The sequence below is a fragment of the Pyrus communis genome, chromosome 15 (assembly GCF_041283825.1).
Source record: "Pyrus communis isolate YQ-2024b chromosome 15, ASM4128382v1, whole genome shotgun sequence".
NCBI lineage: Eukaryota > Viridiplantae > Streptophyta > Magnoliopsida > Rosales > Rosaceae > Pyrus > Pyrus communis.
The window spans coordinates 30,790,630-30,844,918 of NC_142579.1; the positions used below are offsets into that span (position 1 = coordinate 30,790,630).

Genomic DNA, 54,289 nt, shown 5'->3' on the forward strand with positions numbered 1-54,289 from the left:
TAAACTCAGAAGAAGGACCAACTGCTGTTGTAGTTTCAGACTCTCTCTTGGCACTAGAATCTGCTTCGATGATCTGATTCTCTTTCTTATGATTCCTGGAAACTGGTGAAAGGGAGCTACTGTGAATTATCTCAACACTCTTGGTGAAACACTTTGCCTCAGAGTGACCCAAGTCACCAGCCTCCGTATAAGATATTATCCTAAACGTATACTCTGTGCAAGGCTGCAGATTGGATATCAAAATCCTTCTCTGAGATCTTGGAAAGATACAACTAGGCTCTTTTGTGTGTGATTCTTCTCGACTCTTGTAATACCAGAGCTTGTAGCCCTTAATGTCGTCAGACGATGCATTAGACAATTCAATCAATATAATCACAACAGAGGATGATGCCACTTCTTGAAAAATAAACTTGCATGCTGCAGGAAGTGAACCCTCTGCAAATGAGGGACAGAAAAAAATAAGTAATCGTTGCAGTTTTCCATGCATAAACAATGGCCTGTAAAAGGCGAAAAGAGGAGGACCAAGTGGTACAGTTTCCTACCTCGGGAATTTTGATCCGCATTAGAAACATTGGCCAGCCATTCATCTGCTTTCTGAATTGCAAGGGAGCAGAGTTTCAGCACGTCACCAGCAATTGATAGTCTGCTGACTATTCCTCGTGCCATCTTTGCAGAAACGCCATTCACTGGGCCAACTTCTGTCTCTAGCTTAGACTTTGCTTCTTTCACAATTTCATGTAGTTCATTAAATTTTGAAGTCCCATGCAAGAGTCTGTAACTCAAGTATATCCTATAACAAAGTACATCAACACGGCGAGCATCCTTTGCCACAATGAGCTGCTTCTTCCAATTTCTGCTAGCATTAATCAAACGACAGCAGTAACATCAGCTCGAAGCTAGAAACCTATTAGGCAAATTACACATGCAATAACTCCTCCCTAAATTTTTTATTGATTTAGATTGTTGGTGGTGGTGGTTTGGTGCGGGGTGGTGTCAGGATTTTTCTTTTATTTCTTTCGCCCAAAGTGCTTGGCAAAGATCATTTGTACAGAATAGCAAACGTAAGGAACAAACCTGAAAAAAGATTATTAAATGGGATACCAAAATGTTTCTTGTTTAGGGACTCTCAAACTCAAAAACATAAATTTGGAGTTTTCAAATAAGCAAGACAATTACTTACCCCAGTATCCCCGAAACTTTACCACAGGAAGCGCAACAATAACTACCATCTAGCTGCATCAATTGCCCGAGATCAACAACTCCCACCTTTGCACGTTGAAGGGCGCACTCGATGTGACAAGACAACCCACAGGAATCTCCGCCACCAGATTCAGATGTGCACACTAACCAAAGGCTAGGGTCCTTGTTGTCATCAAACAAATGACAGATACAGCAAGAGCACCTCCTGCAAAATGCGTCATCTATGGATAGAACAGCTCTACAAGCAGAGTTTTTACAGATCCATGAGCTTGAAGATCCAAATTCTGGAGACTGATCAGAAGCTGGTGAGAGTCGCATAGGATTTTCCCCCTTTCTGCCTTGCTTTTTAGGAAGAATATTTGGACTAGAAGAAGCTTTCTTTGCATCCTGCTTCTTACTCGTCTTGTTAGTAGTCTTCAAAGGTTCAGTCATTTTATTTTTTGATGAATTCAAGTTTTTCTTGTCCTTTTCAAAGCAAGTTCGAAGGAGTTCCTTCTTGGGACCTGATTTCAGAAACTCTTGAAGAAGCTCTGGACTTCGTGAAGCATCATCTGAATGCCCATTCTTCTCGGGAGTGCTTTGCACGCTGGAAGAGAGGCTTTGAACACCAGAAACTGGATTGTGGAAAATAAAATGACGAAAATAAAATGAAATTTAGGCACATATATCAAAGCAACAACAAACTTCATGTCTACAACTAAATAATAAGAGAGGGATAAGAGAAAAAGGAAAAACTGTGATAGAATGCACAAGCGATAGAAAAAGCTCTCAAGATCAAGTGGTGAAATTCTGTTTTATCCTTCTGATTTCCCTTCAGCGCATAAAAAAATTCATTTACAAAATAATCCTTTTTGTAGTAATTAGATTCTGTACATTCCAACATCTCAGTCGGTTTGTGCTTATTTCTGTTTATATAGCCAACAATATCCAAAACACAACATCTCCTCTCTGACCTCATTCCTTAGCGCACCATCCTAATCTCTCAACTCAACAACCTATTAACAATCCCTCCATCGACGACAATGTAAGTCAAAATATCATCTCACATATTGTAGGAAATGAACATCTAGTCCCACTTCACAACAATAGCTCTAGCATTTGTCCAAGAAATCTGTCCTTCCCTGGGGACCCACAAGCAAGAAATAAAAAATTCAGCTGGTAGGTTTTATAGGGTATCAGATGTACATCACTACATCTACATCTGCAAAAACTTTATTTTTGAATAGAAAAAGTTCAATACTTCAAGATGCAATTCAACAGGTGCTTACACAAGAAAGAAAGACGAAACAAAATAACTTCAAAACAACCCAAGTGTCTGGCAATAGAAAGTCACACATCAAGTACCGAAGACAGTGTTCAATACCGTTTGCTATATCCAACATATCACTAGGCTACAACGGACAGGATCCCAGTAACTCTTCCATGAAACTTCTCCCTCTTCTATTTTCTACTAAAGTTATGTAACCAATACTACCAAACATTCGTCGCGAAATCACCATGGATAAAAACTTCAGACTTTACGAAAGGAATGCACGCGAAAGACAAAGATCGTACCTTTACTAACAAATTTATCTTCTAATTCCATATTACGCAATAGTTATACCCGACCTCCCTGCAACGACTAATTGGTATAAAAACATGGACAGAACAATTGAAGGGGGCTACTAGTTCTTCAGTTTCCATAATGTAGCTAGTCGATTGAAACAACCCGAAAACCGCACCACACAACGCTTGCAGCTAAAACTAGAAGGAACAAAAATTAAAAAAAATTAAAAAAAATAATAATTAACTGCTGAAAGAGAACTAAATGTGCTTTGCAAACAAGCTAGCTACCACCCATGCAAATACAAAATATACTTATTCATACAAATTGTAATATTTATACAAAATTATAAAATATAAAATGCATATATTGAATTTATATAACAAGATAACCAAATAAATCTTTGGCATGCACATTGTGTGAATTTACCGCAATTAAATCAAAGCTTTTTATTTAAAAAAAGAAAAGGGAATACTTCGATTTAAATGGACAATAAAATAATAAAGATTCGAAATTTTTAAGCAAACGAAAAGTGGCTAACAAGAAAACGCAGAAAACGAAAGCAGACAAATGGATCTGCGCTCGGAAAGAGGTAAGAAATCAGAAAAATTCAAAGGAAAATACAAAAACGAAACCACGGCGGATTGAGAGACGGACCTGGCGGAGAATGGGAGCGGAACCCTAGGGTTTTTGGCGATTCCCGGCCGAAGAATTTGCCTTCGCGGAGCAGAGAATCAGAGAGAGAGAGAGAGAGAGAGAAAGCGAGGAGAGAGAGAGAGACTCGGTTGTTAGTTGGTTTTGTGAGGGAAAGCAGCTTGTACGAGTTGTTCACGTTTTGGAGAAGGGGCGTTGAGGGGGAAAATCACGCGCAGAGGATTCGCGTCCGGAACGCTGCAGAGGGGTTGGCTCTGCCCCGCAGAAAAGGTACAAGGAGCACTTCCAGGCGATGTGATTGGTCGGTGCGGCATTATATGGTTTAAAGGCGCGTGAGAGTGCATTATCCATATTTACTTTTCTATTATTTTGGTCATCAGAGATTGCTGGAAAAAATATATATATATATATTGTATTTACGTCCATGTCATTCAGCGAATAAAAAAAAAATCCATATCATTCAGTAGTTTACACTCTGGTAATTTGTTCCATGATGATTAGGGCTAGTAATTTTGGACAGGACGACTCGAAATTTGTACGAAGATAGACCACGAGTATATAACCACGAGATATTTATGTTGACGAAATACAGATATGTAGATAAAAGCGTACATATATTTTTATTTGATTAGTACATAATGTCATCGTAAATTTGTGACAGTATACTAGTGTCATACAAATCTTTCTCGTGAGTAGATAGATTTGGTGGGTGATTTGAGTAGTTGGACATTACAGTCTTTATATTTTTTTTGTCAGGGTGAGATGGGGAGGGTACAAAAATGGGGAAGAAAATGGACTCAGAATTCCATCAGATGCTTCCATCTTTCTTTGTCTATCCTTTTTTGTTATTGTTCATGGCATGTTATAGTGTAACATGTACGTACCCATCTTTACAAGTTATGAAATTTAAGACCAAACAGTGAACTTTTTGTTGCTACCCATTGTTTGGTTTTTGAGAAAATTGTGGGAGGAGAAAAGGAAAGGGTCATTGAATTGTCAAATAAAGGTACCCAATGACAAATTGTTGTGTTGTATTCGTCAGTTACATGGAAATTCAAACAATATTTTGATCGAGATAAATTTCGATAAGACTGGTATAGAGTAGTCATCGCACAGATAGAATAAGTGGCGAGTTAAATAAAACAAAAATACAAAAGGCTCTCATGATTTTGTGAGAGTGTTCGATAAAGGACGGGTCACATTCCTAATTTTACCCAACTTGTAACGTTGTAGAAAGTACAATGTAAATTTTTCCGGTCGCATGCCGATTCTACCTACCAATGCCATGACCAAGCGTAATTATTTGCAGTAGGACCAAAATTGAATGGCCGGCCAGAAGTCATGTCTTGCGGCCTTTAGAATGATGATTCCAAAAACAATTAGATGCTTTGCTTGTGCTGCTGGGAACAGCTGCAAAGTGATTTGAGAGCATACATAACGCAAGTAATCACAGGCATTCTCAGAAAACAAGGACGATTGCCTTTAAGTGAAGAGTATGGATGGCATTTACGCATATTAAACCTCACCCAAAGCAGACAGCTATTTAAGGATTTCACCCACCAAAACTTTGATAAAGTTACTTGTAATTTTCCCCAACTCACTTTACATGTAACAAGTAAATCGCAACTCTAGCGTTCTTGGTCAATCATACAAAATGACCATTTAAAAATCATGTTTCTTACTTAAAAACAGGAAAATTTTAACAACTTAAGGTGACTTCTAATTTGATTGATTTTTTCACATAATTAATCTTTAAAGCGTTATCCTTAAAGTAAAAAGTTCAAATTATCAAACAACATTACAGGATGAGTAAGAGAAGCCGAGAAGGTAAAATTAGAAGGTTCAAGAGAAGGTTACAATGCTTTGCAAGTTTCTCCCCATGTGACATTGCAGTAGTCAGATGTCACGATACCAATGTGTATTCAGTACACTTAAGTCTCCATCGTTGGAATGACATGAAAATATTCTTACTTGTGACCCCCCAAGTGCAATCACAGCAGTTAAATCATTTTCAAGGTGGATGATTAGATTATGTGCAAGCACTAAGAATCTTATTAAAATACTAATCATGCTTATTCCTCAAAGCCATAAGGCAATAAACAAATAATTAGACAGTCAAACCAATATTAAAGGTAAATGTATTAATATTTCTAACCATCTTACAATTCTTAATCAAACGGAAAGAAAGTAACAACACTGCAGGCCGTGGCATATAATACTTGTATACATACAAGACAGAAGGATCACTTATTGCCCCTTTCATTGTTCGGATCAAGCAAATGTCTTAATACCTAATTTGATTTGCTTAAGTAGCATCGGTCTTCGAGTCGGCAACCGGGCGTCGTCGCATATGAGAGGCATCGCAACTAGAGACCCTGCAAAGTGGGAATAACGAACAAAAAGAAAGTTTGACATCAATTTACTAACAACAAATGTGAAACTGTTAAAAGTGCGGTATTTGCAAATTTCTGAGGTCAACTACTCTAAAGATTTGATCCAAGATATTGGTGATTAACTGCTCAATAGGTAAAAAGCAAAGAATCAAAAGGATACCTAAAATCTCTGTCATCACAAAGATGGCTTTCAGGAAAAGCAAACTAAACAGATCTGATGCATGTATTCCATATTGCACCAATCAAAAGGTCTTCAAGAATTAGCATCTTAGCCGGACATGGACTTGCATTCACGAGGCCAAACCAAACAAAGCCAAGATTCTAAAGTTCAAATGTTCTCCAATAACAATTAGTCTAGCATGCCTAGATGCAAATTCGCAGTTCGCAATCAGCTCCATACCAACAAGAATCTTGGGCCTACAGCTATGACAATGTGCACACAACCCTTCAAAGGTTTTGTATAAAGGACTTGGTCGGCACTGAAAGTGTAACCAACCAGAGCACCAACAAGTAACAACCTTGGCATTCATGTTTGCATAACGAAAATGATATATCTTGTGAGCCATTGTTGTTGCTAATGTATTTTCATTAAAAGGTAATCTGATTCCCAGTAATCTAGTATGCAGCCACATATTTTTCTACATTCATTGTCGTTGTTGGAAATGAAATCCACAAGCATCCTTGACTGTAAGGTCCATAAGGCTTAAACCAACGTATATTTCCATTTACCATATATGCCATCCCATGGCATTTTCCAAAAATACCAAAAAGTAATGGCCAGATAAACCCAAATGACAAATACTGAGGGCTAACGACTTGATATCAAATTATTTCAACGGCACACTAAGAAACTCATACAATATAGTGCTCGAATTCTAAAAATCCCACAAATGGAATTATCTCCCATGCATAATTGGCATAAATTTCAGTATTCAGATACAAGACTGATAACAAATGATTTGATTCTTTTACAATTCCAAACCACCAAAACTAAATAACGGCCCAGCTCATATTCAGAACTGCTCTCCTAAGGTCCTCATTTTGAGGACGTGTGGGGTCCTTTTTCATATGAGCCCTCAGATTAATCTTATGGTACACTACAACTTAAAACTATTAACAATCGAGCAATGTTGCGAATTAGCTTTAGAATTTGAGAATTTTGGGTCACTTCAATGCAAAATGTTGGGACATTCTTAAAAGATTCAGTGGTTAAAGACGCCAACACGTTGTCATGAAAGAGATGCATTTAACAAGTATTCCCCTTTCAGAATTCTTAGAAACAATCCAGTTTCGGGATTGGTTCGGCAACTATTCAAGCTAAAGAAAATATCACATTCACTATGGGTCCGTAAATATTAGCATAAATTCGATTCCTTTAGTTTAAAGAGATTAAAGCAGAACTCAAAATTCATGGGCAAGTCATCAAAATCTGAACAAATCGCTTTCAATTCAACAACCACAAATTCAAAAAGCATTCCACCTGATAGCTACATACCCTAATCGCAATCCATGCATATACAAATCACAAATTCAAAACCCTAGCTCCCAAATTAACCAGTTATAAATCTGAAAGAAAATTGAATTAATTTAAATTAAAACCTGCTAAGAAGAGGAATGCCGGCCCTCGCAAGCAGGGCTCTCGTCGAAGTTCTTAGAGGGGTACTTGGCGGAGACCATGCCGACCTCGAACACCAAGTTGTCGCCGCTGGACCGGATTCCGGTGATCGACCACCACTGGAAGAAGGCCCGGACGCTGATGCCGTTGATCTCGGCGATTTTTCCCTCGACGATCTTTCCAGTGATTTTCTTCGAGTAGGTAGCCAGGTAATTGTCGGGTGGGAGGGTTACCTTGCACGCGCCGCCGAGGTCAACGATGAAGTCGCCGGTGGTGCGGTTGATGGTGTAGTTCTTGACGGCGGTGGGGAGGAGACCGATTGGGAAGCCATAGTTGGTGAGCTCGGTGTGAGCCGGCGATGGGCTTGAAATTGAGTTCCGGTTCGGGGTGTTCGGGTCAGTGGTTTGGGAGGTGAGGGGGAGGAGGAGGAGGAGAGAGAAGCAGACGAAGAGAGATTTCGCCATTGCGGTTTTTCAATTTTTTCCTTTTTCTTTTTTTTTTCTTTCTGGTTTTTAGGTTAATAATTTTGTAGATATTTTTCAGAAGTGAGAAGAAAGAGCTGCGAATATTCGCTCTCTATTAATCTGTTGGCGATGATACCGAGACTTTGCAATTTTTAACGACTTGACATGAAATGTACAATGATAATAAATTTTGAGTTAAAATATTAACTAATCAGATCACTTGTTAACAGATTCTTAACATGTCTATCTGTAAGTAATCCATTTCAACCCGTTAACCTAAACGATAGTTACATAGTCCTTTATAGCGCGTTTACTAATCCGTAATCAAATTGAGGAGGAATTGAAATGAGGTGGAATCAGAATCAGATTCTACAAAAACTGTCCGGAATCATAATACAATTCTATAAAGCTGTTTACTAATTCAGCAGAATCTGAATATAAACTAGTATGATTACTAAAATGTCCTTGTCTCAAATCAAATATTTTTAATCACATTTTCATTAGTTATTTTTAATCACATTTTCATTACTAAAATGCCCTTTAGTTCTTTATATTTATTTTTATTTCATCTATATTTATTTTTAATCACATTTTCATTAGTTATTTTAAAATGCCCTCATTCACTTCACTTCCTCAGCACCGCCATACCCCAATCCTCCAACACCACTCTCCCAAATCATCTTCCCAGTTCCCATCCCGCAAAAGAAAATACTATTTTAAGAACCTAGCCAAATTCATCTTCCCAGTTCCTACCCTGCAGAAAATATTCCGGAAAGCAATTGGAGCCAAGGATCAGACGAGCATCAACATCGCCAACAACACGAGCAATTTGGCCTCGAACTTCGAGGTCCCGATTGTCAAACCAACGTCACACGAGGATGAGCCGGCTGTGTCAACGGTGTCAAAGCGTTTGTCAAAGCATCTGCGAAGCCTCTTGATAAGAGTGCATAATAGGAAAGAAGAAATGCATTCCCGATTCCTTCACCATCCTAGAATCCAAATACCTCACCCATGGAGGGAGTCCAATTCCTCCAATTTCAAGAATTGAATTCTATTTTTCATGTGGGTTCCATACACTGTTGACTCCTCTAAATTGTAGTAAGCACAAGAGTTATCCGTAATCGGAATCGGATTCCTTATTTTCATTCCGATTACGGGTGCGTAAACACGTCCTTAGATTTGTAGGATTTAGGGTTTACGATTAAGATATGTAGATGCTAATTTAATGACGTAGATATATACTAATTTAATATGATATTGTTTATTCAATTATTTATTGAATTAAAATATATTTTTTAAATGAATTTGATACGGCAAACACAGTACCATATTGAGGGCCACTGCACTGAAATCCCACTCGTTGCGCTGCCTTTTTAATTAAAATTGGGCCGAATTCCGTTTCAAATATAAGCATAAGTTCATCTTCAATCGAAGGGTCTAGAAAGGCAAATGATCGAAAATAATTCGAAAATCGTCTTAAACTGAGGGTTAGGCCAGAGGGCTCATGGAATCTGAGAGGGCCCCAAGGAATCTGAAAGGGCCAAAGGGCTGGCCAGAAAAAAACACCAATTCTGTCGATTATAATTGACATGAATGCTTAAACTAAAATTTGAATCCAACGGCTAGTTGGCGCCAGTTACCGTTGGATTCAAATATATATATATATTAGATTTTTTGGGCCTTTTTTTTTTTAATTCTTAAAAATTCTAATTTTTTTCCCTATAAATATGTAAATCATTCATTCCCCATTCCTTTAAATTTAATTTGTAGTTTTTAAATTTAATTCGTCGTTTTTAAATATAAGTTGTAATTTTTAAATTTAAGTTGTTGTTGGATTTGAATTTAAGTTGTTGTAGTTTTCAAATTTAAATAATAAATTATGTTTAACCCTTTGGCCCTCAGTTGGAAACGGTTTTTTGTGACAAGGCTAAAACGAGCTTTATGGCCCTTTGGACCTTGGTTGGAGACGGAGGCAAATATGACCATGTACTGTTCATTAAAATATTAATATTTTGGAAGGCCAGAGGACTAAAACAAACCCTTTGGCCAACCCTCAGTTGGAGATGGCCTAATAAGCCTAAGCGGGGGCCAAGTCCAATCCTAGAATCATATTATATGACTTTTGTCCACGGCATTTTTTTTATTATTTATGTGTGAACGTTGTGATTTAACCAAAAGTCAATTAGTTAAATTTGGGCAAGTGGCCATTTATTATAGTAGCAGAAATGTGTTGAGTTTTTGCATAACAGTATATGTTTGAATCCTATTATTAGCTAATCTAACATCTATCTAACAAAATCTATTGTTTGACAAAAACAAAAAAATTAGTTAAATTTGGACCGCTCACTGCTGCAAAAGAAATGTGTGAAAAAATAATTTCTGCCAATTAGACTTTCCTTCTTCTTCTCTCTTTCTCGATCCTCAGTCTCTGTTACTCGAAAAGAAATGTGCGGGAAAAGAAATGTGATAATGTTAGAGGAAGAAATAAGGAAGTGTTATTAATGTTAAAAGAAAATCATATTCTCTGATGAAGACAAAAAATCGAATTTATGAAGACAAAAAATCAAATTTACTCCTTATATTCATCTATATCTATATATATAAAGTGAGAAGGCCAGTTTGGTGAAGCATTCAGAAATACCAAGAAAACCCCTTTGTTTTCTTCACAATCCAAATCCACAAAAATTAGAAAATGGGGACAAACTGGTAAAAACAAAACTACTGTGTTGAAGGACAAAAAAAAAAAATAATCAAACAAAAAAAAAAAATAATCAAAAGTGAATACATGCTAAAAATGATGTAGGAGGAATAAGCGCCAACCAGTTGACGGTTTCATCTGGAGGATTCCCATGATCTGAACTGAGTTTAGTGGGAGGTTCAAGAGTAACTACCCACACCCCACTAATATTTAGAGATGAATAACCGAAAGGAAATCCATTTTCGTTTTCACGAGATTAGTGTGTGGTTTCCATTCGTTCGAAATAGAAAAAGGATTGAAAAAATCAGTCGCAAATCTCCTTCTTTGTTGTTGCCATTCTGGGTTTTGTGCTCATGCAACAGGCTTTTCAAAATCAGGTACACCACTTTCTGAATTATGTATTAATTTTGTATTTGTGATTTTGCGGGTTGTTTTGAATTTACGGATGGCTTTTTCTAGGTTTGGTGAATTTACAGGGGAGAGGGAGAGAGAGGCCTATTGATTTAAACTCTTTTGCTAAAAGCTTCTAATTCATCCTTTATTTCTTTTTTCATCTGGGCAAAATTTTTGATGGATTTATGTATTTTTTTTTTTCCCCTTGAATTCGAACTCCAATCTGAATTATGGATTCAGAAAAAACAAATTAATGAATTTTTTATTTGCGTGCATGTTGGTCCTGTAACCGCATGATTTGATAATCCGACCGCAAAGCTAATCTTTTCTGTATGTTTTTGGGTTGCAGACCTGGACTGTCGAATGGAGAGGATGAAAAGCAACTGCAGGAAAGCGGCAATGGAGACCCGGCATCAGCATTTTCAAGTCGATCTGGGTAATCTCATAGCCTTCGACCCTCATCACAGATTCCCCTCCATCCCCTTCTCTAAGTTATTTTTCTTTACTTATTCAATATCTCTATTTTTTGGTAATATTTTGTATACTTCTGGGCTTTTTGAAATTATTGCTCTTGAGAAATTAATTGAAAATTTACTTTTGGAAATTGGGATTTTATTTGGATTAATCCCATCAGTAAAGTGGCAGTCATAAGTGAAATAATGAATTTATCACACTATGCTGATGGGTTTTTGTTCAGTGGGTGAAATTCTGATTTGTTTTTTTCATGGTATTTAGGGAGGAATTAGTGAAGGAATGTATAAAGAGAGGGACCGAGTTGGTTTAAGCTATTGCGAATAGTCTTTTCAACTCACATTCAACTGAAGGCATAGACGGTCCCATTGTGCACATGTTCGCTTCCTGAAACTAAGCTGCCAAGATAGAAAGCATGTGAGTCATTCATCTTATGATTCTCCAACGATTTTATTTTATTTATTTTTTTTATTTTTTAGGTTTGATCATGTATATGAGCATTTGGTAGTGAAACATGTATAGTGCTTCACAATTGAAAAGAAGTGGAATGGTAGTTTCAGGTAATTGTCGAGATTTTTGTCGATCCTCTTTTGTTGTGCTGCCAATTTACGGTTCCTATCATGTAAATTGGTTGACTAAAATGTTAGCGTATGCAAAAAGCCTTTTGCCAAAACAAAGGGTAAATCATTACTGACACTGTAGGAATTTTGAAACGTGTAGGTGGACCGTATTTGATTGAGAATAAGATACCGTGCAATATCGATTTTGGCATGAATGTTGGGGATGAGGTATACATCTTAAACCAGATTACTTAATTATAGTTAAATTAACTTTTTTTTTCTTTTTCTGTTATGTAGCTGAAGCAGCTAAAGTTGAGTGTTTTAATCGGTTGTATATATCACCCAGTTTACCTGTTCCTACTGCTGCTCAACAGGGACGAGTTTCACAGCAGGTGAGTGAAAATTCTGGGTTCTTAATTTTCTATTTTCTGATTGAAATTTGATGGTATATCTGATTCAATTGGAAGACTAAGCTAAAAGTACATGTGGTATTTTTTGGTTAATTTGTTGGTTTTTTGGATGGCTCTTCTGGGTTGTTGTTAATTGTATGTTTTCTGATTGAATTTGGCATCAATTTATCCAATGGATTAATGAGCTAAAACTACAAGTGGGGTTGTTTTGATTTTTGGGTTGTTTAATTTTCTGTTATTTTATTATGAGAAAATAAGGATTTGAACATGTTAATTAGCTAAGAATTAGTTTACATTGGACAATATATATGATTTTGGATTCGTGTTGGTGTAGCTAGGGAATTATATCTGTGGATGGATGTTGGGTTGGAAGGTCTACTCATAAAGAAGAACAAATCTAAGGGTAGAGTGAAACTGAAAAAGCAGCCAAACTTAAATTGCAATTTGCCAAAGAGCACGATTGGCCCTTTGTTTTAAAATTTTCATACTTCTCATTCTTATGTACCCTTATGTATCGGTAACGTGTATTCAACTTTAAAACTTTATCCGAAACCATTTGGTGGGTGTTTGGAATTTTGGAATTAGATTTTCAATTTGGTTTGTGAATTGCTAACTTTATCAACTCCTCTTGCTTAACCTCAATTATTTCAGTTGGCATTGGTTGCAGACCCATTTGTTGAGGCTCGAAGAAAAAGGAAGGGGGGAAAGTGTATTCTTGCCATAGATTTTCTGTTGGGAGTGAGCATTGAAGAAAAGGGAAGGTGATAACAGCGGAAGAGGTGGCTTTTTGCTTTTGGCCTTTTGTTTTCTTCATTTTGCTTAATGTTGAGACTTGAGAAAAGAACTTCTAATGTTGAACCCCAATTCGAAAAGATAATGTGAAGAAAACAAATATTCGTAATTGTTATTATGTCCAAGATCAAACCAATTATGAACAATTGCTGTCCTCTAACAAAAAAAATTTTGACCACTGTTTAGTTATTCATAATCTTCTTCGTAATCTCAAATATCCATGTAGTCCAAAATCATCCCTAAACACCAGCGGGGTTCGAGAAGGATTTTGAATATCATAACAGTTATTCATAATTATGATTTTGTTAAGGAACCTTGCGTACATGCATTGGTTTTTTTTTTTTTTTTAATCCATTTGAACCAAATCATCCCATCCCCATTTGCACCCCAACGACCAACAAAGCACCCCAAAATTTCTTAAGCTGTGTTGATCACAAATTATTGAAGATCATATCCTTAAACTAATGAACCAAAATTACTAATAAACATAATACCTAAGAAACCAAAATTACTAAAATTTTAAGGATATCACAACATTTTAGAGCTTATATGTGCATTGTTGAGTTATTAGAGCAAACTAATAAATATAATGAACCTACATTGAATACAAATTCTTCTTTGTCATGTGGTAGTTTTTTAGCCTCTTATTACGGGTTACACATTTCTATAAACTTTTTATATTATGTCCAGCCCACATCCGTCATTTATGATAGGGTTTAGGGGTATTAAAAAAGTTTAAAATTCTACTCATCCAGTTGACCTAAAAATTAAAACTCTATAAACAATGCTAATTTATAAAAGAAAAAAACATGAAAGCTAAATCATATCCAAGTCCTAACACCAACCGAGAAGTGTATATAAGCCCGTCATTTCCTTGCACTAATACTTATTACACTTCAAAAGTATTTTGTGATCATTTTATTTTGTTCTTTTGTATTATAGTGATATGTAGATAAATGTTTCTTCTTCTTCTTCTGTTCATAGGCATCTACGTAGACTTTTTCGTATTTATGGAATGTCACAGAATTTGTATTCAATTTAGGTTCATTTATTTTTAAATTTTTTAGACAAATTTTTCCATGGAGCGTGGCCAAAGTCGTGCAAGACAATGGCGTCAATCATTGAGTCCTGAAGAACATCAAAGATATCTAGCTCGACGACGTCTAATAGCACAAGAAAAAAGACAACAAATTCCAACTCTATATGATGATCATACTATGACATCCCCCAGTAACATACAACAAGAAATTCCTGGTATTTATTTCATATTCCTTTTTCTTTAACTCATACTAATGCAAAAAAAAAAAAAAAAAATCTAATTTCTAATTTTTCTTTTAACTATGCAACAAGTAGGTCCCAATAATATACAAGAACGGGTTCAGTTGGCTAACTATGATGTTGAGGTCGACCCCAGTAATATAGAACAACAAATTCCTGGTATTTATTTCAATTTCTTTATTTGTATTTGTTTCACACTTAAAAAATTAGGTTATTTTTTAAGAACAAAATTTAGTGAATTGAAATCTCATTGTATTCTTTTCTTCAATACTTTCATATTGATCTCAATGTTGTAGTTATTTTTAGTGGTAGTCTTACGAAATATTAGACTCACAACTAAATATATTAAATATTAAAGACAAAAATTTTAACTAATCGTATTATAATGTGGTCTATTTATTAGAACAAATTGAGCATGAAAGCGCGAATTCAAGGGTTTTGTCAGATATCACAAATCATGATGACCAAACTTCTACTAGAATGCGTACTCATATGGGACAGTTGGCACATTCAAATAGGTCACAAATATCTTATGGGATGCTCTCAATTCCTCCCCACAATGGTGAGCTTAGTATATAATTTTATCTTTATATAGATATGTGATTAGTTACAAAGAAAATTCTTATACTGAATGTTGGATATTCATGTAAAAATATCAGAAGAAGAACATGCAAATAGAACCAATTGTCATGTGCGCCAAACCAGAGGAAGAAGAAACCACAATTGTGCTAGAAATTATAATGAGAATCGGGGTATCCTAGGTTGCCAATTATCTGCTCCAACCACATGTCCGTACTGCTATGCACGATTGTTTGCTCGAGAAACTTTGAATATGTGTTGCTTGAAAGGAAGAATTGTTTTACCCCCAATACAATCCCCACCAGAAATGGTTGCTCTTTTCTCTGACCAAACAAATGAGGGTAGACACTTCAGGCAAAATATTCGAGCTTACAATCATGCATTTGCATTCACTTCAATGGGAGTACACGTGGATGAAAGAATTAATATTGGTGGTCGTGGGATTTACACATTTCGTGCTCAAGGTGCATTATATCATAAGATTGGTGGACTTTTACCAAATGAAGGGAACAGACCGCGATTTTTACAAGCTTATATATATGACACTGAGCATGAAGTTGAAAACCGAATGTGTGAAAGTGAAGTTTTAGATAGACGTGTGGTTGAAAAGATACAACATATGTTGAACAACCATAATCCTTTTGTTCATACATTGCGAAGCCTCGGACAACGCCAAGATTTGCCGAATTGCAAGTTGATCCTAAAAGAGCAACCAATAGATCGGCGTCAGTATAGTCTACCATCAGCATCACAAGTTGCGGCAATTATAATAGATGGAGATAATGCCACAATTGCAAATGGAAGGGATATCGTGGTGGAGACAATTAGTGGAAGACTTTCTCACGTTCGAGACTATGTTGGATTTTATGATCCCTTACAATATCCACTATTGCTGCCTTACGGTACATATGGATGGGATGTTAACAGTCGTGATGATGGTGGAAGAGCAATAACATGTTGCGACTATTATGCTTATATGTTACAGGTTTGTACTGATAACATAATTTACTTCCCGGTATATATAGATGAATGATGATTCCTATATTAAAAGCAATATATGAAATTTGCTTTTGTAGATACGCCATAATGGATCATCACTTTTGCTTCGAGGTGGACGTCTCTTGCAACAATATGTTGTAGATAACTACATTAAAATTGAATCACAAAAACTTAGATGGTTGCGTTCTAATCAAGCCACAGTTAGAGCGGATCTCTACAAAGGACTTGAAGACTCTCTAAATGCAGGTCAACACAATGCAGGTATATATATCGTTTCAGTCATCGTTATTTAGAAAATTAACTTTGTTTAAAGTGTGTACAATATATATAGCTAATTGAAAATAAAATATTATTAGGTAGCATCGGGCGTAGAATTATTTTACCATCATCATTTGTTGGAAGCCCACGTGACATGTACCAACGATATCAAGACGCAATGACTTTGGTTCAAAGATTCGGAAAGCCAGATCTTTTTATTACCATGACATGTAACCCAAGTTGGGAAGAAATCAAAAGCGAATTACTCGCTGGACAAACTCCACAAGATCGCCCTGACTTACTCACTAGAGTATTTCGTGCAAAACTTGAGCAACTAAAAGAAGACATCATTGAAAAGGGGGTATTGGGCAGTGTTGTTGCTTACGCATACGTTATTGAGTTTCAGAAACGTGGTCTTCCACATGTGCATATGCTGGTTGTGTTAGATGAAAATGATAAGATCAATAACCCAGATGAGTATGACCGAATTGTTAGAGCTGAAATACCAAATGAAGATGTAGAGCCTCAACTTTATAATGTGGTGTTAAAGCATATGATTCATGGCCCGTGTGGGATTCATAATCCTCTATCTCCATGTATGAAAAATGGGAGTTGTAAGAGAAAGTTTCCCAAACCATTTGCACCAGTCACCGTTCAAGGGAATGATTCGTATCCAATTTATCAAAGGCGAGGAAATCGATTGCCCGTCTCACTTAATCGACAAGGAAATATAATGGTTGATAATAGTTGGGTCATTCCATATAATCCATGGTTGCTGTTAAGGTATGATTGTCACATCAATGTCGAAATTTGCGCAAGCATAAAAAGTGTCAAGTACTTATATAAGTATGTTTACAAAGGCCCAGACAGAGTGACAGTTGAAGTGCAATCAGACCCTCAATACGATGAAATAAAGCAATTTCAGGATGCAAGATGGGTTTGCGCACCAGAGGCATTATGGAAAATATTCAAGTTCATTATTAATCGAATTTATCCATCTGTTGAGCGAATGCAAATACATCTTCCTAATATGCACCAAGTTCAGTTTCGTGCTGATGAAAGCATAACAAATATTCTACATGATGAGAGTACAAGAAAGACAATGTTGACTGAATTTTTTACACTTAATCATGTGGATGCAGAAGCGCGACATTATTTATACATGGAGATACCATCACATTACAGACGGATTCAAGCTCAAAGAAAGTGGTCTAAAAGAAAGAATCGTAACAAGGTTATTGGGCGAATATATGCAGTTTCACCTGCTGAAGGCGAAAAATATTACCTTCGGATTCTTCTTAATCATGTTAGAGGACCAACATCCTTCACAAACTTGAGAACAGTTAATGGGGTTTTGCATCCAACATTTAAGCAAGCAGCAGAACAATGAGGTTTGTCAGAAAGAGATGACAGTATTCGACAATGTTTGTTAGAGGCCTCCACAATTCAGATGCCGTCGGCTTTAAGAAGATTATTCGTCACCATATTGGTATATTGTGCACCAATTGGTGTTCGAGGGTTATGGGATGAGTTCTGTCCATTCATGATGGAAGATTATGTTTCCATGACTAACATAACTCCCACACTTGCTACCAACATACTCTTGCGTGAGTTGAACATACTTTTGGTTCAATTTAACAAGAGTATAAACGAGTTTGATTTGCCCCAAATGACAAGAGGAAATGAATCAAGTTCAGGAATGACCGGATGTATTGAAGATGAAATATCCATATGTATTCCACAACAAGATCTTGATGCAATTGAACGCTTAAATGATGACCAAAAAAGTGCGTTTAACATAATAATGGGTGCAGTTCAACGATCGGATAATGCAACTTTTTTTGTGGATGGTCCCGGTGGAACTGGAAAAACTTACTTATATCGCGCATTGTTAGCAAGCTTGAGAAGGTTGGGGCACATAGTATTAGCAACAGCATCATCTGGAATAGCAGCTACGATATTGCCTGGTGGGAGGACAGCACATTCTAAATTCAAGATACCACTTAGTCTCGATGCATCATCGATGTGTTCGATCGGTAAACAATCTGATTTAGCAAAGCTAATACAAAAGGCAAAGGCAATTATTTGGGATGAAGCAACAATGACGCATCGTCATGCATTTGAAGCACTCGATCGAACGTTCAGAGACTTAACAGATATTGACTTACCATTTGGGGGGAAGATAATGATATTTGGGGGAGATTTTCGACAAGTTCTTCCTGTTATTCGGAAAGGAACCAAGTCCGAACTAATCCAAGCAAGTGTTGTTAAGGCATCATTTTGGTCACAAGTAAAGATTTTAAAACTCAAACAAAACATGAGATCCATAAATGATTGTGAATTTTCAGAATTTTTACTTCGTGTTGGTGATGGGAATGAAGATGTTATTATGGATGATATGGTAAAACTACCTGAATGCATGGTGATACCATGGGAGAGTGAGCATTCCATTAATCAATTAATTGCCAAAATCTTCCCTGACTTAGAGGATCATATAAATGATGCAACCTACATGGTGGAAAGGGCAGTGGTAACTCCTACAAATGAAGACGTTGATATGTTGAATGAAAAGATAATCAATATGTTTCCGGGTTTAGAAGAGACAATGTATTCATTTGATTCAGTTGAGGATGACGCAAGGAATTTGTATCAGCCAGAGTTCTTGAATTCAATCTCACTTGGTGGTTTGCCTCCGCACAAGTTAACTCTGAAAAGAGGTGCTCCAATCATGCTTTTAAGAAATATTGATCCGAAATTGGGATTGTGTAATGGTACAAGATTATTGTGTCGTGGTTCTTACCGAAATCTTATTGATGCTGAAATTCTAACTGGACAATTTGCCGGATCCAGAGTTTTCTTACCAAGAATCCCTCTCAAAAGTACTGATACTGCTGGGCTTCCATTTGAACTTACAAGAAAGCAATTTCCAGTGAAACTAAGTTTCTCTATCACTATAAACAAATCTCAAGGTCAGACAATACCACATGTAGGCGTTTACCTTCCAGATCATGTCTTCAGCCATGGACAATTATATGTGGCTTTATCGAGGGGGGTCTCAAAGTCAACCACAACCGTGTTAGTAAAAAGTGGCTCCATAGTAGGCCAACAAGGTGTATTTACACGGAATGTAGTATACAAAGAAGTCTTGCTTCATTCCAGCTAATTATGGTGATTCCTAATAGGTAACAGCTTTATTAACGATAACCTTTCAGCATGCATTTCTCACTTATCAATTAAGTCTTTTTATTTGATTTTTAATTTTCTCACTATCGTTTGTAGATTGGCAATGAAAATTTGAAGCATCAATCATGAACAAATGGGTGGAAATTGCAGCATTGATGTCAATATGTAAACTTTCTTTTCAAAAGAAACAGTGACATATACACTCTATGAGTATTGTGAATAATGTACATATTGTTATGTAGGATTTATATTTTGACATTTAAATTGTTTTGTATTTTGGTACGAGTACTTACTGTTTTCATCTACTATTTTTTATTTATTTACATATACTTGCTATCGTTCATAGGCTTTAGGTAGGAACTTGCATCTAAAATCGTATGTTGTTTGATAAGTGCATGAATAACATTTAAATCATTACTTTACACAAAGTAAAAATGAAAAACATGATAACTTTTTAGGACGTGCATGATAAAAAAAAAGTTCCTCTTTGCACACTACATTTAAAGTATATCTTGACAATTACAATGGGAAAAACTAACACAATACACCTTTAGGGGCGCGTAGCGCCCGTGATGCAAAAATGCCTCTCGCACGCACGTTAGTGCGTGCAGAGAGGCTAGTATACATAAAAAATCGAATCTTTTTCGTAATTTTGATACATTTAATTTAGACTAATCCCTTTGTAATTTTGATAAATTTAATTTAGACTAATCCCTTTGTACATTTACTCCTCATATCCATATCATTGAATTTATTTTAATAAGATCTTTAATATGAGTCTAATATTGATCCTTTAAATAATTTAGTTTTGGTACTCAAAGGAAATCATAATCATAAATAATAGCAACACACATTGACAAATTTAGAAAAGTTGACCATCTCTTATTTAATAGCAACACTCTTGATAACTTGACAAGTTCTTATTAGACAACTCTACAAGTTTGACTCCGTGCCGCACTTGCTGAATATACATTCATTCAAGATATAGTGCAACCACTCTAGTTAATATGGTTACCATCATGTATGCGTCTCACTTTGTGGTCAGGTGGCTTCACTCTTGACAATGTGATAACTTTTTATTAGACAACCTTACATGTCCGGTCATGTGGCGCTCTTACTAAATGCTCACTAATTCAAAACACGAAATTTCTAATTTGTTCTAGTTTATATGGTTACAATTGTCAAGAAAAATTTGACATTTACAACTGTAAAGAGATCTTATTTAGGCCTCAAATCTAAATGCCCCAAACCTGCTAAGAAGAGGAGTGGTGTTAGGCACCTGGGAACATATTAGTCAATTGTTAGGCTGCTAATTAATTTAAATTGTAATGTTCCTTAATATGTTTTCGTTTTGTATTTGGTTTTGACTGGGTCCTGTGAGTTCCCACTTAGCATATGGTTTAAACTAGGGCTGGGCACGGGCCGGGCCGGGCCCAATTTTGAAGGGACCGGACCGGACCTAAGTTCAAAGAGAACGGGCCGGGCCGGGCCGGGGATTACATTTTTTAATATAAGAACCGGACATTACCCGGCCCGGTTGGAACGGGCCGGTTCGGGCCGGGTCCACGGGTCCCTTTTTTTTTTTTTTTTTTTTTTTTTTGGTTGTTTGAAAGAAAAAAAAAATTGTACAGAACTAAATACAAAGTTAAGTCTGAATTCCCGCTTGTCTGAGGTGGGCTTGATTTATGAGAATCACGCTGCATCCATGAAGGAAAACCAAGAGATGCAGTGCCTGGACTTGCAGGAACATGAGAATTCCCTAGGTTCTCTACATAGTCCTGTGAATCATCGTATGTATTGTTTAAATCAATGTCATTTAACTGGAACCTTCTACTTGCAGCTTCCGGTGTAACTGATTTGGATTCAGAACTGTCTCTTGACGCAGGTAGTATCGGACAGTGTCCTTTAGACCTTAAAGGGTCCTCAGTATTAACACCAGCATTCTTATCTAGAACCTTTCGTGCAGTCTGGACAGATGTCCCACTGTCAAATAAACCTTGAGATCCCTGCAGCAATGTAGATATGTTTCTTCCATCAGCCGTACCAGCAACATTGGCTAAGCTCCTCAACAAATGAGATACGACATCCTGATCCTTTGTTTGATCAGAACTACTAGCTGCAATTTATATATGGCATAATATGTGGATTCAAATAAGTCTGAGATAGAATGCTTCACTAAGACAGAAGTGTACAATGAATAAGGCAAGTACTTACAGTGCATATTTGAGAGTATTCTCAGCAAGCTAATCAATAGATAACTGCTTCCGCTTTCATTGTTTAAAGAGCCTCCATTAACTGCAGTATCAGGATGTGCTTTTCTTCTCCTCCTATTATGGGCAGCCAAACGCCTACGACAACTTCTCTTCCCTTCATCAAACTCTTGAAGAGCATGAAACCTGTCCATGAGTGTTAACCCCGTTACATTTAATTCAACAAAAGAAAACTTCTGCAGAACTCAACAATACCAAAAGAAGATTGATGAACAGCCACGGACAACAAACGCATGACAAAAAAATTTACACAACCAAACTCTGTATTTCAAGTTAATTCAAGAAAATCGGGGAAATGTTTCAACCAAATAATTCAAGAAAATCCCATTCCAAACCCTTTTTCCCATTCCAAACCCTTTTTCCAAACCCAAGTTAATTCAAGAAAATCCAAGTTAATCCAAGTTAATTCAAGTTAATTCAAGAAAATCCAAGTTAATTCAAGAAAATCCCATTCCAAACCCTTTTTCCCAACCCCCTTCAAATCCGGCACCATCACACCACCAAAATTGCGAGCCTTTCCTCCGATTACAAAGCCCTCAGTGGAGCAACCAACCATGTTCCAAGTGCAAGGATCAACGGAGTTTATATCCCAACCGGCCATCACAAGCAACTCATCCTTCATATCTCTCTTCACCGACATCAATGCCGCCACTAAAACCCCACCAAAAACAAGAGCATCACACACACAATTTCACCTTAATTTAAGAACTCAACAAAACCCCTAAATCTAGAAAACCCTAATTTCATTTTGAACATAAAAATGTAAACCCAGAGAACTCACTCACCGCAAATCCAACTCACCCCCAACACATTTCAACAGAGAAACCAAACTAAATCCCAAAAGAACAAAAACCCAGCTCCAAAAATCAAATAAAAACAGACCCAGATGACCATTTCAATCAAATCACAACCAAAAAACAAGCAAGATCCATGTGAAAATCGCAACAAATGAAAGGAAGCAGAAGAAAATATTTACCTTGCTGGGTACACGAGTTGTTCGACTTCATTGATCGTCCCTTTAAGTTTGTCAGAGGGAGAGAAACTGATTTCCAGAGAGTGAGTCAGGAAAATAGATCGAAGCTTGATGATGATGGCAGCGGACGGAGGGAGGAAGATAGAAGCAAATCAGGATGAGAGAGGTCTGAGTGATGATGGTAGCGGTGGTGTATGGAGCTAGGATGATCGGAGAGAGTTAGGAGGAGAGAGGTCTGAGTGAAATGAGAGGAGTCGGGAGGAGAGTTCGAGAAGACTAGGAAGAGGAAACAATTTCTTCTATTATTCATTCTAGAAACGGGCCGGGCCGGGGGCCCGTCCACTTCTATTTCAAGATCCGCCCCGCCCCGTTAATATGGTATACCCGAACCGCCCCGCCCCGTTTTGTGTTTAGAAATTTTGGACCCGGCCCTTACCCGCCCCAAACAACGGGTACCCGCCCCTACCCGCGGGTCCAGGACCCGTTTGCCCAGCCCTAGTTTAAACACCTCCTCTCATTGTTCATTACGGTTTTCTGCTCTCATTGAATTTGCCTTTTTTCATAAACAGCACGACACGATCCAAAATTCAAATCATGTATATTTTTCTTGTAAATTGAGCTTGTAGTTTGATAAAAAAAATTTCTTTAAAAGGAACCAGTTAGTGGCTTCGCCACGCTAGTCCATCATTTCGAGAGTCGGGAAGATTCACAAAAGCATTTTAGCCTTCCATGTCCACCATTGTGCGATTTACTAACGTCATGAATCAAATTCAAGACGTGCCATGTGATAATTGTGTTGGATTATTAGATCATTATTATAATAAGTTTTCTTGTGAGCGAAGGATTAGAACAAGGCGGAGTCAAGGGTTACATTGGAAGGAGACAAATATAAAATATGGTCATTCTTGAGAAAAAGAACATAAGGAATGCCGTAATGCAAGAAATGCAATCCTTACAAGTGAAAAGGACTACTAAACCGTAGTGGTAATTACCAAGGAGAGTAAAGAGTTACAATTTTAAAATTTTGTCAGGTGAGAAGAGAATGTTGGGTGGCTTGCGATAAAAGTTGGGTGTGATTAGAAGAGCCGTTTCTTTCAGAATTTGTAGGTCTTGAACACAATAGATTTCGTAGCCCAACCAAGGCTCAGTGGTTTTTCAAACCTTCCAGCATTGAGTTTAGATTGGTGCATAAATCTTAAATAAGGGTTAATCTAGTCGGAACAAATTTATTAAGGAAAATATGCATCATTGGGATCCTCTTATGTATCATTTGGATGAACCATTGGCACCACTACTGCATCATCATGATCTTCTCGGCCTTGCCAGTTTATCTAGCTGCTTCGAGACGACGCGCATGCACCAGTTCACTGCTAAAAGAATCGAAATCAAATTCTAACGATCGAATATTGAAAAATGATCCTTTCAACAATTGGGATTTGTAAACTCGTCATGTCGTCCAAATTCCCTAGTTTCTACTCCTTTTCTACTAACCTGAGAGCGATAGTTACCTTGCAAGTCCGCGTAACAAATACACTGTGTTTGATGATGTTATTGCTGAAGCGAAAATTAAATAATACAAGCAAAATCCTCTTCTCTATCAATCCATTTAAACCAGTTTCTCTATGTCATTCACTACTTGCTCCGCTTCATTTCTCGAAAATCCTTTCCTCCAACCCGAATCCCATGTCACGTTCACCACTCTTCTACACATTATGTTTCTCTCCAACACTGCATCCATCATAGACTATCAACAAGAACCCTCTCACCAGCATGTTTGCTGTAATTTCTCAGATTCTCAATCCCACCGGCTCAACTTCGTACAACTCAATGGAAAATACTAACATCTGATTCCTAGGAAGTTAATATGGTTGTGCTGGCATGCATGCCCTTTAAAGTTCCTACCAGATGTCTTTTTTTAAACCAGAAAATACTAGTTGCTATAGATACGCAGTCAAGCAATCTGGTACAAGTTTGCGAGGGTTCCAAGTTAGAACAACCCATGATGTTCTGCTTCTAATATTATTTTTGGCTGTCTTTTTATTTTTGCTTTTTATGAGATCTTCCATTTGGATATTAATTTCCATTTTCTTTCGGTTTGTGTAACAGTACCTTCAGAAGTTGAAAATCATTGATCTCAGTTTTCCTTTTTTCTAAAAAAAATCACCAGACCTTTCACAACTCCCAAATCTTGAAGAATTGACATTGGAAAACTGTGAGAGTTTGTCCGAAATTCAATGGAACTTGGTTACTTCTCTTCCAAGGGATTTCTATAAGTCGAAATATGTTGAGACTCTTATACTTTCTCGTGTATGCAATGTTGAGAGAGATATAATGTGCAGAGGAGTGGTGAACGATAAAGCATAATTTGAAGTCTATTAAGGAGGTAAACTGGATCAGATTAATACTTAATATCATACATATACGTACATATAAACAGTGCTCAGATTAATGCCAGGCATCTTTAAGGCTACCATTGATTTTCTAACCTTAAAATTTAGTTCCTGGAATATATTTCTCAAATATTCTGGTGAATGTCTTGTATCGATTGATGTTGAAATGTTTCTAGAAACTACTTGCTAAAAAAAGTATGAAACATCGACTTGTCATTACTATCGAACTGTGAAAAGCGAAAAACAAAAGAGGCCGATGACGAAGCTGACGGTGATGCGTAATCCGCGGATTCAGATATGTGATGATGAGCTTGATGATGAGGATCCATCCCTTGGTCATACCTCGCAGGAAGTGGATCAAAAACATAACCGGCGTGGTCCAAATCATGCATATTTTCCTTCATAGGTTTGTTCCATATTAAATTGATAGGAAACTTCATTTTAATCTTTGGCAAAGATGACTTTTAGACTAAAATCATAAGTAAGATCAAAAATCTAATTTTAGTCCCTTGATACATTAATCACCTCATTTATTAATTATATTTTTTATGTTTTAATTATTTCTCTTTTTCTTCCTAATTTTAATGTATTAATTTTATTTCATTGTAATTATAATTTTCATTTAATTCATCGTAATATATTTTGTTGTAAACATTTAGATAAACAAATTTTTATTTTACAATATATTTCGATATACTTTGTCTTCTTCATTTAGGTACATTAAATTCATTATAATACATTTCGGTGCATACATTTAGGTATACACATTTCAGTACATAAATTTCAATACAAACATTTCGCTACATTATAATACATTTCAGTACATTAGTTTAATATAATACATTTGGGTACATATATTTCGATACACACATTAGGTACATTAGTTTAATATAATACATTTCGGTGCATACATTTGGGTACATACATTTCGATGCTAAAATTTAAATACATTAATTCAATATAATATATTTCGGTACATACATTTTGGTACTAACATTTAGGTACATTAATTGAGTTTTTCAAGTTTGAAGAATGTTAAATAAAATTAATAAATTAAAAAAAAACTTTGGTTTGGTCAAAATATATATTAAAATGTGTATATTAATAAATTTAAATATTTAAAGGGAGACATTGAAAAAAATACACATTAATTATTTTGAATTAAGGATATATTAAGGGACTATACTCAATATGTAATCTAACACCAGATTTATTTTAAATTTCAATCTTCTTCAATGATTAAAGTTAGAAAATCCCTTCAATTAACCCATATTCTCTTCATTCTCATTGTCACGGGACAATTTATGTCTTGTGACACTTCAACAATTACATCAACTTTATTCTTGCCTTGCAAATTGAGCTTATCGTTCGATAGTTGTCCCTGTCAAATGTAATGGGCATCATATGATTCATATATGTGAAATGATTTATTATCCCAGCGTCTTATGCCTACGCAAGCCCGCAACTCAGTATGCTTGGGATTATTTATAACAATAATGGCAAGGGGACAATGATGGTAAAATATATCCGTTAAGCAGTAAAAGTAGAATAGAGTCAGCCCATCAAAATTACGACAATCACTTGGAGGAATATCAAAACTGACTTTATTGCCCTCGTTGAAAGTCAAACCAATCAGGAATAAATATATAGAATAATTCCCTTGGAGGAAAATGCTACCATACCCGTAAGAAATCCATCCCTATATATACATTGCAAGTGTTATATATATATATATATATATATATATATATATATATATATATATATATATATATACACGTACATGTGCGTTTGTGTATGTGTGCGTGCACGATAGACAAGGCGACATGGGAAGAGAGAGAGACCTGTAAGATGTTCCATATTAATCTTACTATGGAAGCTGGTACATGTCTTATGGCTTATCCATGACTATGTTCAATTTCTAAAACAACTGTTACACAAAACCAGAATTGACTTTTTAGAATAAAAATACGATTTTTCATTAAAATTAACAGTACCGGAAGATTTTCGTTAAAATTCCCTAAACATAAACTATCAAAAACTTCGAAATTTAACACACTAGGCATGGATAAATGTATATATCATAAAATGCCTTGCAGAAGACTCAATCCCGAGTATTGTAGGAATATTCATAAGCATGAAACATACTTAAGGTCCCCTGAATTTAATGCAATTAAATTTTGGCAACAACTTTTGAAAGAATTATGAATTTATATTAATTTATGTGCCATTTTTTTGGTGTTACATTTGTATATTATCTAATGTGGTAATAATATATAAATATCACATCAATATTCATTACTTATCACATAAGATGATACATCTATTTAGTATAAATATGTAGTCGCTCTAGCATTACTTGTTCTTTCAATAGTAAGGGCTTTAGAGGAAAACGACATCCTTTTTGCCTTTTGTTATATCAAGTTAGGATGTGGTTAGAATTAATTGGGCTTTTGTACTGAGACCTCAAAGAGAACTTTTTCCTTTGGGTTACTTTGAGTAAAGGCCCAACATTGAAAACCGAAAACCAATTCACAATAGGTAGAGAGGCCCAAATTTATATAATTAGTCAATTCAAATGACGTGAGAGCATATGCGGTCATTTGATATGTAATATCATGTGAATTCAAAATTAATTGACAATGAATAAAGAGATCAATATCTTCTAAATAAATAATACAAGACTTTCATTTTCGACATCAGATAACAGTCTCAAACCCAAGTTAATCTGACACAGATAATATACAGGATGGTTCGACAAGATATTGCTGCATATATAGGGCACATACACCGAACTTAAAAATGTGTATCATAGTGTACATTATGACAATGGACACACACACATATATATAGTTTATCATCTCAGCATGGGGAGTTCCAAATCTCTGCATTTTTAACCTTGGAAATGCTCTCTAGCACTTCGAAGGGAAGAACGTCTCCAATCACAACCACCATCTTGCTCTCCAAGTCTACTTTGTACGACGTCACGCCTGTTTTATTCGTGACGCAAAAACAATTACAGAATCATTGTGAGGTTTGACAAAAACAAATCATCGTGAGGAAGATGATAATTATTTATTTTTATTTTTTTAAATACAAACATGCAAGATCTTGTAAAAATACAAAAATTCACACACCGGCCCAGAAAAAAATATATACATATGTGTATATCTGTATGTATCAAATTATGGCTTGTCTTGAAATCGTCTATAAAAGTTCGACATACCTTCTATCTTTGAGATATGTTTCTCAACTTTTTTGGCACAGCCATGGCAGTGCATGGAAACCCTTAGCACTACCATCTGCATAAGGTTTTTCGCCAACAGAAAATCAATCATTCATCTTCGAACAAACATTGAATCTACTGAGAGTTATCCAATCCATTCTAATCTTAGCCGCCAAACGAGGCCAACAGAGAGAAATGAAACGAGAGAATAATACCTTGGGCTTCAACTGAAAGGCCAACGTCTGTTTAATTCCGGCGACAACATCCGTCAGTTTTAGAAACTGATCCTTTTCGCCGGTTACCAACGGACTGCTTTCGAACTCGTCAAGATTTTCCGACCAGTTCATACAGAAACAAGAACCAGAGCCAGTTGAAGAAATACAAAACCTGTCCAGCACCCTTCCCATACTTAGCTTCCCCATTGCAACAACCAGAACAAACTTCTTAGCCAAACGGACACAAATCTAAAGCCAAACAGAATTTCCAAGCACAAGAAATCTCTACAGCCGATCTGTCCCTCCCAGTCCAGTTAACTAACCAAACTGCCTCAGTGTTGTAAGCCAGTGCAGACTAGTGTGAACATTATAATAGTGTGGGAGGGAGAGAGGGGGAGAGAGAGAGAGAGGGAGAGAGAGTGAGAAGCGCTAAAGGTCAAATATTCATTGGGGAAGGCAAAAGTTGAGCAGACCTAATGAAGCCATGAAGGAGGAAAGGGAACAAGACCCCAGTAGTTTACAATTTATAAAACTCAGCTGGTCAAAAAAATGTAGAAGGGGATCCGAAAACCCAGAAAGAAAAAAAAAAAGCAGTAACTTTTTAAACTGTAAACCAATTCTTAGACCAAAGAACAACACCCCAACTAGATTTTGTCATGTGATCACAGACTCCTAAATTCTTCAAAATACAACTGATGCATGAGAAAGTTCAAAAGTTAATTTGAGATGAAGCTGCAAGTGATTCCTCTCTCTCTCTCTCGCATGTGACAATCCTTCAAAAGATAGAAACCTAATATGCAATAAAAGCTGGTGAGGATGTGCCTAATATTTCATATGATCGAGAGGTGGAGAGAGGGAAGCTCCAAACGAAAAGCTTTACAGTGACCAATGGAGGAAGTAGCAACATACCACGCTTTATGACATGTGATGACTATAGGCACACATCCAAGTTAGAGGCAGAGAATATGTTTATATATAATACATAGTTGAATTAATTTGGAGAGGCATCACGGGAATTGAGCTCTGCACACTATTTTTCACCTTCTGCAGACCGCTTTAATTTCGATTCTTCACTCTGCTTTGATTTGTTCAATTCAATTGGTTAGATAAGTAAAATGAGTGTGCATAATGTTGAGAATGGGTCTCACATGGGCTTATAAGAGGTTGGACAACTCTCTATATTGCAAATTGATTTCATGGTTGAATCTCAACTTTCTTCACATAAATCATTTCCCAGCACCTTTGCTAGGCATGTTTGAACACGAAAAACGTTTAGGTGGAAAAGCTTAATCGAAGAAAAAACAGTTATATTTGGAGAGCATCATAACGAATTATCGAACAAATTTGCATCTAACTAAAGTATATTGCATCTAAATAAGTGTATGTTGATCATTTAACAAAATATTAAGATAAAGCAGAGTGTGATTGACCACCTAATCCGCATGGATTGATGAACCCTTCAAGTAACCCGAAAGTGTTTGTGACGATGGATAATATAATTTAAAAAAAAAAACACTACAAGAATTGAGATATGTTGACAGTTTTGTCATGGCCTTGAATATCAAATGAAAAATGGGACAGACGGCCATCCATTATTGGAGCCCCATGAGCTCACATTAATAATTATACGAATAGAATAATTTCAAAAAAAAAATAAAAAAAAAAATAAAAAAGAGAATGGTTTCTATTCTATTCTTCACAGGTTGGTCCATGTGAAATGGTTTTTTAAAACGGACCAAATGAAACCAAATTTGAAAAAGATGGAAGTGAAGACATGTTAGGCACGTGAGGGGCACATGATTGTTGCTAAATGCAAACAGTAAAAATGTGGTGATATGTTGCATTATGGATCACTAGAGGGGAGCAGCACCACTCATATGGCCTGGTTTTGTTGGGTGGCCAACTGGAGTGCACCTTTTGGTCATGGAGTGATGGAGCGCACTGCAAATGATGTGACAAGACATATATACACACGAAGCTTCATTTTCTGTTGATGGACTTGGAAATCAATGTGGCCATGACAGCAATGATGTGGGATTTATTAGGTTGTCCCACTAACATGCCAAGTACTAGCATAATGGACGTAGGTCTGCGCTGCAGCACCTCTCACACAAAAATGAGTTCGGATGAAACCCATGCGTAAGTAAGTTCATATTCTTACGTAAGAGGTGTCGCATTGAGACGTTATATACTAGAATTCTTCTCCTAGTACACCCACATCAATGGCAAACCAAACCTACTAGAGCTCGATATGTAGTGGATACACATGTTTGTAAGTATTTCAAATATGTGCATTGTGCAATGCATGGAACCTAGATTTTTGAAGGTGTTGCTTTAAATAGGTTATCAGTACTAAAGAAACCAATAACCAATAACAACCACATGAAGTGAAAGACATTACCTTCAATTGAAATTCAATATGCGGAAAAAAACTCACCTTACATTCTTTTTATTAATTTATCTCATCACATGACATGTCAATCTAAGTCCGAAACGTTCGGAAATCTCAATTCAAATAGCTTATATTGTTGTTTCACTACCTTTTCTATGAAAAGACAAAAAATAGCAATTTGGAGACATCCAAGGTTATATGCATTCATCATTCCCGAACGCAGCATACAACCCTCCGTTGTACTGCATCTGCTTCTGGAAGAAATTGAAGAATTTCTTGGGAATCTATATTCCACATGTTTGAATATTACAATTCATTAATTAGCAAATGGTAATAGCAATAAGTGAATTCCATACCTGGAAAATGGAAGTGCAGATCTGACTCTACTGACTCTATATAAAAGAGGTTAGTATTTAAACGGCATTGTTTAGAGATAATATAAAACAATATTAGCTAATGCAAAGCATCTAATTTTCACATGGTATGACATGAATGGCTGGCTATAATATTTGTACATAATTTAGGTTTAATTAATCAAAAGCACGAGGGTTTAATTAAATACAAGCCTCAGCCTAGTTACTGTGGACATGCATGCTGATCATAATATATAACAAAAGCGCATTCTTCCTCTGGGACCAATTCATGGAATCATATATATAGTGCAAGCAATAGTAGTCGGCTATCTATATATATATATGATATACAATGAAATCGTCCACTTATCGTTTGACTTAAGTCTCATAACAGCCAAATCCCATGTGCCCAAGTTATGTTAAAAAAAAGGTCGGTGATTTTTATGATAATACACATCATTTATGTACAAATATCAAACTCTCATATCTAGCAATTATTCTACAAGATTTGTTCGACATTAAAGAAAATATGATATATAATATAGTGGAGATCCATTACTAGCAATAGTAGGGGAGGAGAAACTTGAAAGTTGAAACTAGCAATACTAGGGAAGGATAAATTCAAACGCATTACCTCGGCTCGAACATGATAAAGGCAATTAATCACTTGAACTACAACTCCATTTCTTTTGTGTGTGTGTGTGTGAGAGAGAGAGATATACCTTAGATGTACTAGGAGTGGTTAAACTGCCCAGTGTGCCAGGGCGGTGAATTGGCACGCCAATGCAGCAATGCGGGGCACCATTCATGTCCAGAGTAAAAGGAATTCTAGACAGCAGATTCTACAACGACATCAAATTAATAAACTAATTATAGCACATGATTAGTCATTAGGCTTTTCGTCCTCCGTTTCTTTCGTTTCTTGTCCGCACAAAACCATAATCTCAGTCGACAGTTGCACGACAAATTAAATATTGAGTACGTACCTGATCTGCCTCTCGAGCTCCGACTCTCCGCATCGATCATCGTCACGTCTCACACGAATCGCAACGCTGCGTTCTGCGGATCGCTCTTGTGCTTTGCTTCTTCTACTTTTTTTCTTCTTCCCTACTCCCACTGCATAGGAATTGACGTGGGCTCCAATAGGAAGCTGCAGTAGATAAATAAAAGGTGAAAACTCGAGCCCATATCAAAAAATAAGGAACGCCAAACCCAAATATTGAATGGGCCGATAACCTGGCCCATTGAGATCAAGCCAACGTTTTTTAAGATTTTACTAGAATTCTAAAATTTAGTATTTTACTGACAAAATAACTAACTTCATTTTAAAATTCGAGAAAAAAAAAAAAAAAAAAACTAGATTTGAAGTTATACAATTTAGCGATACATGTACCGTAGGTGTACTTTGGACTACATAAGCACGAAGGTACAAATCACGTAATTGTTTTCGTTTTTCACGCAATATGTATCATATATTTTCCAATGGTATACAAAACGATGCAGTTGTTTTGGTTTTAATTTGTAAGCACCTTATTTTACTCACTCTCTCAATCGTTATAAGGTTGATCGTAGATGTTGATTTTTTTACATAACACGTAATAACATTGTAAATGAGTAACCACTTTAGTCTTATAGAAAAGTAGAAAACTAAGACAAAAATTATTTTCTTTACATAATTAATATTATTAAAAAAAAAAAACATAGAATTAGGTCACATGTTTCAAAAATACTTTTGATTAATAAAGATACAAAAGCCGGCATATTTGATTATTCAATTAAACTTGTTCGAATGATTGTGATGTGAGGCCAAAGACACGAATATGTTGGATTCATCTTATCCATTTTGCAACTATAATCTCAATTCTCAACCAAATATTGACTTTGTACAAGGTCATTGCCCTCTTACAATTCTCTTGTTATAGAGGGTGCAAAATTGCAAATTGCGGATATCGGATATAGTTTTAATAGTTGAAGTTTTTCTGTTCAACTCACTGTGTCTTGGGCAATGTTCTAAAAAACGCTATAGGCGGCTGCCTAGGCGCTAGGTGCCTTGGAACCGAGGCTATTTTGTGCAAAACGGTTGGAAAAATCGGGGTGACTCTAGGCGGCTGGGTGGTTTTTTTTTTTTTTTTTTTTTTGTGAAATTTGTTTAAAGTATAAGTTCTAATTATACCTTGAAATTTTGTTAATTTTATAGACTAGGTGTGTTGTGTATTAACTTAAATTCCGGAATGCTAAAGATAAGTAGCTTACATTACTAAATTTCCTTATTTTCCTCTTATTTTCCATTTTATGTGGTTTTAAATTGTGAACTTGTTGTACATGTGTCATCCTACAATACCATACTATGGTTATATGGCATATATGCTTAATGTGTTTTTAAATTTTGGACTAGTTGGATACTCTATTTTATCATTCTTTTATTATCTTATCCATGAATTTCATACAAGTATAATTTTTTGTAAGTGTCAATATGCACTTATTTACAAGATATACAATAAATTTACCTAAATCTGCCTAGGCGCTAGCCCGTCATCCGACTAACGCCTAGCGTTTTTTACAACCTTGGTCTTGGGTTTAAACTTTTCACCATTTTCTTAGTGTAATTTTTTTTTTTTTTGAATAAATGAGATTATCTATATTGAGGGGGTGAAGGAGTGTGCTAAGCCTCACAATGGATTAGTAATAGTGTGGTTCAATTCGTCTGTGATAAAAATTAGATATAAGACCTCTTACTTACAAATGAAGAGTAATACTATTAGACTGTAATACTAAATGGCTTCTTAGCACAAATTAAAGTAAACACTTCGCATGGATAAGAATGTATCTTTTATAATTTGTGATGAAGATTAATTGAATGTTATATTAAAAGTATAACAATACAAAAGGCTTGCATTTTAATAATGATGACTAAATGCCGGTGTGACATGATAGGCCAACCTTGAAAGCAAAAAGTGGCATGATAGTATGGCATTATTGCCAGCAAAGGTTTGGAATTATATGCATGCCATAGAGACACGTAGCACCACAAACTGTCGTGAAATTTAAGGTTAACAACAAAATCACATATCAACAAATCCAGAACAGTACAAAGTATGCGAGGAAATAAAATTCAAATAATTTCGGATTGTGAATGTTAACATTTCAAAACTAATATATTTACTGTGTTTAATAGAAAAACTCCAATTGAAAAGTATCTCAATTATGTGAGAGTTTTTGTTATTCTAAAATTTCGCGTATCAATTTCGTTTGTAAATTCAATATAATAATTACGTTTAATTTAAAAAAGTGAAACTTTTCCATGTTGATAAGCTCGCGGTTGGAAAATGGGAATTACTTATTCTAACCCATGAGAAAATAGGAAGAAGGTGAAACCCTTCATCCACCATCTCGATTTTCATATTCTTTTCCCATAAGAAATCAATACAAATATTATTATTATTTTTGTATGATCAATTTGCTCCCATCGACGAATAAAAATGCCCCAACTTCAACTTTAGGAATGGATTTTCTGGTTACTATCTCTTCATTACCAAACACATAAAACGGATTTTTTTTCACGTGCCAATTACATGAATTTAAATAAAATGTCAAGTTAGATACTTGTTTGAAAATATTTTTAAAATGATAAAAAAAAAAACTCATGCATATTTTGAAAATCATTTAGTGTTTGACAAAAAAGTTATAAATGCATATGTGATCTACTAACACTTTTTAAATGATTAATCGTCCTTAATTTATCAAGAAAGTTACACTTGTCAAGCGCTTCTTCAACAATAGATGCAATTGGAATGCTTGTACAATTTTTTTTGTTCCAAAGATAATAATGAATTTCACTCAAACATCACTCAAAACCAGTACATTAACGAGTATGAGAACGGTTTTTGAAATTTTAATCGAGTAAAATCCAATGAAAAAAAGCCTACTAAAGAATGGTTGTACAAATTAAACGTACTTCTAATAAAAACGCCAAAAGCGTTCGTAAAAAAGTACTTCCTGATAAACATCACAACCAAAATGATGATTAGTGGAAATTACGATGGTAAATTGACCATTAATCAGTCAAGTCGCCTTGTGTGACCACGGACAAGTTTCAAGCAATAGCGATAGCAACGCCCGCGTCAATATAGCGAACGAACGCCTCGACCGTAGGGACAGGGTAATCCCCTGTGTCCGAGAACACCGTATAATATCCCAATTTCATCCTCTCTCTCTTAACATTTTGTAGGCATCAAAAGCAGAGTTTGGTTAAGCTCTGAGCTGTACAACAGCCATAGCTACACGCCCTCCAAAGATCTGTTACCTTCCATTTGATACACACGAAGCGAGGCAGTGGGTGGATCTCTGCGACGACTTCGTTTGGCTAGAGTTCTGAAGAAGTAGGCTACTTCTTCCTCCATCCGCAGCGAATTGAGGTCAGTACTATTTGTTTCTCGTGGTTGCGTACATATTCCGATTTGTTTCTGCTGTTTGAATGCTCGTTGGCGGCTCTGATTTTTCAGATCCGCCGCAGTATGGTGGTTTCTGTACTGAACAGGTTGCCGTCTGTTTGGTTGCTTAGAAAATGCTGGTGATAAAAGAATATTTGGAGTTGATTGTCTAGTATAGGAATTTGAATTTTGTAGAAGATTTCGATTTGATGTGTTTATCGACTGATTGGTTTGGTTTGGTTTAGTTTAGTTTAGTTAAGTTCATTGCTCTCTGGAAATGAAATCGATACAAAACTTAAAATATCGCTATGATTTCGGCGTAATTTGTTGAGATTCTAGTGGCTAAGTTATGATTCAACTCCGCGTCTTGTCCGAATTTATGTGTTTTTGGTAGTAATTATGGTTTATGATGAAACAGGGAGTGTGAGAATGGCGAGTCGAAAGGAGGAAGAGAAAAATGAACGAATTATTCGCGGCCTTCTTAAACTTCCCGAGAATCGCAAATGCATCAACTGCAACAGTCTGGTACACAATTCATTGCTTTCTTGTTCAATGTTCATTCATTGTTGCTTTCGTTGTTTAACACGTCACTTGTACATCTGATAATTGTATTGTTTGTGTCTCATTATGGTTTAATGGAACTAGATGGAATTCGGTCCAAACTATGTTTACTGAAATTATGTAAAGTAAAATTAACTTATATTTTACATTAGTGAGTAAGAAACTATATGATAGATGCAATTGAATTATTGGAGAATGTAACTTGAGCAAGTCTGATGAAGTATCACACAGACCGTATTTTATATGTAGATTGGCAACCTTAGAAACAAATTATTACCTTAGGAGCAATATTTATGTCCAAAAGATTTGTCATGAGACTAATACTATGGTTTTGAGTTCAAAGAGTACACGTGGGTAAATTTATACGTAAAAAGTATGATTTTGTTGTTAAAACTTACATTCGTCTTTAAATTTCATTTTCTGCCAAGCAGGGGCCACAGTATGTTTGCACAAATTTCTGGACATTTGTTTGCACGAACTGCAGTGGAATACAGTAAGTCATGATGTACTCTGCTGCATTATTTCTTAAAGATATATATTCCTTTTCTCTGCATGTGTGTGTAAAACTGTAGATTCAGTAGAGGCGGAGGGGGATGCAGTGGTTATATATATTTATTTATTTAACTATTCTCCTTTCATGTTTCGAGCGCACCACTTATTGATTTGCTTACGTTGTGTTAATTGCATGAATTGTTTCCAGCCGTGAGTTCACACACCGTGTAAAATCAGTATCGATGGCCAAATTTACTTCACAAGAAGTTAATGCCCTTCAAGAAGGGGGAAATCAGGTATTCATGCATCTCTCTTCTCAGTTCTTAGAGATACATGAGATGTTCTTTCTCTCTGTTGCTTATCTTCTCAGTTTATCTTGGGCTCCTCTCTGCTTCCCCATTACAGCGTGCAAGGGAAATTTATCATAAAGAATTGGACCCACAACGTAATTCCTTTCCTGACAGCAGGTTAGTACTCTTTTATTCAGTATTATGTTAGTGCCAGTAATGACTTTGGTTCTGATTCAAATCTTTGATTCCAGTAATGTTGAGAGACTTAGAGACTTTATTAAGCATGTATATGTGGATAGAAGATATACTGGTGAGAGAAACTTGGACAAGCCTCCAAAGGGGAAAATGGTGAGCTATACTTTATACCAAGTGCTACCATATACCTAAAGTCAACATACTGATTCAGTTTATTCTTCTATCACAATGAAATTGTTGTAAGTGTTTCTGGGTTTAATTTGTTAATTACATGTCATACAGGGTGAGAAAGAAGATTCCTATGACAACAGACGAGTGGATTCATATCAGGGTGGCTCTCGAAGCCCGCCATATGAGGATAAATATGACCGTCGTTTCAGTGATAGGTCTAGTCCTGGTGGAAGAAGTTATGATGGGCAAAGAAGTCCGGGATATGATCAAGAAAGTCGGCAGTCTGGTGATTATAGGAGAAGTCCTGGTCGACCCGAAATTGTGAATGATTGGCGTCGAGAAGATAGATTTGGAAATGGGAGTCGAAATGATGATCGTAGAATATCTGATGGAGATTCTAAAGTGGAAGGAAAATCACCTGAACGACCAAGAGATCTAAATTCGTCTAGTCCCCCTATTGTACGGCCTGTTAGAGAGATTTTGGGGGAGAACACAATACCTCTCCGTATAATTGAACCTCCAAAAGCTAACAGTGCTAGAGCTACTGATAGCTCTGTGCATGCACAGGTGATGATGCTTCTCATCTGAATCATCTTGGTGTTAAAATATGATCTTCCCAAAGTATTCATTTTGTGATTGAAACACTTGATGGTTTTTTAATGCATATTCCTCTATTACACTGTTTTCATTTACATGTGAGACCAATATAATGTTTCAGCCGTTATATGTAAAAGAGCTGCTAGTGCCTGTGTATACATATTTAGTCACAATCAATGTGATTGTGATCCCCCGCATGTCTGCAATTTTCATCTGTATTTCCGAACATTAGTGGTAAAAAATCTGCAGGAGTATTTTCTTGTCTGATTATTCAGTTCATTTTATGATTAAATTGGCTTGATCTAATACATTGCTGGTTTGCGTTATGTTTAGTTACTTTTGAGTTTAATTGCTGCTCATTATTCTCATAAGTTTGTCTGAACAAGTATAGATGCTCTATTTCTACTATTTTTTAATGTTTGCATTTTTTGCTTGCTTGACTTAGCATGGCTTCATGTCAGCTTACCGTAATGCTTCACACTTTCCCATAGTGATATCTGTGTTAGTCATGTTACATAGAAGATGATCGAATAGTGTATTTGTTTGGTAATTTTGTCTTTTTATTATCATTCCCAAAATAATATAGTAGAGTTGCTTTTATACTCCTTTTTAAATAATTTCAGAGAAGTGTGTCGTCCAGCAGCTTGGCCTCCTCTAATGGGAACCCAGTGGAAGTGAAGCCGGAGACTTCTGGAAGTTTAATTGATTTTGATGCTGATATTGAACCTACTCCAGCTGCTGCAGTTCCTCAAGCGCAACAACCTACTGTAGCTCAATCCTTATCACAGCCAGCAAATTTAACCAATGACAACAATTGGGCCTCTTTTGATGTTGCTCCAGCAGTAACAGTACCTCAAGCTCCTGGGAATGTGAATTCATTAGAATCTCTACTATCACAATTATCAGTTTCAGCACCTGTCCCTAGTTATACTTCTGGGACTGCAGGTAATATTGGTGCTCCCACAGTTGCACCAGTAAGCAGCTTGTCAACATTTCCCCCTGTTGGTGCTCCGGTTCCTGCCCCTGGATCTCAAGCATTCCCAGTAAATGGTGGTAATTTCCATTTGAAAGATGCTGCTTCTGGCCAATGGCCTACCATGCAGCATCATCAACCTTCATTATACCCTGTTACTGGTATTCAACCTGCTGCACAACAATACATGCCTTCTGTCGATGGAACTTCGACTATTGCATCACAGTCGTCAGCTGGGGATGCAAAATCTACTGGAAGAAGAGAACTTCCTGCGGTAATTATACTTTTTGTTGGCTTTGCTGGCATCATCATAATATATAAGCTAGATGTACTTTTTGGTCCTGTAGTTTAAGCCCTCTTTAACCCTTGTTCTAATTTAAACTAGTTTACTCTGTAGTTGCTAGCATTTTTGGTTTACATTTTGTCACACAGAGAAAATGTGAATTTTTGCATTAATTTCTCCAAAATCGAATATCAGTGTGACCAATGCAACAAATGTGGAATTGAGACTTTCCGAATTGTAAACTTCTTTACCTATAGAAAATTTTCAATTTTCCATCAACCATGTGACAAAAGTGAAAATTTGGTCGCATTGAAAATGTTGCAAAGTATAAGGGTAAATTTGTTGAGGTTACCCTACAGGGACCAAAGTGCAGTAACCTAAACTTTAGGGACCAAAAGTGAAATATCGATTAGATATGTATGTACACATGTATTTGATTAAATCTGAATTGATTGCAGGATATTTTTGCAATGAACTATCCATCCTTTCCTGCACCAGTTCCTGGATGGCAAACTGGTCCACGTGGTATGGGGTTTCCTATGCCATATAACACTGCAGTGGTATTGTCTCTCAATTCGACATTTTAAAGATAATGAGTTGGTTATCTTCACAAAATGATTGGTATAAACCATTTCTTAAACTTGTATTTGAATCTCTGTTTATAGCCCATGCTCAATTATCAGCAGTCTTCAAAGTCAGCAAACCCATTTGATGTAAAACGTGAACCACAAATACAAGCATCAGCGGTATGTGATTTCAATTCATCTTAAGTTATCCTAATTAATGCACCTCTACCTTTTTGGTGGTATTTTATATTGTCATTTGACATATCTGTAAAAGAATATATGATGACATGCATGTTTGCTGAACTTATGAATTTCGTATGGTTTATCAATCCGTTAGAAGATTGAGTAGACTTGGAAAGGGAAGTTTGAGTAAGAAGTAGAACTAGAACAGGAAGGTTGTATCACTATTAAATTCAAGAGTGAGGAAATACTTTATTTCAATAAATTTACAAACTTAAAGGTGGCTGGAATCGCTTGCTTGTGTTAGTTTGATGTACATTATTGGCCAATTCTTTAACCACATAAATCTTGTGGTTGTCTATATATAGTACTGGAAGAGTTTGAAATCTTGAATCCTCATTCCTTATTCTTATCCGTAACAGAACGAGTTTTACATCCCGTGGTTGTTTAGATAGATTGACTTTTAGTTTGCTCAAATCAATGACTCACCAGAAAACATGCTTTATTAGTTGGAATCAGGACCCACGCATTTGTTTTTAGCTGTATATGTTCTTGATATCTCATCAATTGATGCATCTATTTGAGCTTCTTTGATGTGTTTTCTGTTGATGCAGTTTCCTTCCTTGCAAGCTCCCCTACCAAATGCCCAGCCTTTATCCCCATTGGGTTTAATGCGCACGTCCAGCCTTGGTGCTCCCTCGTCAGCATGGATGCCCCTCCAATCATCACCATATTCATCAGCGGTGCCTCCCCAAGCACCACAATATGCATCACAAGTGCCTCTCCAAGCACCACAGTATGCATCACAAGTCCCTCCACAGCCACCACAATTTGCATCACAAGTGCCTCCTCAGCCACCACAATTTGCATCACAGATGCCACCAAGTAATATATTGCTGCTTTTTCCCCTTTTTTTTCATCTAGTAAATAGTGAAAGAAGTTTCTGATTCATCTTTCTTTAGTGGTTTGCTATCCACACACCTCTTTTTACTTCTCACACACATCTTGTTATTTTCCATCCATTGATCTTCTTCAATTCATCCAATCTGACGGCCGAAAATTAGAAGGGTGTGTGAGAAGTAAAAAAGAGTGTGTGGATAGCACACCCCTTTCTTTATTAGAAATGAGTGCCTAATTGTGGTTTGATAATCTCAGGGGCCTACATGGTGCAACAAGTTCCGAGTAGCATCCCACCTTCCGGGTAACCATAAGTTTGAGTTTTTTTTTTATTTACCATCTAAAATTAGTAGTTCCTCTAAGTTTTTCTGGTTCTTCTACTTTACTAGCTGTCCTCATAGTTTCACAAATGCAGGGTGTTATATTCCCGATTGGAACATAAGACTTTCTTGCTTTTCTGAATATAAATTCTGCATATGTTGAGTCCCCAAAAAAATAAATACGCTTGTGAAGATTTTAGAGTAATTTATATATTTTGATGAGATTATTTGTTAATTGTGATTTCCCTAACCTATTTTTCCTGCTTGTAGGTATCAAGGGGCAGGAGGCTTTGGCACCGATGGGGCTTCTTTTGGTTCATTAAATATGGATCAACAGCTGGCGGGTAGATTCTCAGCGCCCGCTACCCCAAATCCTTTCTCTTCGACGGGAGGAAATCCATTTGGGTAGATGAAAAAACATAAGATGTCTCTAATCCCATTTAGGGTAAGCATCGTCTTGCTGCTCCCGCTGCCCGTCAAATTGCTGGATGGAAAGTTTTGGTTTCTATCTCGGTAGTTTTTGAGTTATCCGATGCAGCCTAATGCGAGATTGTTCTATTGGATCATCACCGGGGGTCACAAGTCAAAAGGTCGACCTTCCCGTCATGTACAATTTGTTTGTTGTTTGTAAGAGAGAGAGAGAGAGAGAGAGAGAGTATAGTTAAGAGGGGAATTAAGTTGTAGAGTTTGCTTCAATGGGGACCCTAGGTATCTTCTTTTTTCTAGCCAAGGTGTTTCTTTATTACTTTTTAATTTTCATTGCCTACTTTGTTGTATGATGTTGCATCCCATTGTTATGCTGTGAGCTCATTGAGTCTAAGGTAGTTGGTGGAACAGTAACAATGATTTTACAGTGAATGCAGTTTGTACGTACGATCGTCGATCGAGTGGGGAGATTATTTTCCGATACGTTATTTTACGGTTTTGCCTTTGGTTCTCTGTTTTCAGTAACGTTGCAGCTTCGGGTATTTCTTTTGGTTTCTTGGCTTCCAAGAAACGTCAAATTTAGGCGGACAATATTATTTGGTTTTTCTGTAAATTACTCGGTAATTATCGCTGCTTAATTAACATGCTAACCTTCGTATAAAAACTAAAAAAACATTTTTACTACCGTGATGTTTTGTATCAATGTAAATGTGGAGAGGAATTCAAAATTTTATTATTAGCACAGAATGTTACGTTGGCGGGGTACCCGTGCCCAGGGCCAGAAGTTAGAGTAGCTAAATAAGTCCTCAACTGCAAAAGAACCAATTGGCAATTTGCTATAGTATTGAACATAACAAACGACCTCTTGGGGTCAATTCGTGAAGAGCAAATATAGCCTACTCCAATGCGTTCTTGTTGGGCATGTGATCTTGATAGACATCGTGAGCTTAGGTGTAGTCAAATTGGTTTACACATGGTGTCTCTTTTTGCACTCTAATCCTAATTTCCTCTCTATAACTATAAACCGCCGGAATATGCGTCAAACATTTCAACAACCAATCACGGACCTCAAAAAGATAAAGAAACTCTTTCGAGGACCCAAATTATATTTTCTTTTTCAATATTGTAACAAATAATAATATGCTAAGATTATTCTAAACCATATTTGCTCACACTACATATGGAGAAGAAAGTGTTATGAATTCACAACACTACATGGTATTTTGGATAGGAGGACATAAAATGCTTTTAAGTACAGGGTAACTTGTATGTATTTTTCTTTCCCTCCTTAATCTTCACACAGTAGGAATTGGAAGTTGCAGTCAGTTCATTGGTGTAAAGTGCCGGCAGCACTGCTGCCCATGGCGGCCTGAGGAGGTTCTTCTCGAGTGTGTGCCAAGTTTTGATCCTCGAGGCTGATGCTTGGACACTCCCATATGTACAACCGATGAATGGGGCAAGATGTAGAAATAAACTTGTTCAACTTAAGCGGATTCCGCCGTTTGTCTGCTCTTCCATATGATTGGAGCCACCAGCATCCATACTGCAAAACGTAAAAGTTTCGTCTCAATTGAAATCCAGAAAAACTCAAATGCAGAATCCTGTCATCAATTTGTAACTCAATCGATTTCGTTTTGTGTTCTATACTCACAATACACGCAGACGGCGATCCACTCGTTCACAATCCTCACCCAAGTGCTGGCCCATCCCACATCAAGTGTAAACCTGCAGAATGAAGAAACTTGTTGAGCAAGCAAGAACGAAAGGGGCTCAATTTTAATTCACAAAGGTGGCGAAAAATACTTTTTCATGGACTGATGAGTATTCCAACCAATCAGCAGCATTGCAAAGTACATTGCTCCCGTGGCAAAAACAAAATGGAAGAATCCATAACCATATGGAACATCATCCTCAGATTCAGTCTCGTCGTTCCTGAACTGCAGATGTTGTCAGACACATTCTAAATGAAATATAAGGTGATCGATTAAAAGTTATTCAGACGGTGGAGCAAACCTTAAAGCATTTGGAATCTATGCCGGTTGAGAATGTCGCGATAACCATTGCAAGCACGGCTATAACAAAGCTCTGTCAACAAATAAGTCATTGTCACAATTTTGTGTAGGAGAAAAGAAACATCTGTGAGCAATATTAAGAGTAGAGTATCACTATGATGGTGAGCCAATCTGTTTTGGTTGAATCCTCTGCCTTCTTGTTGCAACTTGTCCCCGCTGGTTCACTGCACTCGAAAGCAACAATTATGTATCAACGGAATTCACAAATATAACCAGTCACAAGGTGGTGATCAACTCTGTGCGTGATTGTAGATATTGAAAGATTATGCAGCAATGCCATATAACATCTGTGAAATCTCAAATTGCACTAGCAAAACTTAAAACTGTACCTTCTAATAGCAAACCAGCAGATGAATACTATATAGAGCCCCATGAGACCCGGAGTCAAGATGCCGGCATTCACCTGTTCCGGGTGGAAATTAGCCAGCAAAACCACATTAAAACAAGGTTGAAAACCCGAAGGCAGGGTGATTAGCGGAACTTACATTCGGGTGGAGAGAGACACTGGTCATGAGTTGCAGTAGTACTAATGTCCAGGTAATGAAGAAAATGTTGAGGAGGCAAGTTGGTTCTGGTGCATACCATATGTACATCAATATGATCCCCACTAAGCATACAACATGTGCAGTAATTGCAAGTAACGTCACATAAATCCGGCTGCAGTGAAAACCTAAATTTAAATTAGCCCAAAATTCCAAGTAACGATATGGCTAGTAGCTACATTGAATTTGTTTCTAATGTCTGCGAAAAATGGAGATCCGATTTAGTTTAAACAAAGTCTTACCATCTTTCTGATTTGGTAGACTGACACCAATCGTTCAGCCACTTAATGAAACTGATTATGCTTATTAGCTGAATCAAGAGAAAAACCCTGATAGAACAATACCAGAACTTGTTAAAAGAATACCCAAGAAACACATTTCGAAAGGTGAAAAGAAAGTGCATAGGGAATAAATGTAACAACATCGAATCATACCCGGCACCAAAATGAGCAATCTCTCCTGCAAAAAGATTGTATCAGGTGGACGAAATTGGGTAGTTTCAAAATGAAAATGCAATTTAAAAGATGAATAACAAAAAACGGTTTTGGTTTATTTGGCTGACATTACACTAACCATATAGCTGAATGATTTTAGCAGGAAGCACAAAGGGAATGATGATGAAGGAAACCCACATGACAATCTTGGCAGACCACCATCCGGATTGCCACAAATCTCTGGGCTCGTTCAACTTTGATGTGCCAATAGTCGAAAGGAACATTGTGAAATAGAACAACTGATGAAGTATTAAGGTTTTACTTTACTTTGATCCACACGTAGACAACTAGAAAAATCATATGAAAGAGTGATAAACCTCGTCTCATCAATTGAAATAGTCCAGTTCAAACCGAGCCACGCAGAACAAAACAGAAAAAAAGGATACAAAGCAACCCAAGCTCACACGTAGGACTCCTTCTGCACCCAAACAATCCTTCACACCATGACATCCTTTTAATCCTGCACTCACAGCCAAAGGGTTTTAAACATTCTGCACTAATAATGTTTTGATTAACCCACATGTTTAAGATACTAATCATGTTTATCGAATCTATAGCAATGTGTTCATAAGTAAGTAGAGTAGAGGAGAGAAGGAAATCTTACTCTCCATCTCCGTCAACACACTGCTTCCGTAATCCCGGACAGCCCATGCCATAAGATTTGCTATCAAAAACATGAATCCATAGACATATCTGGCCATCCATGGATTCGAGCCATTGCGAAATTGGCTGAACCATGAATCAACCTTGACTTTGAGTCCACTCCACTGATAGTTTCCAGCTGATCCACCCTCCTCCATTTCTACTCCATTCAAAACTTGTTCAAGCTTTCTTCATCAATCAGATTTAAATAAGTGGGGTTTCTCTCTCTAACTGTCAGATTCTCTCACTCTCTTCCCTGCATAGTTGGGAGAAAATCACATGCATTTCATAGGAGATCTATACGTACAGTTACCAAATAGTCAAAACTAACAAATTAAAATAATGGGCTCAAATCTGGTTTGGTATTTAACAACATGGGTTGGTGATAGATTCTGTTCGAGGAGAGCAACTTTTATTGGTGGTGTTTCATGCAAGTTCTTCTCATGTCGCATAGTCCAAATAAAATGCAATCTTTTCATAAAAAATGTGATTTAAACGTAACCCGTCTTCTATACACAACTAGACGTGCACCAAAATGAAATCTTTTTTTCTCAAGAAATGCAATCTTTTACCTATAAATGGAATTTGGGACAAAACCCATCTTCTATATTTGGCTGAAAGATGTACCAGAATAAGCAAAGACTACCATGCCATACTTGTGATGGTCACAAATTCTGCCCAAAAGAAGGAACTTTGGGCACAAATTATATAAATAAAACACTCAAAAGTGTCAAATTTCATGGAAAAGGTGCCGACTTTCTTAAGGAAAAGAAAAAACAAGAATGCCGATATCTCCACTCCTGTGTCTCATTTTATCACCCACATAAAAATAAAAATTTTATTACAAGTTTACCTCTTGATGAAATGACATATAAGGACCTAGCAGTTGTTCGAAGTTCAACCTTTGATTTTTACTGTTCTAACGAACTACTTTTGCTCTCTCGGCTCCTTTTTATCCTCTTTTCCCTCACACTATTATCCTCCTGTTCTTTTTTTTTCCCATCTGATTTATTTTTTGTTTCTAAATTTTTTTCATGCTTGTTGGTCACCCGATATGTTAATTTTGGGATTTATGTTTTTGCTGGATGTGGTAACAGTGAGGATGGTAGGCTAGGTGATGTTTAATGGTATGTTTGATCTGCTGCTTTTACTATTGCCGCTCCTTCATCAAGATGCAAGATTCTCTGTATTTTGTCTTTACTGGAGCTTCGTCGATATCAGTGACAAGCGCAAGGAGGAAGTATCAATAGTGAATGCGAAGAGGAAGAATTGGCAACGGCTCCGGCGTCGCTGAGATAAACCTGTTCGAGAATTACAGAGTCGGGAGGCTGCTGGGGTGCAGGGCTTTCGCGAAGGTGTACCACCCGCGAAACGTGGCGTCAAGGCCCTCAACAAACAGAAGATGCTCGAGGGTGGGTTCACGGTGGACGGTGAAATGGGTTGCCGTCGAGTTGCGTTGTGTTGTATGGGGTTGGGTGGTAGTTGGGCTGAGTGATTTTTGCGGTTTATTTCTTTCAATTTCTGGAAAATAGTAGAATATATTAAGGTCGTTTTAGGAAGATTGGTGGGTGGAGAAAGAGTTTTTTTTTAATTTTTTTAATTTTTTTGAGGGGCGATAATATAAGGTGGGGTGAAGAAATAGGATTGTAGGTAGGTCTAGTATCTCTCAAAAACAAAGAAAAGTGGGATAGAGAGCATTATCCTTGAGGTGGTGGTTAACTTGGTTTGCACTTGGAAATAAAACCTTCTCAAGATCACCACAATAATTGGGATGCTTTTTCGTTGAGTGGGTTTTTTTTTTGGGGGCAGAAGTTTGGGCGAGTGGGCTACAACGACAGAAACGGGCGTTGCACGACAACATCAATACCATAATTGATGATAGGGAGAGCTAAGTATATTCTTCGACAAATTCTTATTATGACGATTACACTGTCACGTAATGTTATTAATTTATGTGTTATAATATGATTGTTGCAGTAGCCGAATTAATTAATCTAGCAAAGACTTGATATATGTTATAAAATGAGTGCATTAATAACTCTGCATGATAGTGTAACGATCGTTCCGAAAAATGGTTTCATATTCTCTCCTAACCGATGGAGCTTGATTAGAATCAGATGCAGCAGAATAAGCATTAAGCAGGCAGGCCAAATGGATCTGCTTGAGAGTTATGGAATTCAGGTGGTGAATATTTTAGACGGCTTAGATTTAGAGCACAAAGGTAGGACCCACAAGTCCACACATTTGACGAAGCAAGAAAAAAGCGGATGATCTGCACCACATCCAGGGGAGGAATGACGTGGTAGTCCACAGCTCCAAACTCTCAGATTTTTATTTTTTATTTTTTATTTTTTATTTTTATTAATTTATTGCTTTATATTATTAAGTAGGAGAGCATTTCTTCAACTGCAAGTCTGCAACGGTGCTCCGTGCCTGAACATCTTCCCACTGAATTCTGCAATTTTTCTCTTAGGACGATTATACCCTCAAATTCTTTACTCTTTTTTGGCGAGTTTATGCTAAAGAAATAGCTACTTATGGAGATTTATGTTTTGATCATTAGATGGGTCAACTTGTAATTTGACTCTTTATCACTAATATAATATAAATCTGCATATTTTTTGCTTTAGCCTGTCTCCAAAGAGCACAAAAGGAAGACAACCCGACTAGGCAAAGTAGAAAAAGGTGCCAGAAAAAATATTTAAAAAAAAAAAAAAAAAAAACTGACTTTACTCTTTGAGAAAAATATTAAACAAGACAAAAAAATTCGTGATAATGTGAATATTTATATGATTATATGTACATGCTTCGATTTTGTTTTCCTTCGGTTTCTCACCAACCAAACAGAAATTCCAGCATTTGAGCCTTGTGATCATCGGAACATTTTTAAAACTTGAAATGGTTCTCACTTCTCAGTTCTATTACAATTATATGAACAAACCAAAAAAAAAAGTTATGAAAGAATAAAAAATTTTGGATTTTGAGAAGAAAGAACAGAACCCAGATTAATATCAACTCCAACACACAGAAAGATCGAATCTTTACCATCTAAAATAATAATAAAAAATAAAAATAAATGTCGAGAAAAATTGTAGAAATTGAAGATTAGTGAGTGAAAGAGAGAGTACCTGAGAGATGAAGTGGCAAACGGGCAATGCACAAATGGAGGAATCAAGTAGTGAGTTGGGAGCTTCGAGAGCCTCTCTCTCTCTCTCTCTCTCTCTCTCTCTCTCTAAACCTCTGAGAATCTGAGACTCTCTCTAAACTTCTGGGAGTCTGAGACTCTCTCTCTCTCTATGTCACAGATTACGACAAAACAGAGAGAGAGGCAGCTCTGTTTTATTTTGTTTTAGAGAGAGGGAGAGAGATTGCTTTGAGAGGTTTTGCTTTGCTTTGGGTGGTTTCCTTTATTCTTTCTTTTTCCCGCCGTAAGCTTACTGTCTCCGCTTCCCGTCGTATCTTTCAATGTTTATTTTACTAGTTTACGGTTTTAACCTAATCAACCAAATATTCATTAAATTAAAATTAAAGAGAGAACAAATTGCCAAATTTAACCTAAACGACACAAATTATAATGATTGGTGATTAGTGTTTGGTTAAGTACCAGTTTGGCACAGCTGAAATTATAAAAAAGTTGAGGTCTTTTTAGTGTTTGGTAAACACACTGAAACCAGCTTTTTTTCACTGTTGAGGGTGAAAAAAGGCCAAAATCCTGAAGCCGCAAATCATAGCTTTGAAAAAACAGTTTTTTTTTCAAAACATGCGGATGTACAGTGCAATGTTAATGAACCTTTCTAAATTCCAATAACACCCTCGTTAGTTTTACAAAATGACAATCCTTGTCCCTAAAACAACTGGAAAGATTATTCTCACATCATAGCAAAAGCAGTTTTTTTTAAAAAACACAATATGAAACTAGCCCGAATGCACTCATTCTTAATGATTAAATGTTGAATATGTGAAGCCGGTCACTAATGTGGAAAACAAACAACCCAACAAAATAATATAAGCAAGGCTGACAAAAACAAAAAAAAAACAAAAAACAAAAAACAAAAAACAAAAAAAGCAATGTTAAGACAAAGAAACATACAAGCTCCTTAAAACATAGTAATTAACTTTTTTTTTTTGCTCGTTGATACACGTAAGAGCGCAACAACACTCCTCGTGTATGTACAATAGTGGGCTTCCTCGACAGTGAGGAAATTTAATATCAATTGGAATTTGATTACAAGTATATGAGTTCTTTGATTAGTCGTGATAAGCTTTGGGAAACTAACGGTGGACAAAACAACCCAACAACCTCACGGCAACATTAGTATTTGATACATGCTTGACATAATCATGTTTTTAAGTTAATTATGATAACTATGATACCAGGTTTGCATTAAAAAAGAAACCCTATGTTACTTTCGTTTATACGTATATACATTGCATAGAAATCCATCTCATAAACCTTCTTCTTTAAAATCACTACAAAACTGACAATAATTTAATTAAATTCAGTGATATTGTTAATTATATTAGTCCCACAAATCACATGCCTCTTTTTTAAATTACAAATAAAATTATTATTTTAAACTACACAATGAGAGATAGAGGGTTTAAACCATAAACAAAATGAGTTGAAGAGAAAAAAAATTATCTGCCAATTTACAGATAATTCAAGCATTTTTGTATACTTAAAAATCAATGCACAACCCCCCATATTTCAAGTCATAAGTATTTTTTAGGTCATTTTGACGTCACTTAATTTAGTCACAAGTTTAACATCACAAAAAATAAATGATAAATTGATGCGTAGAATCTTTTGAAGGCCAAAACTTCAAGAATATAATATATTAAACTTAAAAAGATTATATTAAACTAAGGTTGATTGCTAGAGTTTAGTGGGTGATCAGAGTATAATTGAGAAATATTCTCTAATATCAATTGGTAAGCTCACAATACAAGGGCTTGATGATCACCAATACCATAATTATTCCTAATAATCTAAATTAAGACATCAATCGTCAAATTGAACATCTAGTAAACTAATATGGACACATCAAAATTGCGAATCAGAAGGTCGATAATATCTAATAAAATTGGAAATTTTCTTTATTTTTCTCATGATAGATAAATATTATAAAATTCACTTTTCAATTCGGCGGAGCTCCATATAAATTATAAATAAAACAAAATTGTTTTTTAAGAATGAAGAGAAAGAAATGGGGAGGATACAAGAAGGAATCTTTCACATGCAGTTTTCAGACGTCAACGTTTACGTATGGATCCGTGCATGCACATGCTTGTAATTTGAGTCACCGTCACACCGAGTAAGATTCTCTCTTCTCTTATTTTCATCACCTTTCATTTCCTTCTCTCATAGTTTTCTTTTTGTATTTCTCTCCAATAAAATTAATACAAGATGTTGATATAATTTAATATTAACCATTTAAATAGAAGGGAAGGAAAGGGAGAGAGATTATGAGGGGAAATAATCCTTCTCCCCATCACAGATGTCCATTAGGAAGGATGATGCTACATAAATCATTTTTTAGGAAATTTTTTTGCTCACCACACTTGGTGATAGTATTTATCATTATTAAATAGTTCAACGGTTGAGATCTGAGTAGGGAATATACATAAATTTCAAGATTTAACCTCATCCAATGGAAATATATAAGGTGGTGAACAAAAATACATCATTTTTTAAAATCATATTTCATAGATTTTATGATGCAGCTAGTGATAGTTGGATTATTTTTTTTTTAATCATTAAAAAAAGTCAATCCATCAAAGCATCAACCGTTCACATCATGTAATTTTACAAAATATGGTATCAAATATGGCCACCCTTACATTCTCCTAGTATGAGCGTACGAGGAGTTCAAGTTCTAGTAATCTTCTATTCCTACTTTCTCTTCTTCTTTTAATGTTGCACAATATTTCGAATTTGAAGTCTTTTAAAGATTGAATCTACTTATAAGCGAGTGAGTGAAACGCGTGGCAAGAGAGCGAGTTCGACTCGCAAACAATCAGCAAGTGATGGTAATCTAAAGGTTTAAAATAAAAGGATGAACTATGTTATTCAGTTGAACACAAAATTTTCACTTTCTATAATCCAACAACTAACGGTTTTTTGTTCAATTGAATTTGTGCTAAGTAAATTTTAAAAGAATTAACTAAAAAGCGAATAATTTCTACCATAGTCTGATTTTGCATAATTAGAAAGGGAATCAAGAAGATAGAACCAGAAAAATTCAACTTAGTGAACCTAATCTCCCCCATTCAATATATACAAATGAATATAACTTAATATAATTTTACTTTTGTCACTTAGTATTACAGTCTAGTAGTATTCTTATTCACTTGTAAGTGAGGGGTCTTCAGTTCAATTATTGCCAAAAGCGAATTTGAACCATATTATCAATAACTCATTACGAAGCTTAACTTATTTTTTAGTGCAGAAAATATCGTTTATTAAAAAAATAAAAAAATATAAATAATTTCACTTTCACTTTCACTTTTCCTTTTCACCTAAAATGGGTAAATTTGAAAGATTGATGTTACATGGGCCATCAGCGTCAATCAAGGAACCTCTTGTATTAAATCAAGATGAAGTTTACACTTTACTTAATTTATGTTATTGCTATCAACTCACATGAGTCACTGGTCATGATTGCTCATGAATAGTCATTAGGCATGGTTTAATTCGTCATTAAACTATTCAGCTCTGTCTAACTTTCGTTTTTAATTGTATCTTTTGGGCTTTAAGTCGTCAAATGTTCACCCAAACGTTGAAATTTAGGGAGTGAATGGTCATTTCACAACTGACATGTGACTAAGAAATGACCAGAGGATGAGATGGGCACTGCCGAAAGCCAGGTAAAAAGTGAATGAAAATATAACGTAAGAAAACAAAAAGAAAAGAGTTACAACTAATTTGATCACCGTTTTGTTTTCAGTTTAATTTTTATTTTTTCTTTTGCTTTCTTCTCCCCGACATTCATTAGCTTACGTTTCGCTCGTAGACTTTTTATCTGCTTGTAACCTATCAAGTGAAATCTAAAAACGAAAGTAGTTATCAAGGGAGACATGATTTAACGTTTTTCTTCAATTGTGCAATCGGCCTAAAGATTGTTGGGAAGAAGCTAACTGGTTAAAGTGGAAATTTAATGGGCCTCGTTTTAAGGCCCATATTCTGGTAAAGCCTTATCAAGAAGTCCAAACATTTTGAAGGCCGGTGCAAAGAAGCCCAAAGCTTTCCCATCACAATAGTTTTAGGCCCACATCCATTGCTTCATGGTTTTATGATAAGTTCCCAGCCCATTGGATCACTTAGGCCCGTTTTCGTAACTGACACCGAAAGCCAACTTCAGATTTTTATTATATATACTTGTATATGACCACACTAAGTGGATATGAAATTTTTTATTCTTGTTTGTAAAATTGGAGAGAGGAAGAGAGTGAGAGAGAACGTGCGACCGGAGAGAGAGGGAAAAAGGTTTATTTTTTTTAAATTAGAGATGTTAAAAATCATATGTAGATGAGGCTTAAACAAAAACAACAAATTTTTTTTTGTAAAATTACATTAATGACCTTACTTTTTTTTATTGTCATCGAAGATTATATTATATTTTCACCATATTTTGGTTGACAAAAAATACTCTATTAATGTGTAGTTTAGATTATTATTCTTAGTAATGTCATAATGTTAGTATATTAAATAATTAGTTATTAGAGAGGTGGAAAATCGTTGAATATCCAACCTATACCAGAATGTACGTGCACAATTATTTTCTGTCACTTCATGTGATGTGTACGGTGTAATGTCTCAAGGCTATTACATACTATTGTGAGTCTGCACCATTCAATTATTGAGTCAATTATATTTGTACGAAGCTGCATTCATAAGCCAACTTCCTAAAACTAATTTTAATAAAAAATAATTCGTCTAACGGGGTGTATTTTTTGTTCATCATTTTAAGTGATTACCATTCTATTTATTATCATTTGATGAATTTAAATTTTGATATTTGTGTCGGTCTACTACATATTTGAAATTTAAACTCATTAAATGATGATAAATAAAGTGATGAGCATCACCATCACTTAATGATGATGAACAAAAATAATTCTTTAAAAATGCGAGACTTTTTTGTAGAAGTGGTTCCAAACTAATCAAAATATCCATTAAATTAAGTAGATGATGCGCATCATGAACTGCTTAGAATTTGCCGGCCATCTTCAATAAGCCTATAGTTTGCCAAATACCCTAAAAGCATTGGATTTTTTTTATTAGTAAGAAGAAAAAATAAACTATATATATATATGTGTGTGTGTGTACCTAATATAACGTTCATATGGTAATGGCATCCATGTTCCTCTTTTACTTTTTCTTTGTTAATCCTTTTTGTTTGTATGCGTATGTGATGTTGCTCTTGCATCATCAAACTAATGGATTTATTATTAATACAAAATTATAAAAGCTTAAAGAAAAAGTAGAACACCTTCATATGAGGCTTAATTGTAATTATGTATCAAATTGGTCGTAAATATGTATTTTTATTGTTGTTTATGCGAGTTGAATTTCAAATCTCTTCTAACTAAATGTAGACAAACAACACCAGTTCAATAGCATTTAATCAACACTCTTAGCTATCGCGAGATGAACAAGTATACGATGACTATTTTGAATTGCAAATATAAATTTAGGACTTTATTTTTTGTATTTTAATTTTATATGACCCGACTCCATTTATACGTTTGACCTAATCACAGGCTGTCGAAAGAGGCCCAACATTAAATGGCAGTTATGTCCTATCTCAGGTAACGAAAGCAAGTCAACTAACTTGTTAAATTAATCA

General features: G+C 36.0%; 9 protein-coding genes across 21 annotated transcripts in view; 4 read left to right on the plus strand and 5 right to left on the minus strand.

Moving 5' to 3' along the window:
• LOC137738379 (VIN3-like protein 1) overlaps positions 1–3,691 on the minus strand; it is a 4,855-nt gene extending 1,164 nt beyond the window's left edge. Inside the window, exons 1-6 of one of the 7 annotated variants that reach the window (XM_088685615.1) lie at positions 3,401–3,551; positions 2,755–2,812; positions 2,247–2,321; positions 1,181–1,814; positions 543–853; positions 1–435 (exon numbers count right to left, since the gene is read on the minus strand). The exon at positions 1–435 is cut by the window's left edge and continues 1,164 nt beyond it. In XM_088685615.1, coding sequence (XP_088541741.1) covers positions 1–435; positions 543–853; positions 1,181–1,632 — 1,198 coding nt within the window. In that variant the 5' untranslated portion in view covers positions 1,633–1,814; positions 2,247–2,321; positions 2,755–2,812; positions 3,401–3,551. Of the gene's footprint in view, positions 436–542; positions 854–1,180; positions 1,815–2,153; positions 2,322–2,754; positions 2,944–3,400 lie in introns of all 7 variants that reach the window. The other 6 variants (XM_088685612.1, XM_068478026.2, XM_068478018.2 and 3 more) reach the window with 6 other exon arrangements.
• Positions 3,692–5,523: 1,832 nt separating this feature from the next.
• LOC137749366 (uncharacterized) lies at positions 5,524–7,989 on the minus strand. The gene is made up of 2 exons (XM_068489464.2): positions 7,390–7,989; positions 5,524–5,772 (listed from the first exon to the last, which is right to left on the minus strand). Exon 1 carries the CDS (start codon positions 7,867–7,869, stop codon positions 7,393–7,395), a length of 477 nt encoding a protein of 158 aa, XP_068345565.1. The 5' UTR covers positions 7,870–7,989; the 3' UTR covers positions 5,524–5,772; positions 7,390–7,392.
• A 3,204-nt stretch (positions 7,990–11,193) lies between these two features.
• On the plus strand, positions 11,194–13,260 carry LOC148690848 (uncharacterized). Of its 3 annotated transcripts, none has more exons than XM_088685494.1 (6): positions 11,196–11,396; positions 11,696–11,848; positions 11,911–11,991; positions 12,152–12,199; positions 12,289–12,383; positions 13,053–13,260. In XM_088685494.1, the coding sequence occupies exons 3-6, from the start codon at positions 11,946–11,948 to the stop codon at positions 13,164–13,166; spliced, it is 303 nt and encodes a 100-aa protein (XP_088541620.1). In that variant the 5' UTR covers positions 11,196–11,396; positions 11,696–11,848; positions 11,911–11,945; the 3' UTR covers positions 13,167–13,260. The 3 variants fall into 3 exon arrangements, with proteins under 3 accessions (XP_088541621.1, XP_088541620.1, XP_088541622.1); XM_088685496.1 differs by having other exon boundaries at positions 11,197–11,396; positions 13,069–13,260; XM_088685495.1 differs by lacking the exon at positions 12,152–12,199 and having other exon boundaries at positions 11,194–11,396.
• Positions 13,261–14,272: 1,012 nt separating this feature from the next.
• Positions 14,273–16,083, plus strand: LOC148690849 (uncharacterized). Its single transcript, XM_088685160.1, has 4 exons — positions 14,273–14,447; positions 14,547–14,630; positions 14,875–15,033; positions 15,131–16,083. Exons 1-4 carry the CDS (start codon positions 14,273–14,275, stop codon positions 16,081–16,083), a joined length of 1,371 nt encoding a protein of 456 aa, XP_088541286.1.
• Positions 16,084–16,485: 402 nt separating this feature from the next.
• LOC137746216 (uncharacterized) lies at positions 16,486–17,697 on the plus strand. The gene has a single exon (XM_068486324.2). It carries the CDS (start codon positions 16,486–16,488, stop codon positions 17,695–17,697), a length of 1,212 nt encoding a protein of 403 aa, XP_068342425.2.
• A 3,011-nt stretch (positions 17,698–20,708) lies between these two features.
• On the minus strand, positions 20,709–21,894 carry LOC137733601 (squamosa promoter-binding-like protein 12). Its single transcript, XM_088685026.1, has 3 exons — positions 21,705–21,894; positions 21,132–21,606; positions 20,709–20,769 (listed from the first exon to the last, which is right to left on the minus strand). Exons 1-3 carry the CDS (start codon positions 21,892–21,894, stop codon positions 20,709–20,711), a joined length of 726 nt encoding a protein of 241 aa, XP_088541152.1.
• Positions 21,895–27,786: 5,892 nt separating this feature from the next.
• On the minus strand, positions 27,787–29,932 carry LOC137748548 (protein SODIUM POTASSIUM ROOT DEFECTIVE 2). The gene is made up of 3 exons (XM_068488719.2): positions 28,565–29,932; positions 28,350–28,425; positions 27,787–28,113 (listed from the first exon to the last, which is right to left on the minus strand). Exons 1-3 carry the CDS (start codon positions 28,769–28,771, stop codon positions 27,986–27,988), a joined length of 411 nt encoding a protein of 136 aa, XP_068344820.1. The 5' UTR covers positions 28,772–29,932; the 3' UTR covers positions 27,787–27,985.
• A 5,459-nt stretch (positions 29,933–35,391) lies between these two features.
• On the plus strand, positions 35,392–42,178 carry LOC137741397 (uncharacterized). Of its 3 annotated transcripts, XM_068481122.2 has the most exons (13): positions 35,392–35,724; positions 36,158–36,264; positions 36,732–36,793; positions 37,001–37,088; positions 37,198–37,259; positions 37,334–37,430; positions 37,560–38,015; positions 38,669–39,292; positions 39,760–39,861; positions 39,967–40,047; positions 40,662–40,932; positions 41,203–41,248; positions 41,535–42,178. In XM_068481122.2, exons 2-13 carry the CDS (start codon positions 36,169–36,171, stop codon positions 41,671–41,673), a joined length of 2,124 nt encoding a protein of 707 aa, XP_068337223.1. In that variant the 5' UTR covers positions 35,392–35,724; positions 36,158–36,168; the 3' UTR covers positions 41,674–42,178. The 3 variants fall into 3 exon arrangements, with proteins under 3 accessions (XP_068337223.1, XP_088542711.1, XP_088542710.1); XM_088686585.1 differs by lacking the exon at positions 41,203–41,248 and having other exon boundaries at positions 35,467–35,724; XM_088686584.1 differs by lacking the exon at positions 36,732–36,793 and having other exon boundaries at positions 35,547–35,724.
• A 558-nt stretch (positions 42,179–42,736) lies between these two features.
• LOC137746231 (uncharacterized) lies at positions 42,737–48,960 on the minus strand. Of its 3 annotated transcripts, none has more exons than XM_068486314.2 (13): positions 48,569–48,960; positions 45,403–45,696; positions 45,185–45,258; positions 44,878–45,037; positions 44,739–44,763; positions 44,547–44,633; positions 44,248–44,419; positions 44,092–44,165; positions 43,857–43,926; positions 43,704–43,775; positions 43,494–43,627; positions 43,342–43,415; positions 42,737–43,233 (listed from the first exon to the last, which is right to left on the minus strand). In XM_068486314.2, exons 2-13 carry the CDS (start codon positions 45,596–45,598, stop codon positions 43,175–43,177), a joined length of 1,197 nt encoding a protein of 398 aa, XP_068342415.1. In that variant the 5' UTR covers positions 45,599–45,696; positions 48,569–48,960; the 3' UTR covers positions 42,737–43,174. The 3 variants fall into 3 exon arrangements, with proteins under 3 accessions (XP_068342415.1, XP_068342409.1, XP_088542712.1); XM_068486308.2 differs by having other exon boundaries at positions 44,727–44,763; positions 48,569–48,753; XM_088686586.1 differs by lacking the exon at positions 48,569–48,960 and adding an exon at positions 46,294–46,419 and having other exon boundaries at positions 44,727–44,763.
• Positions 48,961–54,289: the final 5,329 nt, after the last annotated feature.

Excerpts from the sequence above, each read along its gene's own strand:
- LOC137749366 (XM_068489464.2), bottom strand. The coding sequence starts at position 7,869 with ATGGCGAAATCTCTCTTCGTCTGCTTCTCTCTCCTCCTCCTCCTCCCC.
- LOC148690848 (XM_088685494.1), top strand. The coding sequence starts at position 11,946 with ATGTATAGTGCTTCACAATTGAAAAGAAGTGGAATGGTAGTTTCAG. Across the intron at positions 11,992-12,151 it reads AAGTGGAATGGTAGTTTCAG|GTGGACCGTATTTGATTGAG; the intron begins GTAATTGTCGAG and ends TGAAACGTGTAG. Across the intron at positions 12,200-12,288 it reads ACCGTGCAATATCGATTTTG|CTGAAGCAGCTAAAGTTGAG; the intron begins GCATGAATGTTG and ends TCTGTTATGTAG.
- LOC148690849 (XM_088685160.1), top strand. The coding sequence starts at position 14,273 with ATGGAGCGTGGCCAAAGTCGTGCAAGACAATGGCGTCAATCATTGAGT. Across the intron at positions 14,631-14,874 it reads TATAGAACAACAAATTCCTG|AACAAATTGAGCATGAAAGC; the intron begins GTATTTATTTCA and ends TCTATTTATTAG. Across the intron at positions 15,034-15,130 it reads CTCAATTCCTCCCCACAATG|AAGAAGAACATGCAAATAGA; the intron begins GTGAGCTTAGTA and ends TAAAAATATCAG.
- LOC137746216 (XM_068486324.2), top strand. The coding sequence starts at position 16,486 with ATGACTTTGGTTCAAAGATTCGGAAAGCCAGATCTTTTTATTACCATG.
- LOC137733601 (XM_088685026.1), bottom strand. The coding sequence starts at position 21,894 with ATGGACAGGTTTCATGCTCTTCAAGAGTTTGATGAAGGGAAGAGAAGT. Across the intron at positions 21,607-21,704 it reads AATACTCTCAAATATGCACT|CTAGTAGTTCTGATCAAACA; the intron begins GTAAGTACTTGC and ends TATAAATTGCAG. Across the intron at positions 20,770-21,131 it reads GGGAATTCAGACTTAACTTT|GTGCCTAACACCACTCCTCT; the intron begins GTATTTAGTTCT and ends ATATGTTCCCAG.
- LOC137748548 (XM_068488719.2), bottom strand. The coding sequence starts at position 28,771 with ATGGGGAAGCTAAGTATGGGAAGGGTGCTGGACAGGTTTTGTATTTCT. Across the intron at positions 28,426-28,564 it reads CCTTTCAGTTGAAGCCCAAG|ATGGTAGTGCTAAGGGTTTC; the intron begins GTATTATTCTCT and ends AACCTTATGCAG. Across the intron at positions 28,114-28,349 it reads ACATATCTCAAAGATAGAAG|GCGTGACGTCGTACAAAGTA; the intron begins GTATGTCGAACT and ends CGAATAAAACAG.
- LOC137741397 (XM_068481122.2), top strand. The coding sequence starts at position 36,169 with ATGGCGAGTCGAAAGGAGGAAGAGAAAAATGAACGAATTATTCGCGGC. Across the intron at positions 38,016-38,668 it reads ATAGCTCTGTGCATGCACAG|AGAAGTGTGTCGTCCAGCAG; the intron begins GTGATGATGCTT and ends AAATAATTTCAG. Across the intron at positions 40,048-40,661 it reads CACAAATACAAGCATCAGCG|TTTCCTTCCTTGCAAGCTCC; the intron begins GTATGTGATTTC and ends CTGTTGATGCAG.
- LOC137746231 (XM_068486308.2), bottom strand. The coding sequence starts at position 45,598 with ATGGAGGAGGGTGGATCAGCTGGAAACTATCAGTGGAGTGGACTCAAA. Across the intron at positions 44,764-44,877 it reads TAAAATCATTCAGCTATATG|GAGAGATTGCTCATTTTGGT; the intron begins GTTAGTGTAATG and ends ATCTTTTTGCAG. Across the intron at positions 43,776-43,856 it reads CAGATTGGCTCACCATCATA|AGCTTTGTTATAGCCGTGCT; the intron begins GTGATACTCTAC and ends ATTTGTTGACAG.